The sequence below is a fragment of the Pagrus major genome, chromosome 2, assembly GCF_040436345.1.
Source record: "Pagrus major chromosome 2, Pma_NU_1.0".
NCBI lineage: Eukaryota > Metazoa > Chordata > Actinopteri > Spariformes > Sparidae > Pagrus > Pagrus major.
The window spans coordinates 1,072,679-1,141,520 of NC_133216.1; the positions used below are offsets into that span (position 1 = coordinate 1,072,679).

Here is a 68,842-nt window from a genome sequence, read left to right on the forward strand (position 1 = left end):
TGCAGCTGTGCGTCCGTCTGGATGGAGGCTCCGGGCGGCCCGAGGCGGAGGATCGGCCCGCTGCTGGTTCTGATGCTGTGCTGCTCCGCTGCTCCGGGACACGCCGAGAGGGTGAGTGAGCACACCCCGACACACACACACCCGACACACACACACACACACACACACACACACACACACACACACACACACACAGGTGATCAGGTGAGCTCAGAGACTCTTATTGTGAAAATCTGCAAGAACTTTAAATAACTTGTTTTCAATCTTTAATAAATGTTCAGTGTGACGTCAGAGTCCATCACAATATACAAGACTGCATTGATCAGATCATCAGTGTGTGTGTGTGTGTGTGTGTGTGTGTGTGTGTGTGTGTGTGTGTGTTGCCATGGTAACAGACGGACAGACAGGTGTGTGTGAAGTCAGTGTGTGTGTTCAGTTTTATTGTGGTGTGTTTTTAACAGCTGACTGTGACTCACACTGATGGAGTGACCACTGATATTATTATTATTATCTGTAGTACAAGTACTGCAGAAGTACTGTGGACATACTGTAGAAGTACTGTAGAAGTACTGTGGACATACTGTAGAAGTACTGTAGAAGTACTGTAGTAGTACTGTGGACGTACTGTAGAAGTACTGCAGAAGTACTGTAGAAGTACTGTAGTAGTACTGTGGACGTACTGCAGAAGTACTGCAGAAGTACTGTGGACATACTGTAGAAGTACTGTAGAAGTACTGTAGTATTATTGTAGAAGTACTGCAGAAGTACTGTAGAAGTACTGTAGTAGTACTGTGGACGTACTGTAGAAGTACTGCAGAAGTACTGTAGAAGTACTGTAGTAGTACTGTGGACGTACTGTAGAAGTACTGCAGAAGTACTGCAGAAGTACTGTAGAAGTACTGCAGAAGTACTGTAGAAGTACCGTAGAAAAATTGTAGTAGTACTGCAGAAGTACTGTAGAAGTACTGTAGTAGTACTGTGGATGTACTGTAGTAGTACTGCAGAAGTACTGTAGTAGTACTGTGGAAGTACTGTAGTAGTACTGTGGACGTACTATAGTAGTACTGCAGAAGTACTGTAGTAGTACTGTGGATGTACTGTAGTAGTACTGTAGAAGTATTGTAGTAGTACTGTAGTAGTACACTCGCAGTACTAGTGCTGTAGTATTAGTACTACATCATTAGCTGGTTTGATGTTGTTTGTTTGTTGGTTGTTTTGTTTGTTTGTTGGTTGTTTTGTTGGTTTGTTGGTTGTTTTGTTTGTTTGTTGGTTGTTTTGTTGGTTTGTTGGTTGTTTTGTTTGTTTGTTGGTTGTTTTGTTGGTTGTTTTGTTGGTTTGTTGGTTGTTTTGTTTGTTTGTTGGTTGTTTTGTTTGTTTGTTGGTTGGTTGTTTTGTTGGTTTGTTGGTTTGTCAGCAAGATTACACAAAAACTACTGAACAGACTTCCATGACACTCAGATGGAGGATGAGTCTCGGCCCAGAATAGACCTCCAGTAGTCATATTAACTCCCACACGTCTGGTTTCCTGTGGTTAACAGACCGTAGGATATCTTCACGTTAACAAAACAGTTAGCGGTTGCTAACAAGTGTCTGAATGAGACTACAGAGGTTGTCGGGGACATTAAACGTCCTCACAGCGAACACGGAGACTCATCTGCTCACTAGTCTGTCTTCACAGGCCACTTTAGTTACACACTGTTCTGACTCTGACTTTACAACTTTACATTGATCAGTTTATAGAAAACCTGGATAGTAATTGTGCAGTAAGACGCTCAGTGGCGGAGACGTTTAAGTCATGTGACCGTGATGTCGTCTGTTTGTAGCCTAGCATTAGCTTTTTACTGCTACACATTTAATTTGTGTTCATCTGAGGAGATTAGCTTGTGTTTTTATTTTCTGCAGTAACCCGGCTTTTTCTGTTTTGCTAGCTGGCAGTGAGAAGAGAGTAAGCTAGCTCAGCCGCTAACTGCACGATAACGTTGATGTGAGAGACATGTTGGTCTGATGTCCCGTCCTGTCTCCTGACTGTGAGTGTTGTGGGGCAGTGTGGCGCCACCAGCAGGCTGACGCTGGTATCGTTTAGTGAAGTGTGTCTCAGTCTTTGTGAACTTTTAATCCGTCGCCATCGTCAGGTGTCGATCACGTGACCTGCAGGTCGTCGTGTCTCTCAGCTGTTGTTTTATCAGCAGGTCCATCTGAACATCTACCTCGTCTCACTGCGGAAATTACAGAATGTATAAAGAATGTCAGACAGGAAATAAAGCCTGTCTGTCTGTCTGTGTGTCTGTCTGTCTGTCTGTGTGTGTGTCTGTCTGTCTGTGTGTCTGTCTGTCTGTCTGTGTGCAGTCAGTCAGACAGTCTGCTCTCTGTCTGTTGTTTTAGTTCGTCTGTTTTCTGTTTCAGCCTTTTGTCCTGATCTGCTGTTATTACTAACCCAAATACACACACACACACACACACACACACACACACACACACAGGTCTGATCCGCTGAGCTGCAGTGAAAACGTCTCTCTGAGCGACAGCAGCTGAAACAGAATTAAATCTTCAGTCGACTCATTTTTTACACTTTTTTTAAAAAATCCAATAAAAATGTGCTGAAACACAAAAACACTCAGTTTGATTTCTGCTGCGTCAGAATCAGAAGCGTTGACGCTGAGCAGCATCAGAAACACACACCTCTTTAAATAAACCCAGCGTTTCCAGATGTTTGCACATATATTCTGTAAACGGTCCGAGCAGCTTGTCCACTGACTAACCAGCTGATGGTCTGAACCAGCAGCTTGTCCACTAACTAACCAGCTGATGATCTGAACTAGCAGCTTGTCCACTAACTAACCAGCTGATGATCTGAACTACCAGCTTGTTGTAAATCACTCTGGATTAAAGTCTATAAATGCAGCAGAGGAGAAAGTACTCAGTTACTTTACTTAAGTAAAAGTATTAATACTGAAAATACTCCACTACAAGTTTTACTCTGAAACTGAACTTACTATCATCAAATATACTTAAAGTCTCAGTGTGTTTGACTTAGTGGCTTCACTTGTGGCCAGTATCTTCAGGCCGTACGTTGATCCAGGATGTCTCCATATTTCTTTAAGTCTCATTGAGATTAAAGGAGCATTATGTAGTTTTGTAGAAGAAACTCAAATTCAGAATTTTAACATTTACAATATTAATGAGTAATAATACAAACTGTCTCCATCAGTGAATAAACCAGCTGTTCTCAGAGGAAAATAAGGTCCCAGAACACTGTTTGAAGCTAGAAAGGTGGCAGGGTCCGCCACATGTAAACAAAGTAAAACAGTATAAAGTGTGTTGTCCTTTAAGGTCAGTTTGTTTATTCAGTTTGTTCAGTCATGAAAACAAAGAGAGTTTGATTATTTAGTTGTTTCAGCCAATGAGGATCCTTCTGTGCTCATTAGCATTTCTTCAATAAAACTACAGACTGCTCCTTTAAAAAACTGTTTTTCTGGCCAAGACAGGCAGCAGCACAGAGACACAGAGACACAGAGACACAGACACAGCGATACAGAGACACAGAGACACAGAGACACAGACACACAGACACAGACACAGAGACACAGAGACACAGAGACACAGACACAGAGACACAGAGACACAGACACAGAGATACAGAGACACAGAGACACGGACACAGAGACACAGAGACACAGACACAGAGACACAGAGACACAGACACAGAGACACAGACACAGAGACACAGAGACACAGACACAGAGACACGGACACAGAGACACAGAGACACAGACACAGAGACACAGAGACACAGAGACACAGAGACACAGACACAGAGACACAGACACAGAGACACAGAGACACAGACACAGAGACACAGACACAGAGACACAGAGACACAGACACAGAGACACAGAGACACAGAGACACACATGAAGATAGATTGTAAAAAATAAAAATCTCCTTCCAGACGTTTCACAAACAACCTCCGTCCGTCCAACACACCTGACAACACGTACAGCATCTCATGGCCAATCATGGACGTGTGCGTGTTATTGTAAACAGGAAGTAGATGTTATAGCAACAGAACATATCTTCTTGGATAACTTGTCAACAAAACATCATCAGCGTCTGTTTGTGTCTCTATAAATATCAACGATATAAAATCCAAACTCAAATACTTTACGTTCCACACACTCTGAGGTCACAGACAGACGTTTGTCTGCGACATCGTGGAAACAGTTTCTGAATATCTTCACCCTGGAAGGAGTGTTACTGAAGCTCTGTCTGCAGTGAGCTGAGAGGATTTCACCAGGCCTGTGAGCCAACGAGCTGTCAGACAAATGTAGAGAAGTAAAGTTAGTGAGATGTGGTGAAGGAGACGTCTCGGACCAAAGAGCAGCACTTCTTCACCCGACAGGGTTTGTTTGTTTTTGTTTGTTTTTTAGTTTGTTTTATTTCAGTCGGATGTTAAATCTTCTGGATGGATGAATTAATGATGGACGTCGTCTTCTAACATCACAGTTTTTGTTCTGCACCTCCACAGTGAGGTTTGTACGGCAGGTCATGAGGGTCAAACATGTTGTGTGATTTGTGAGACAAATGAAAGTAATCTGATCTGATGTTCAGACACAGAGAGGCTGCAGGTCTCTCTCTCTCTCTCTCTCTCTCTCTCTCTGTGAACACCTGAACCCTCACTGTATGGTGGATGTAGAGCGTTACCCATGATGCTCTGCTGCAGGACATGTCGAGGCACCAACAGGAATGAAGATAAGATGACATCAGACCTTCATCAGCCCGTCTGTGTGACTGTCTGCTGGTGGAGGTTATCACACAGGAAGAGCACTGTTACACCTGCAGGATACATGAAGGTGTTTGGGTTTAAACCCACAGAAAAATGTCCTCAGATAAAGACTTCATGAAGAAACATGCTGGACCACTTCACTGCAGACTGAGTCCACCATACATCAAGGTCTTTGAGTCTGAACCCACAGAGCCCGCGTGACGATGGACAGAGACGGTCTTCTCGGGAAAATCGACAGCATCAGTCAACTCGTTCCTCTGTCTGTCCTCGTGGATCAGTCTGTCCTCGTGGATCAGTCTGTCCTCGTGGATCAGTCTGTCCTCGTGGACCTGTCTGTCCTCGTGGATCAGTCCGTCCTCGTGGATCATTGTGTCCTCATGGACCTGTCTGTGTGGAGCGTACCCGATGATAACTCAAAGCTTCTATCAGAACACAAACTCACGAGAGGTTCAGTGTTTGTCACAGTGTCGCAGAAACAAATCAGTCATGAGCAGCTGGACTGATTCACTCACGTCTCACATGAAGTTATTATTGTATCCAGGATCAGATTAATGAAACACACCATGTCTTTGTGTCTTCTGTCTGCAGGTGTGTCACTGCACCGGGAAGTCTTTCTGTCACTGTGACGGGGTCAAAGGTCAGAAGGTGAGAAGATCGTTTAAATCACCTGTTTCACTGATGTCTTTTCTTGAGTCTTTCAAACAGAAACACCTCTCTAGCTTGTTTGCTCAGTTTTTGACAAAAATCTCCTTTTCTTACAAACAGCACCTTTAAAATATATAAGAACATCATAATGCAGACACCAGATATAAGTGTGATGCCCCTGCAGTCTGCTCAGTGGTGAGGTCATCCACCTCCAGCAGTGCAAACCTCAGACCAAACTAATGCTCATCTTCAGAAGTTTTAAGAATATCTTCACTGAAGCAACAGGATCATACTACTTAAACCTGCTCAGATTTTGATGCTAAGCTAACAGGTTCTCTGACCAACGACTGGTGATTTCTTATATTCTTATTTAACTGTTGCTCGGAGGGATCTTCACTCTTTCTGCCCTTGACGTCGTCAGTCTGGTTGAACCACTGTGCAGCGTTTCTGTTCTCCACCTACAAAATAAACCTGATCACAGCATTAAAGCATCAGAGAGCCTTCAGAACCGTAGAGTGGTCCAGTCAGCCGTCTCACTGGACTGAATCAGACATTATGACAGTGACATCTTACTTTATTAACTGCTGATGTTTGATGCTCGAGTCATTTAGGAGAATATTAGGTGTAAATGAAAATATGGACTCTTTGCAGTACGTTTTCTACTGTTAAGTCTGCAGGCGTCATCTCAGGCTGCAGAAACAAACTGCACCAATCAGAGGTTAGGACAAAAAACCTGTATGAAGCCGGAGAGACAAGAACCGGGCCGTAAGGTCCATAACTCACTCCCCTCTGTGAGCAGAAGGGGAGAACTTAAAGGGACCAGGATGAGGGACTGTGTTGGGTTTGAGGCACCGCGGTGACATCGTCCTGACGGGTCAGACCTCAATGATCCTGGATCAGTTTGTGTTGACCGTCTGCTGCCCTCCGGTGGTGACCTGCTGTCACTGCAGACATCCAGTAACCCACAGGAGATGAAATGGAGTCTGCGCCTCATGGTGACCAGGATCTATCACCCGTCTACTAATGTGGTGATGATTATCTTTACGTATTTATATTTCACAGACAAGATAATTAACCTGAAACTGTGATTTTACGTTCTTTAATTACATGTAATGTTTCAGTCAACTTCTGTCCCAATGAACGATGGAAACATTAAATGCAAAGATAACTTGCAGGTGTAATTTATTACAGGAGACAGAATAATCAGTTTGACATGCATCACTTTTATGTAATAAACACAATATGTTTAACTTTATATGTAATAAGTGATTAAAACACATGAAGTCATTCAAGTATTTAAGTTTGCATTCATTTAATTCATAGATACATTTACATACTAATGATGGTCTAATATATTATTACTTCTGATGTTGAGCCAGTTTGTGACAATTGCGAAAAACTGAATTCAGATTAAACAATGATAATAATAATGATAGTGATAATGTTAATGATAATGTTAATGATAATGATAATGATAATGATAATGATAATAATAATGTTAATGTTAATGTTAATGATAATGTTAATGTTAATGATAATGATAATGATAATGTTAATGTTAATGATAATGTGCGTCATAGAGCAGGACTAAAAATTAAGTTGAGCCAAAACCAGAAATCAAAATAAACTTTTCAAACAATATAATAAAACATAGAAATAGAAATTAAAGCGAAGATTTAAGAAGACATTCAGTAGAAGACATTCAGTAGAAGCAGGGGGTGTTGAGTTCATGCTGAGTTCAGATTTTGGGGTCTGATGTGTTTCGGGCACCTGAGACCACCCAGGTGTGAACTCTGTGATCTCAGGTGTGTTCTGCAGGAGAATAAAGGCTCGTTCCTCTCTGCTGAACATGAAACGTCCGTCTGTTCCCTCTGGAACTTGAATGCAGCTGGACCACAGCCAGGATTTCTGTACACCTGACTTTACCTGTTTACTGCTTTTGTGTGGACGGCAGGTGAACTGAGCCAGGATCAGTTTTTATACCTGACGTCACCAAGGTTTACCTGGTTAGCTGACCCTCACTGCACCCGAGTGACCTTTTTATAAAGAAGCTGATGAACTGACCCAGGATCTGTTCTGCACCTCATGAGCTCGACCTGTTTTCATTCTCTACAGGGTGAACCTGGTTATCCTGGATTTAACGGACTTCCTGGGTTGATTGGTTACCCTGGAAACGAAGGCCAACAGGGCCCACCTGGAGAAAAGGTAACAGTGTCTGAACTGAACACAGCCGACATGTTTTCTAATAATGGTAAAGAATGATGTTATTGTTGTTTTGTGTTGTATTTAACTTGTTCAGACAGACAGCTGTCTGACTGATATCTTTGATATCTTCTTTTTATTGATAAGTTTAATAGCTCGGTGAACAAACTGAATTATCTGATGTTACAGTACAGGGGCTCAGCCTGCCGTCCACTGTCGTAATTCACTTAATCAAATAACTGTCTTGTTTTTTAAAGTTTCTAACCTCAGATCAGCTGCATTGTTGTATTATTAGTTAATATCCTATAAATTGTATTTCTTTTTTAAATCTATATAAAACATTAACTTTTTAAACCCTCAGTTCATCATCCAACTCCACCCTCAATCCATCTGACTGACGACGAGGCTGTGATCTCCACAGATCAAAGTTGTTTTAATAAATGTCTGATCTCTGCAGAGTTTTTGGTTTTTATGATTCTTTTCCTGTTGTTTTTTTTTTATTATTTCCTCAGGGTGACCTGGGAGGAGCAGGAGGTCAAGGAGTGAAAGGATCTCGGGTATGACTGATAATGATGATGACTCATGAATGTGTTTGACTTCAGCATCATTTTCGACAATTCATCCTGACACATTTTAAGGATCCTTCATATGAAGGTAAACATCAGTCTGTCTCTCTGTTCTCCAGGGTCTTCCAGGAAAACCAGGTTCCCCAGGACTTCCAGGACTACCGGTATGAACCCGTGTATATCATTCATAACAAAAAAACTTAAAGCATATAAATAATTGAGACTGCGATCGTGCTTTTCTAAACTGATGTTTTGAGGGCAGCCGCCGTGTATTTAAAGTTTAATATTCCAAAATTCAAATATATTCCACGTAGCAGCCGCAATCATTACGTTTATATGAGCTGACGATGTGTTGGTGTCTCTGGTAGAGATGCAGCTGCCCTTGACATGACGGAGCTTCAGCTCATTTAGTTTACTGTTCTGCTTCACTGTCAGCTGTAAAAAGTCTCTGTACGCAGACAGATACAGTTAGAGACCAGCTGGTGAGCACAGTGAAGCATTTAACAGCTGACTATATGAATATTGTCACCTTATAAGACTTTAATGACTCAGTTATGGAGAAATGAGCCGATCAGCAGATTATTTTTATTATTTTCAGTGTGATTTGTTGAATATTTTTCGTCTGTTTTTTAGGGACTTCCTGGACATGAAGGACCGATTGGGCGACAAGGAATCCCAGGATGCAACGGGACAAAGGTAGAGATGTTTACATCGTATTTTACTGACAGTTTGACTTCTACATAATCCAAGATTCTTGCAGAGGGTATCAGACGGCATTATGTCTGCAGTTTAAGTTGTCTCAGAATCGAGCCCTGAGGTTCACCACAAGCAAGTGTTACAGACCATGAAATGAAAATACAAGTTCCTTTAATGGTTATTGAGCTGACTGAAGACAACAACAGACATCTTTTAGGGAATTTTCAACATTTCCAGGATTTTCATATCAAGGCTTTTTATCTTCGACTTACGATAGTTTCAGAAGCTGTGAACCAGCGAGTGAATAATCTTTTATAAGAGCCCCTTTCTGGGACGCAAATCATCAGACGAACACTTGACTGAATTCATCGGTGTGTTTCAGGGGGATGTTGGTTTCCCAGGGTACCCCGGGGTTTCAGGATCGCCCGGTCTTCAAGTAAGTCCAGCCTACTTCTAGTCATTTAGTGACAAACATTCTAACTGCTGCATGATGGCGCTAAGCTAGGCTAATTAACGCTGAGAAGCTAAAGCTAACTGTTCACGTGTTTCAGGGTGAACCAGGACGACGAGGTCCAAAGGTGAGAGAACACGTCCACATTCTGTCTTCATTCATGTTTTACAGCAGTTAATATCTGTTTATGATCATTGATGATCTCTGCTTCTGGTTTCAGGGGGACTCGTTCGTCTTCCCCGTCACTCAGGACATTAAAGGAGTAACAGGACCAAAAGGACCAGACGGAGAAATAGTCAGTTACTGTCACACATTCAGATAAGACGAATGATCTTCCTCAGTTGTTGTGTTCATCATTCACAGCTCAAAATGGACAGAACTGAGATTTCACTTGTACTGGAGACGATCCAGACACTTTTTATCTAACAGCTGTTATTTAGTTTGTTATTTTGAGGATTTCAGATGAGAACTGAACCATTTATATTTTTAATGTTTGATCAATTTATCAAAAATAACGGCTGCTTTAAAATTTGCTCTGAAATGTTCACAGTTGGGAGTCAAAGTAAAAGATTATCAGCTGTTACAAACCCTGTACAGAGTAGTGATTGTAGTGATTGTAGCCGCTCAAGAGTGTCTTCTGATTGGCTGCTTGTTCTGCAGGGGCTGGGTGGAGATCCAGGTGAACCCGGCCTGCCAGGAGCACCAGGATCCGCCGGACTTCCTGTATGCTCCAGATCTCAAACAGTCTAACTTTATTGAAATGTTGACAGCAATCAAAGATTCAATGGTTGGTTTTTGTTTTGTTTATTCAGGGAAGTTCAGGGTTGCCGGGGTTACCAGGAGAGAAGGTCAGTGTTTCCTTAGCAACATAACTGTCCCCACAGTGTTAATGTAAATCTGACCAATCATCATCATCATCATCATAATCATCATCACACTTTACTCATAAAATAATCACTAACCAGTCATCCAGGTCCTGGTACCTCTAAGTTCTGTATCGTAGGCAACTGGACTTGTTTTAGTTTGTTGAAGACGTTTCACGTCTCATCCAAGAGGCTTCTTCACTTCTGACTAACTGGAGGAGCTGCAGGCTTTAAACTCTGTGTGGGACTGTGCGTACAGCGTGTGGGAGTGTCCTTACAGAACGTGGGAGTGTCCTTACAGAGTGTTGGAGTGTCCTTACAGAGTGTGAGAGTGTCCTTACAGAGTGTAGGACTGTCCTTACAGAGTGTGAGAGTGTCCTTACATAGTGTGGGAGTGTCCTTACAGAGTGTGGGATTGTCCTTACAGAGTGTGGGAGTGTCCTTACAAAGTGTGGGAGTGTCCTTACAGAGTGTGGGAGTGTCCTTACACCGTGTGGGAGTGTCCTTACAGAGTCGTTAAGTACACCTGTGAGCTCTGAGTTTCAGAGTCGTTAGGGCCACTTGTGGGTCGTTGACCCAACCGGCCTTCATGTGGGTTGCTAAGGCCAGGTGAGCCCAGGTGTGAATGGTTGTTAATCTGTCTGGGGAGAGAACTCAGTACTGTATTGTAGATGGGTGATCAGTGATGTCTTAGGCCACCTCCTCTGTTCAGAGACGGTCGTTCCAGTTTGACATAGAGGGATTATTTTACTTCTCTTTCAAACCATCTGTTTTCTCTGGACAAGATGTCTGAAGAAGCCCAGAAGTCCAGTTGACTACGATACAGCACCTAGAATCACTAACCAAAATGTCACTGGAAAAGAAAAGATTAGAAATAAAAATTAGACATATAAAATAAAACAATTGATCCAAAAACAAGTTCCTCACAAATATTAAACTACAGAACCTCCAATTAATGGACAAAGCTAACAGGCTAACATCGGTGTTAGCTTCTCATTGTCAGAATATTTCTGTTCATGTTGTTCCCTGTCCTAAATTCATATTTTGAATTCAGGACAGGGTCTAGGTCATCTTAATTCATGAGTTAGGGCAGTTCTGTAAAAGCTAAATTCCTAAACTGAGATCAGACATGATTTCAGACTGAGGACGTTCCTGTGATGAGACCCCTGATGTTCTGTTTGGTCATGTGACTGCAGTCTGCGACCTTTTGGTCCTGATGATGCTGTGATTTTGTTTCAGGGTCAGGAGGGTCCCAGTCCAGTGATCCCCGGTCCCCGAGGACAGAGGGTGAGCTATGCTAATGCTAATTTCTCCTTGTGAGCAGACGCCCGTGATATAAGACAGACATGTAAACCTTTCTCACCTCTAAACACTGTCTCCATCCTCATCATCTCCATCTTCATCTTCATCAGCTGTGTTTGGTTTACAGGGTGACCGTGGTCCGCCAGGGATTCCTGGACAGAAAGGAATCAAACTTTATGCTGAAGGACCCAAAGAACTGAAGGTCCGTCCGTCCGTCCGTCCGTCCGTCCGTCCGTCCGTCCGTCCGTCCGTCTGTCTGTCTGTCTGTCTGTCTGTCCGTCCGTCCGTCCGTCCGTCTGTCTGTCTGTCTGTCTGTCCGTCCGTCTGTCTGTCTGTTCTCACTGATGTGTTTTGTTGTTATTTTTCAGGGAGAACCAGGTGAAATTGGAGAGAAAGGTTGTCTGGGAACTTCTGTGAGTCAACTGTCCGTCCGTCTGTCTGAATCATAAACTTATCTCGTCCACAGCAGAAATATAAAACCATGATAATGTTTGTTTTGACTGACTCTTTATTTGGATTGTGTGTGTTCGTTTTCTCCTCCAGGGCGTGCCGGGGAAACCGGGCGTTAAAGGAGCGCAGGGCGGGCGAGGGGATCCTGGCCCACTAGTAAGAGAGAGGGACAACCCTCATTTACAATAACATTGATCTATAATCTATAATCATTAATTAACTTAACTTCACGACTTCAACAGAAACTTGTAATCTAGAAGTTATTGACGAATAACAGAATGTTTCATTGTGAAGAAAACAAACGGATCAGTATCGTATCAGAATGTGAGAAGTTTATTGTTAAAACACATTATTCAGATTTACAAACACATTATAACAAGAATTCTTTATTTTTATGACAATATGCTAGAAATATAACATTTCACATTTGGATTCACGTCATGTTATAATAACAATGTTTTTTTATAATAATATAGTATTTATAGCTATAAAATGAAACTTTAAAGATGTTTTTAACTTATACAAAATATTTAAAAGTTATACACATTATTTTGACCTTATAACAAGTATACACGATATGTTTGAGTTGTAAAATATTTCATATAATATCTTAAACAAAATATTTTCATGGTTACATGATATGTTTACGACATAAAACAAGACTTGTTTTACAATATATTTTTAAGCTATTCAAGATAATTTGAGTTATAAAACAATATTTTTTATCTTATAACAATATTTTTAAGGTCATATTATTAAATTCTAATGTGAAACATTTAATATTAAAACAGTAATCACATTGTGATGGGATAACTTATATAATACCATGAAAGGTTTCACGTTATTACTTGATGATATTGTTATAACAAAGGTTTCTTGCCGTGATGTCATACGTTTGTATGTCATTATGTGAATATAAATGATTTTAACGTGATACTGATCTGTTTTTCTTCTTCTGGCGTGGCAGCAACACACTGGTGTAATGAACCTCATCAGAACCCTGAACAGCTGTAGTCCTGGTCCAACATGTCGCCTTGTGTTTGTGTTTCAGGGTAAACCCGGGAAGGACGGAGAACCTGGAGAGCTCGGAGAACAGGTAACACGCTTAACTGACAGGAATGCTCACCAACCTGCTAAAGTAAGAAATGTACTTTGGACCAGAACCAGCACCATCAGGACTGTGGTCTGCGTCTTCGTGTTAATCTCTCTCAAAGATCATTAATTAGAGACAGAGGCTCCACTCTGCAACAGCTCTGTAGCACCAGGAGTGGACTCTGAGGTGTCACTAACTAGTGATTCTGGACGACAGAATTAATTAACTCAGGTTGTGCCTGCAGGGAGACCCAGGGGATCGTGGGTTCCTCGGTCCTCCAGGTATTGAAGGAGCTCAGGTGAGTACTGTATGAAGTACAGGAAGTGTTACTGCAGTAGTACACTCAGTATTGTGTCTGAGTGTTCATGATGTGTGTGTTTGTAGGGAGAGAAAGGTGATCGTGGGTTTCCAGGTCTGCCAGGAGAGGTGAGTCTGAGTCTGAAGTCCTGATTGTTGTTAAAATGTAGCTAACAGGAAGAACGGCCGCGCTAACACCTGGTTATAAGAATAAGTTTAGTTAACAGGCACTTCCTGCCTGTTGTGAAGCAGCAGACTGTCAGTCTTCATGTTAAATAAGTGTTTGTGTGTTTTTATCAGATGGTCTGGAATCACAGGTTCCTGAAGGGCCAGCTCGGTGTCCCCGGGCCCCACGGACCCCCCGGAGTCCCTGGAGAACAAGGTCGAATAGAGATCAACATATTTATGGTTGGATGTTTTGTTCGGTGGTTTTAATTGCTACTGACAGAATCCGCCTTTAGATCACTGACTCAACCAGGACTGACATCTGAAGACTCATAGCTGTTAAAAAAAACAAAGTGTCTTTGTCATTTGTACGTTATAAAGATCAGAAAGATTTGACTAAATGTCCTTAGTTCAGAGATTAAAAACAGTCCTGGATTATCTTCTGCACTCAGACCAGTCTGTCTGTTGAAGGTAAACACTGATGGATGTTCAGTCATCTTCTTCTCTGCTTTCAGGACTCATTGGTTTTCCTGGACTGCAGGGTGAACAAGGTAAACTCCTCCTACTCTCTCTGACATTTACTGTTGTTGTTAGGTTAATGATTGTTGTGTTTTCAGTTGCTGCTCCACAGCGCTAGGGGTCGCTGTGAGCCTGTATTGACTGTGTTGACTGAGTGTTGCTTGGGCGCTGAAGGACAACGTATCTTTTACACACTCACAGATGGAGGTACGTCCTACGAGTCAGCAGTGACTGCGTTATGTGCACACTTCAAGCCTGCGATAAACGTTGTTGTGGAGAGACATAAGTTCAGACGAGTGCAGAGACCGCATGAGACTGTTGCCGAGTATGTTGGCGTCCTGCGAGAGCTGGCGGCGACATGTGAGTTTGCTGGAAATAGTGATGAAATGATACGGGATCAACTCATTGAGCATGCTAGTTGCCCTCGGATACGCGAGAAGCTGCTCGTGCAAAGAGACGGAAATCTCACATTGGACGTAGCAGTTAAAATGGCGTGTCAGGTAGAGGCGGCGATTGGACACGTACAGACTCTTACAGCGGAGCCCCAAGCTTCCGTGCACGTCGTGAAAGCGAAGCCAAGACGCCAGTTCAAGCCCAAAACAAGGAGTTATAACCCCGCTGAGGCTACAGCAGCATCAAAACAGGACCGGTGCTGTTTTCGGTGTGGTTCATCAACTCACCTGGCAGACGCTCCAGACTGTCCAGCACGTAAAGTGACATGCCGAAGCTGCAACAAGACCGGACACTTCGCCCGTGTATGTAAGTCCAAGTCCAAGTCCACTGTCAAAGTTGGAGAAGTGGTTGTCCTTGAAATGAACACAGTGCTGATGTTACAAGATGGACAGTTGGATAACAAGATTACATGTGCAGTGACTATAAATGCAAAATCAACTTCCTGCCCTGCTGAGCTAGTAGTGGATACAGGCTCTGCTGTATCCATCATTCCCGAGCACCTCTACAGAGAGCATTTCAGTGATGTACCACTGTCTGAGCCACTTTCAAGGTTAGTGACATACACTAAGTCCAAGGTCCCAGTGCTAGGCTGCCTATCAGCTACAGTGCAGCATGCAAATATAGCAGTCCCAGCTACATTATATGTTGTGAGGACAGGCACAGCTTTGCTGGGATTGGACTTATTCAGAGCACTGAGACTCTCTATTGAACATAATGCTGTGCTCTCACCTGCTACCTCCTCATCAGCAGTTAACTCACCTGCAGCTCCAGTAACAGAGGTCATAGCCCAGTCAGTGACCGAGGAGAAGCTGGGTCTTGCAAAAGGCTTCATCCACCGAGTCAAAATCAGGGAGGGTGTCCAGCCTGTCCAACAGAAGCTTCGAAGGCTCCCAGTCTCTGTCAGACAAGCTGTCTCCGCTGAAATTGAGAGGCTCCTGGAAATGGATGTGATTGAGAGGATTGATGCATCCCAGTGGGTATCACCCATCGTGGTCACACTAAGGAAAAATGGTAAAGTGAGAATGTGTGTGGACTACCGTGAGCCAAACAAGGCAGTAGTAATGGACAGTCACCCACTTCCTCATATGGATGACATTTTCACTGAAATGCGCGGAGCCACTGTTTTCTCTACCATTGACTTGGCGAATGCTTATCATCAAGTGTTGCTAGCAGAGGAGAGCCGTGACATAACTGCATTCATAACGCACGAAGGACTGTTCAGGTTTCGTAGAGTACCATATGGACTGTGTTCAGCCCCAAGTGCATTCTCCAAGCTCATGTCCCTTGTGCTGAAAGACCTCAAGGGGGTCCAGAATTACCTGGATGATGTCATAGTTTATGGCAGGGACCAGCAAGAACATGACTGCAACCTCCAGGCAGTGCTAGCTGCACTTAAAGAAGCTGGCCTCCAGCTTAATACTGAAAAGTGTCATTTCAACCAGAAAAGCCTGCAGTTCCTTGGGCATGTCGTGTCAGCTCAAGGTTTGCTGCCAAATGAGGATCACATTAAAGCTATCACAGAAGCTCCAGCGCCTAGCGACGCCACTACTCTACGCTCATTCCTGGGACTCACAGCATGGTATGCAAAGTTTGTGCAAAATTATGCATCTTTGGTTGAGCCCATGAGAGACTGTCTGCGCGATGACACCTTCAAGTGGACTGCAGCTGCACAGGCGAGCTTTGATACAGTCAAGACTCGCATCGTAAACAGTCCAGCACTGGTAGTTTTTGATCCCAGTCTCCCGACCATTGTCTCCACTGACGCTTCGGATTATGGTCTGGGGGCCATATTGACACAAGTGCATCCTGACAACACGGAGCGTACAGTTGCATTTGCTTCACGTTCACTCACACCGGCAGAACGGAAATACTCCATTGTGGAGAAGGAAGCACTAGCCTGTGTGTGGGCCGCTGAGAAGTGGAGGACTTTTCTGTGGGGAACAAGATTCACACTGCGCACAGACCACCAGGCCCTGACCACACTGCTAGCTACAAAAGGACTTGGACGCGCAGGAATGCGTATTGCAAGGTGGTCAGCCAGACTTCTGTGTTTCACATATGATGTGGTGTACCGTGCTGGTGCACAAAATTTTGCTGCTGACTGTCTTTCCAGGTTGCCTCTCCCATCAGCAGAGAATGCAGAGCCAGTGATGGAGCCGGAGCTCGTGGCTTTGCTGGATGCGGAACTGAATGCTCTTTCAGTGAAGGATTTCACTGTGGCATGTGAGGTGTGTCCAGAACTTACTGCCCTGAGAGTGCAGATGAAAAAAGGATGGCCTAAAACAACAAAGTCCCTACCTGCAGTGCTGAAGCCTTACTTTGCTGTCAGAGACGAACTCTCAGTCCAAGATGTGGTTGTTTACAGGGGCCCTCAGCGACGGCTTGTTCCTGTGGCCCTTAGAAAACAGCTTGTTAATCTGGCACATGAAACCCACCAGGGTGTCGTCCGCACTAAGCAGAGGCTGCGGGACTTATACTGGTGGCCAAGTATGGACATGTGTGTGCAGGAGAGCATCAGAACGTGTGTAACGTGCCAGATGAATGATAAAAGTGCTAAGACACATGCTACACCACTTCAGCCAGTCCCACTGCCTGATGGCCCGTGGCAGAAGGTGGGAATCGACATCGTGGGGCCGTTCGAGTCTGCAACCTGGGACTGCCGATATGCAGTGACACTGATCGACTACTACACCAAGTGGCCAGAGGTCGCCTTTACTCACTCCATCACAACCACGGCGATCACCACTTTCCTGTCTACAGTGTTTTCCAGGTTTGGCAACCCTACAGAGCTCATCAGTGACAATGGGACTCAATTTACCTCAAGTGAGTTTGCAGACTTCCTAGCAGTGAGAGACATCAAACACAGAAAAGTGTCTCTGTATTATCCTCAAGCAAATGGGGCCGTGGAGCGCTGGAACCGCGTTCTTAAAGAAACACTCCTCACTGCTGAGCAAGAGAGGAAACCATGGAAACCCTTCATACAGGAGTTCCTGCTCACATACCGTGCAACTCCACACAGCACCACAGGTGTGTCGCCTCATGAGCTCATGTTCAACAGAAAGATGCGAACGAAAGTGAACATTGGTCCAGCAAGCAAATCCACACCGCTGCAAGAAAAACAGCTGCGTGATCGTGTCACCTCCAAACAGAATGCATCAAAAGCCTACACAGATGTTAAAAGAGGTGCACAGGTGCCAAGGATCAAAGAGGGAAGTCTGGTCAGGGTGAGAAAACCCTTCCACGTTAAAAAAGGACTGTCAAAGTTCCATGCACCTTCCAGGGTGATGGAGAAAGCTGGTGCAGGTTCCTTTGTGCTGGAGGATGGACGTACATGGAACGCTTCTCACCTCTCTCTCGTCCCCGACAGTGCAAAGGACATCATCACAGGCAAACCTGTGGATCCAGCCCCTGAGCCAGAGCTCACACCACCACCAGATGATACCATGCACAGACCCAGTAGGGTCAGAAAAAAGCCTGCTTGGCTGAACGATTACCAATAATCGTTTCTCATGGCCTTTGGGGGGGGATATAAAAGGAAAAAAAAGATGTGAAAAAAAGAGGAAAACAAATGACCTGACAATGTGAATGACTGTTTGACATAAAGGTGAATTATAAGTTGACGCTACCTTGGTTTATTATTGTTTAGAGACCTATACAAATGTCAGTGGAAAATGAGTTTTACTCATATTTAAGTTACAGAGAAGGAACAGGATAAGAGTTTATTTGCTACTGTAGAAGAGTTTAGCAATACAGAGTACTGTTGTTATGGTTATTGATATGAATGTGATTACTGAAAAAAACTGTTATTACTATTAAGTAATGTGGAGAAGTTTGCACTATTTTACAGTCAGTCTAAATTGATTCAAGTTATTAAGTATTTCCATTCATAAGTAAGCTTCTTAAACAAGAGGGAAATATGTTGTGTTTTCAGTTGCTGCTCCACAGCGCTAGGGGTCGCTGTGAGCCTGTATTGACTGTGTTGACTGAGTGTTGTTGTAAACAGAAGAAGAAGTTGAGCAGTAAAGCTTGTAGCTGTTAACGTTAATACTGAGTCCTGCCGTTTCATTCCTAACTACATATTACAATTACACAAGCCTACAACAATGATCAGATAACAATCAATAAGAAATAACAATAATCAGATCACACGGCATCTAGTCCAATGTATCCAGATGGATGTGTTTATTGTTGATTTTTTCGATTTTTTCGAACACTCCAGAAATACCATACATCAGCATAAGATATATATATATAGCCTAATAATCCATCATTTACAGTATTTAAAAAATCAGTTATTCTCACAGACGTGTCATGTAATCATGCAGAAACTGAGAGAATGAGGCAGTTTGACGTGAGGCACATCATTGTGACAATCATACATTAAAACTAGGTGAGATTCTGATACAGAGGGAACACGTCGCTGATTTAAACCTGCTTTTCATTTATTTTGCTAAAAAGGTTTACAACTGTTCGCCTGAAACAAATTCTAGCTAAGAACATAAACACCTGTTCTCGAATCTTAATTAAAAGAATAGATGAACTGTCACTAAAATACAGTGTTACTGCCATCTATAGGACTTTTTGTGCATGTTCAGGCTCAGTGCTTTCGTAATGGCTTTTGTCCTGTCTGGCTTTTCACTGAGTTGCTGTTTAAATGCTGCTGGGAGCACGAGTTGCTCGTTTCTACCCAACTCTCTCCTCCTCATGCTGTCAGTGGACACACTGGGGTGATGTCTCTGTAGGTGAGCCAACATATCGGAGGTTGTTAATTATTGTTATGTATGCTGGCGTACACAGGTCTGGTCTTAGTTCTCGGTAAGAAGAACTGCAGCTACTCCAGTGTATTGTTATCCTTCTTTATTCCACACGTGAACATACAGGAAGTGTCGAGTTGTGGTTTCCTTAGAATACACAAACAAATGAGCAATAAACATGTTAATATTAATAATAATGATGATGATAAGTAATGCTGAATAAAGCAATATTTCTAAACAGCTAAATAATAATCTATTATTCAGCAAATGCAGAGAATAACGGTAAGATCAAACAGTACCCTCTAAAGGCCGCACGAGGGCGCTCCAGACCACATCATTATCGAGTAAACATATTGATTGTAGTAAGCACGAATATCAGCAGATGTAAAATCCATCCACAATATTACAAACACAAATCAAAAAGGGTTATATGTTAAGAACATGTATATGCTAAATACAAACACATTAACATTCCCTTGGTTATATTTTCACATAAGGAAGCTCAAAACGTGATCACGCGTTGCAACATGGCGGCCGTTCCGACCTCACTTAACTCTACAAAACAGCAGATAACTAGCAACAAATGTCCAGTTCCAACTCACTCTGCATCCACGCACAAAGCGACGACACTGATAGTCCCGATCTGGCTCTGATTGACACCGTCACAACTTCCGAAGATGTGTGCAGCACTCGACAGGTAACGTAACTGCTGCTGCGCTGTTCAGCTGGACTCTCGGAACTGTTCGGCTTCCTTCGGTGGCGCTCGGGGATGTGACGGTGACGTCATGTACACGGCAGAGCAGGGAAGTTTGTACAGCCGCCCCGAATTCACATGGTGAATTCACAGTACCACAAAGGTCCCTGCTGGGCCATAAGATCAGTCTCAGTCCTCTGGCATTGCTGGCAGGGGGATGAGTTTAGCCACTGGCCGTGTGTATGTAGACCCTTTAATGTTTACCTCAGCTGTGCGTATCCGGCCGTCATCACTGGGGATCACTTTGGTGACTCGTCCAACCGGCCACAGTGCTCTGGGCAGCTGTGAGTCAATGATCATGACCACCTGATCTGGAGTGAGGTCCACAGTAGAACTATGCCACTTCCGACGATGTTGAAGGCTGGGGAGATAGTTCTTGGTGAATTGGAGCCAGAAGTGATCTGCCAGCACCTGGCTGTGTTTCCAGCGGCGACGACCAAGCAGATCGCTGTTGTGGTACACAGCTTGTGGTAGTGATGAATCCCGCCGCCCCATGAGTAAAAGATTTGGCGTTATGGGGTCGGGATCTGCAATGTCTGATGTAGCATAGCCCAGGGGCTTAGAGTTGAGGATCCCCTCAACTTCTATCAGGACCGTCATGAGGACTTCCTCTGGGAGCACTTGGTCTTTCAGCACGACTTGCAGGGAAGCTTTAACAGATTTGATCTCTCTCTCCCATACACCGCCGAAATGCGGTGCAAGTGGTGGATTAAATCTGAAGCTGATGCTCTGCTCAGCAAGCTGGTCCTTTAATGCTGGCTCAAGTGCGGCGAAGGCTTCTTGCAGCTCTCTGTCACCTCCTCGGAAATTAGTGCCTCGGTCACAGAGAATCTCAAATGGCTTCCCTCTTCTTGCCACGAAGCGTCGTAAGGCGAGCAGAAAGGAGTCAGTGTCCATGCTGCACAAAAGGTCCAGATGCACGCACCGAGTAGTGAGGCATTTGAAGATAATGCCCCACCTTTTCTCGTGTCTGCGGCCTATTTTGATGGTGTACGGACCAAAACAATCTACTCCAGTAGACCAGTATGGTGGTTGGTTGATACGCAACCGTGCAGCTGGCAGGTCGGCCATCTGAGGAATGACAGGCTTGCTGCGCCATTTGCGGCACTCCGTGCAGCTATGCTGGTGTTTCTTGACAGCTTGACGGCCACGGATGATCCAGAATGTCCTCCTTATTTCTGCAAACACACGATCAGGGCCTGCATGAAGCAATCGGTTGTCGTAGTCCCGGATGAGCAACTCTGTGACACGGTGGTTTGGTGCCAGTATGATAGGATGGATGGTTTCCTCTTCTAGATTCACTGCCTTTCGAAGTCGACCTCCGACCCTTATCAGCTCCACTTCCTTGTCGTAGACAGGGGATAGAGACAACAGGCTGCTATTGGAACTGAGAGGTTTACCTGCTTGCAGTGCAGTAAACTCCACCGGGAAACTCTCCTGTTGTGCTCTCTTCAGGATGGCAGCTTCTGTATTGACTCTGTCGGCTGCAGTCATGGGAGGAGCAGCCGCCCCGTGCAGGGACTGGAATGTGGCGTCGACCAGTTCTGACCATGATTTGACCTGAGTCACATCTGGGACTGGAGGGCTGTTAACTGTGATGTTGCCACAGAAGATGGTATCACGTGTTTCTTCTGCTGGTGTAGGTGTAGAACTTACAGCAGGATTAGTTGGCCACTCGACTGGAGGCTGAAGGAGGAAAGGTGGACCACGTGTCCAGCGGTTGGGCTTCACTAAATCCGCCAGTGATTTCCCACGCGTAATATCGTCAGCAGGATTCTCTTCTGAGGGAACATATCTCCAGTTTTCTGCTCCAACCAGCTCTTGAATCTCGGCTATCCGTGTCCCCACAAACACTTTGTACTGCTGAGATTCGGACTGGATCCAGTGCAGGACAGTTGTGGAATCTGTCCACAGTGTTGTTGTCTTTACTGGCAGAGTCAGCTCTGTGTGCAGGACCTTGGCTAACTGTGCACCTGACAGGGCCCCACACAGCTCCAGGCGGGGTATTGAAAGTTGTTTCTTCGGTGCTACGCGAGACCTTGCCATCACAAATGCCACCTGTACTTGTCCTTCACTGTCTTCAACCCGCATGTATGCTACAGCACCATAGGCCCTTTCTGAGGCGTCGCAGAAAACATGTAGTTCAACGGGAGTGTCAGCAGGAACATTAACAGTGTAACAACGTGGCAGTGTGATATGTTGAAGCTGTGGGAGTTCGTTCTCCCATGTTTTCCATACAGGGAGGAGACTGTCCACAATGGGCTCATCCCATCCTCTCTCCTTTCTCCACAGAGCTTGAACCAGGACCTTGGCACGCGTGGTATACGGTGTGATGTAGCCTAGCGGGTCGTATTGACTGGCTAGAACCCGATACACGTATCTCATGGTCGGTTCTGTCACTGGGATGGCTCGGTGTTTGTATCCAAGAGTGTCAGGCCTGCAGCGCCACAGGAGACCGAGTGTTGACTCCTGAGGGTCGGTCTTATTTGCAGTCAGCCATAACTCACATCCTGCTGATTTGGCTTCGGGAGGTAGGTGAGTGATAACCTCGGGGATGTTGCTGGACCACTGTCTCATGTCAAAGCCTCCGCTGGCAAGAAGAGCTCTCATTTTGTCAATGAGCTGTCTGGCTTGATCTTGAGACTGCAGAGACTGGAGACAGTTATCAACATAAAATGCTTGCAGCACAGATTGGACCACATCTTCATTACCCTCACGGTGTTCTTGCACGTGACGCTGTAAAGCATAAGATGCACAGCATGGGCTGCAGGTAGTCCCAAATGGCAAAACACGCCACTCGTAGACCTCTGGGCTGCGATCTTTCTCTCCATCACGCCATAGGAAGCGGAGGAGTGGCTGGTCTTCAGGTAGGAGACGTACCTGATGAAACATGCCGCGTACATCTCCGCTGATGGCCACAGCGTGTTCTCTGAACCTCAGTAGCACACCAAGCAGTGATGCACTCAATGTAGGACCAGGAAGCAGGTTGTTATTGAGGCAGGCTTGTTGATAGTTGAATGAGCAGTTGAAAACAACTCTGGCTTTACCATTATGATAAACAAGATGGTGAGGGAGAAACCATGACTCCTCTGTCCTGCTCACCTCATCAGCGTTGATATTGACGGCATATCCAGCTTTCATCAATTTGTGTACCTCCTCATTGTACACTGCAGCTTGTTCAGGGTTGGTAGCAAGGCGGCGCTCTGTTGCCCTGAGGAGAGCCATCACGGCCGTGGGTGGAGCATGGAGTGTGGGTGCATTTGGTTTACGCAACAATGGAGTAGCATAGCGGGACACACCGTCAACTGTGACTCTGATGGTCTTCTGCTCCAGTTGTTCCATAGCTGCTTTATCCCCACCAGAGCGGATCACCTCCTTACTGTTTCTGAACGGTAAGGTGTCTAGCTTCCAGAGTCTTTCAACATTTTGATGTAGCTCTTCCGACGGTGAGAGGAAGGAAGAATGCAGACAGCTGTTCTCACCTGATGACTGCTGCAGGAAGGTGGCAGGTCCCTGCACAGTCCATCCCAGAGCCGTGCACACAGCTACAGGTCCACCGATAGGGCCAGACCGGACTGGGGATACTGGTGTTATCAGGTGAGGGTTGTCAGAACCGATGAGTAGCATGGGCTTGACTCTGCGGTAGGAGTGCAATGGAATGTCTCTCATGTGTTGGTAGCTCCTCTTCAGATGTTCAGCTGCACATGATTGTTCAGCCAGATTCAGATCTGCTGCTGTGAAAGCATGTTGAATGTCATGTTTCATCCCTTTCTTCATTATGGGTGACACTTTGAGTGAGACTGTCGCTCCCTTTAATTGCACCTTGTCCTGTCTAATCGTCCTCAGGGACAGGATTTCTTCCTTACCCTTGAGACCCAGGTGACGCACAGCAGCTGGTAGTATGATTGTTCTTTCAGATCCGTCATCCAGAACAGCGTAAGTACTGAGTGTTTTCTTCCCGTTGTGTAGGCGTACTGGGACAACCTTCAGCATCACTCGACCTGAATGACTAATTTGGTCCATGTAAATCATGCTGGGGGACGTACTCACGGTCAGGACAGTCTCTGTTTGAGCCACATCATGAAGCACGGTGAGGTGTTGTTCTCCACAAGTTGAACATGGCTTCTTTAAAGTGCAGTTGTCAGGTGTGTGTCCTCTCCCACACCTCCAGCATCTTTTCTTTTCCTTTATCCAGTCAACCTTTGCATTGTTTGTGAGCTTAGCAAAATCATCACAGGCGTTGAGGTAGTGTTCTTGGTTATTACAGTAAGGGCAGTAGGGCTTAAACCTGTCACGCTTCTTAGACTGTAGTGGGATGCTGGATACAGGAGCTGGTTTAGGTTGCTGAGCCCCCTGGTGGTTACCCAGCAGAATAGTTGCAGACTTCACTCTTGGCTGCTTCACTGATCTGCGCTCCCGGCTGTCGGCATGTATGGGTTCTGATGGACAGGCGCTTATCCTACGGGATACCTGCAGAGTCTGGACCTTCCTCTCAAGCCAATCTGCCAGATCTGGAAGAGTATATGTCCTGTCACTGCCACTCTGGATAATTCCCCTGGAAAAGCAGTATTCGACGAAGGCGTCTCTGAAGTTAACAGGCAGCTTAGTGAGCAGTGTGTCAACATGAGAACCACACATCAGTTCTGAATATGAGGGACCTTGCATCGTGCTTAACATGCCCACTAGTGTTCCAACTGAGGCTGCGAAATCTTCAATACCTTGATAGTCTCCGGCCTTCACTGGTGGAGCATTCAGGATGGCATTGAGTTCTCCTTGAACAAGCTGTCTGGGCTGACCATATCTCTGCATGAGGGCTTGCATGGCAGTAGTGTATGGCGTGGCGCTGTTGATGAACCGCTTGGCTATTTGAAGTGCAGCAGGGAATCTGAGGTGGTCAAGAAGGACTTGGTACTTGTAGTCTTCACTTAAATGTCTGTGGGGCCCAAGAACACTGTCTAGACCCTTTTTGAGCAGCAGGAAGTCGGTCTCCCTCCCTGAGGTAAAAACAGTCAGTTTGGGCTTGGGGATGCCAAAGGATGATGCAATAACCATCTCTAAAACACCTGGTGCATTAGAGTTGTCTGGTGGCTGCACAGGTGCAAGTGGCTGCTGAGGATAATAGTGTTGGACAGGAGGAGGAGCAGGATAATGTGCAGCAGGATAGGGGTATTGCTGCGGAGGAGGCTGCCTATGCTTGGGTGCACTGTATGCTGGTCGTGATAGGGGAGGTGCAGTCTGGATCGGCAGGGAAGGAACTGCAGAGACTGCAGGTGGCACCAGCGAAGTAGTATGAATTGCTGATGAAACAGAGGCTACAGAGTCCACACGTTTCATCTGTGACATGGGAGCAGATCCTGTAGGTTCAGCTTCCGGAGCTTGATCCACATCATCAGCCTGCAGTACAAAGGAAGCTTGGTCCACAGCTCCTGCCTGTATAGCAGGGGGTGCAGCGTCCGTTGATGAAGCAGCGGCTTTGTCCTGATCCTGAGAGAGAGGCTCCATCGTAGTAGCTGGATTGTGGGAGGCAGGTGGATACTGCGTCATCCTAGTGGGACTGGTGTGGATCCTCTCTAGATAGGGAAGGCTGCAGTACTGCGGCATATCTGCAGCATATCGTTGTGGGCGATATGTGGGGTGAGTGTAGCCAACCTGAGGGTGAGGAATCAGTCTTACATTGTCCATTTCGGCTTCCAGCTCTTTCATTTGGTGTCTCACGGTCTGCCAGCGTGCCTCTAGGCGCTGAAGTCTATCATCAGGGCTCTCATTTGACGGATATGTGGGCACTGGATATGAAGGGAATCCTCTTATGTTGGGTGGTGCTGCGTATGTTGATGTCGTCAGCGACGCTGCCCCTGTCATGGTGGGATGAGGATGTTGGAATGGATAGCTGAGCTCGTAGTCCTCCAGATGTCCGGGAATGCGTCGCATCCTGCTGGGACGGGGACTCTGTGGCGGCTCATCGTAATATCCTTTGCCTGTAGCCATGGCGCAGCTTGTGTACATCCGGCTCGAAGGACCACTTGTTAATTATTGTTATGTATGCTGGCGTACACAGGTCTGGTCTTAGTTCTCGGTAAGAAGAACTGCAGCTACTCCAGTGTATTGTTATCCTTCTTTATTCCACACGTGAACATACAGGAAGTGTCGAGTTGTGGTTTCCTTAGAATACACAAACAAATGAGCAATAAACATGTTAATATTAATAATAATGATGATGATAAGTAATGCTGAATAAAGCAATATTTCTAAACAGCTAAATAATAATCTATTATTCAGCAAATGCAGAGAATAACGGTAAGATCAAACAGTACCCTCTAAAGGCCGCACGAGGGCGCTCCAGACCACATCATTATCGAGTAAACATATTGATTGTAGTAAGCACGAATATCAGCAGATGTAAAATCCATCCACAATATTACAAACACAAATCAAAAAGGGTTATATGTTAAGAACATGTATATGCTAAATACAAACACATTAACATTCCCTTGGTTATATTTTCACATAAGGAAGCTCAAAACGTGATCACGCGTTGCAACATGGCGGCCGTTCCGACCTCACTTAACTCTACAAAACAGCAGATAACTAGCAACAAATGTCCAGTTCCAACTCACTCTGCATCCACGCACAAAGCGACGACACTGATAGTCCCGATCTGGCTCTGATTGACACCGTCACAACTTCCGAAGATGTGTGCAGCACTCGACAGGTAACGTAACTGCTGCTGCGCTGTTCAGCTGGACTCTCGGAACTGTTCGGCTTCCTTCGGTGGCGCTCGGGGATGTGACGGTGACGTCATGTACACGGCAGAGCAGGGAAGTTTGTACAGAGGTGTTGCCGCTAGCATGAGCAACACATGTTACACGGTGCTTGAAGACAGTCGCAGTTTTATCCACCACTTTCTTATCGCCGTCATCACAAGCAGCACTGAATCCAAAATGCTCCCACACAGCAGACCATGCATCCTATGACTCTGGCGCCCCATTTGTCTTTGCCGCTTGGCATTTCCACAACTGACCTGCTGCACTCTCCAGTCCACTCCTCCCCCTCCATCCCAAATTAAAAAAAAAACTTCACTGGGTTACTGGCTCATGTTGCACATGACTGAACAGGACAGATTATTTTCATGAACTGTTCCATCTCTACTTTTTAGCACCCAATGCTATTCAAGTTTTCTTGAAATTAGCCTATATGGCCTGGAATTTACCTATTTTCAGCTAAATATGCTATGACTTCATAGTACATTGTGTCACGAAGATAAATGTATGAAAATTAGACTGGCTAGCTAAAGACTCATCAGCCATGTCTGCATATGTGCAGAACAAAGGACACAAAACAAGATAAATGAAAAAACTGTTAGAGAAGTCGTCTTTACAGATTTGACAGTGGTAGAATCATTATTAGAATGACTTTAATAAGTAATTAATGTACAAACATATGATAATGATAACTAGATATTTAGTGTAATAAGTGAACATCAGGACTCACACAGATCTTGTGGTTTGGGTCCTCTCTAAGGACAATACATCTTGAATAAAGCCTGTTTTTCTTCCCTCAAGGTGTGGCTCCCCCTGGACCACCGGGCCCTCAGGGGCCGCCTGGTTCAACTGGACCCAGAGGAGATCCAGGAGACCCGGGGCCCGTTGTCATTGGACCCCCAGGACAGACTGGAGTCCCTGGAGGTCTTGGAATTGAAGGAGAACCAGGAGAACCAGGAATACCAGGTGATGTTCTGCCTCCAAACAGTTGTGTCTGTATTTGAATCAAATGTCCAAAGACAAAGGAGTTGAACATTGAACAGATACAAACATACATACACATATTTTATATTAACATAGTGAAGAAATAGTATCAGTGAACATACATGATAATACATGACAGTGTCCATAGTATTTTTAAATGTGTTCTTCCATAGTAGACTCTCACAGCTCTTTTACTCTCTCTTAAGTTTCAATAAAGAGTCAATCGAGGAGATGTCACTTTGGTTCACCATGTGGTTAGCCTAGCCTAGCACAAAGGCTGGAAGCAGGGCGAAACTGCTAGCTTAGCTACAACTCAAGAAATGAAAATACACCTTTCAAAAACTTAAAGTCTTCTTTTTTCCATCTGTCAGAGTTCCTGGCGGGCGACATTGGTCCTCCAGGAACTCAAGGTACAAAAGGGCTCATGGGACTTCCTGGAACAAGAGGGGAGGAAGGAGAGACAGGTGAGTGGGTGAGAGTTATTTAGTCACATGACATGATAATAAATCATAAATGCTCATTTAGAGCAGAGAGCCATGTTTCTGTAGTGTGACATAGACCTGAGGTTCACTCCATGTTAACACAACAGATTTCCAATGGATGTTTGGAATGAGATTTTAATAAAAGAAACAAAATAATTTCCTCTGATTTTTACACATTCTGTTCAACCGAATGTGCAGACAATCTTGCAGTTTAATTTAATAATTGATTAATTGATGTTTGTCAGGTGATAAGGGGGAGGTGTGCTCGGTCTGTCAAGTTGTTTTCGGCCCTGCCGGATCTGCAGGTAAACCAGGAGAACCAGGTGAAGGCGGACCACTAGGTAAGAATCACACAAGACTCAGATTTTTTACTCTGATTATATGAGCTATTGATTGAATGATTGACAGAGTGACAGCTAGATGTGAGCTTTCTGAAATAAAGGTCGATTATTTAACAAGTACCTAGGTTTTGTATTTTTAGTCATTATTTAATTTCCTAAAGGTTGTCTCAAAGAGAGGACACAATATAAAGATAACCAAGAAATGACTTTACTGTGTTGAAATAACACTTCATGTTGATATAGTTGAAATAATTAAACCCATTCACAGTGACAGCAGGGTCAGATCCAGATTCAGTGTGAAGATGACAAGCCGGTAAAACTTATCTGTCATGATGTCATTCTGTTTCCAGGTTCAGCTGGTACTCCAGGACCCAAAGGTTACAAAGGAGTCAAGGGTGTTGTAGGACCACCTGGTCCCCAGGTGAGGTCAGAGCAACAACAGAGCACTTAAAAATGGGATAATGGGAAAAATTGGGATTGAGCCAAAGTCTCATTAAGCACTCTCGGTTTCTCATAAAAACGGTTATGCTGATGATACCAAGTTCTATCTGTTATTATTGGGATACTGCATTACTGTGTCTTTGTCCTTATGTCTCTCTTGTTATTGTCCTGTCGTCAGGGGCCCTTTGGTATCCCTGGCCTCACGGGGGCCCCAGGACCTATTGGTGACCCTGGGATCATGCGGCGGGTGGGGCAGAAGGGTGAGGATGGGGACAAGGGAGGAGCGGGACCACCAGGTTTTGAGGGTCCAGACGGACGTCCAGGAGTTACAGGACCGAAAGGTGTTCTGGGACAGAAAGGAAACCCTGTGAGTATCATATACAACATCCGTCTGACCGTCTGAGGGGGGTCGACCAAATGTGGACAGAACTTCTTCTGTTGGCTTTATGAAATATAGGAATACATTTTTTTTAGTACATTGCTTGAATGAAACAACCCTAAGGTAAGGTGTGTTTCCAAGGCAACAAATCAGCCACCCCATGTCTGTACAGAGACAAGAGAGGATAATTTCCCACTGTACGCCTCAAGGACCCTGAGGCGTGCAGGTAAGATTGTTGTCGACCCCTCCTATTCTGGACACAAACTTTTTGAGTCTCTGCCCACTGGCAGCAGGCTGCTGTCCATCAGGACCAACATCTCTCACCGTGAGAACAGTTTCTTCCCATCTGCAACTGGCCTCATTAACAAGGCCCAGGACCCCACTGAAACTGACCCCCTTCCTCCGCCTTCAATGACATTAATGTAAATTTTAATCACCTGACACTTTTATTTTGCACATTACAATATCCATCTGTACTGTGACCTTGCACAATCCACGTCAAACATTTTGCACTCCTGCATAAATCTGTACAGTCTTACATCTATTTAAACTTACTGTAACACTTACATACATGTTTTTTCTGTGTTTATATTTTTGTCCATTCATGTGTTATTGTGTATTCTATATTTTTATTGTGTTATGTAGTGTGTTATTGTCTAGTCAATATCTATCAATTATTTGTAGGATTGTTTTGTTTTTTGCACCGACAAATGATTCTGATTCTGATTCTGATTCTGGTCTGTAAGGTTTTTGATATGCAGATGATGATCTGTTGTTTATCTCTGATGCTGCTCAGGGGCCTCTTGGGCGGAAAGGTGACAGGGGCCCAATCGGGGAGACTGGTCCCAGAGGACTATTAGGACAGATGGGACCTCCAGGACCTCCTGGAATCGGGGCTCCAGGACCTCCAGGACCTCAAGGCAATGTAGGAGTCCTGGGACAGCAAGGAGATCCTGGAAAACCAGGTAAGAGTGCCTGTTTTGTGAAATATTAGATAATTTGAACTAGAGAAGTGTCTCTTTGGTGGAACTGATAAAATCTGTCTGTTTGTTCATTCAGGGGAGAAAGGTGCTCCAGGTGAAATCAAAATCTCTCCAGGAGAACCAGGACAGAAAGGAGAGAAAGGTTTATCAGGAAACCCCGGTCCTGAAGGTGAGATGGATCCATTTACTGTAGATTTATGTGTTGTCCTTTTGTTTGACTTTTACACATAATTACCAAGACAAAGAATCACACAAACAATCACACATAAAGCATCTCTCAGTGTGTGTTTACCCGTGGACTCACACTCCATCTCTGTTGGTCTCAGGTGTTACAGGCCCTCCAGGTGAACCAGGATCTGTTGGTCTAAAGGGAGAAATAGGAGATCAAGGATTTTCAGTTCAAGGCCCTCCAGGCTTCCCAGGGGTCAAAGGTCAAGATCATGATTGGTGTGGACTGAAACAGCGGGTTCAATGAACTGAGGGTGATAAATAACAGTACACTGTTGTCTGGTTCAGGACTCAAAGGTGTTCCAGGAGCTCCAGGTTTACCAAGTTTTGGTATCAAAGGACGGGCGGGGCCATCAGGGCCCCCAGGGATGCCGGGCTCCAAGGTAATGCTGACTCAGACAGAAAGTCGTGAACAACATTACACCACTTCCTGTTTTGCTGTTGCTGTGTTCTTCATCCTGTACTGGTTTCCTGCTTTCATGCTGGTCTCTGTGGTCACAGGGGGACAGGGGGATAGGTTTTCCAGGTCAGCAGGGTCAGTCAGGCCCCCAGGGAGAAGATGGTTCCGTGGGGCCCCAAGGAGACCCCGGACCCCTAGGACTTGATGGAGCTCCAGGACCACAAGGACAAGACGGACCATCAGGACCCAAAGGTAGCTTATTTATGATCTGATAAAAAAGTACTGGTAGGCCAGGACCCATAATTAAAACAAGTTTAAAATGAATCCACTGATGCTCATGGCTGCAATGGACTCCCAAATATGAGACTGCTGTCTTATGTTCAGTCACATGTCTTCAGTCCATGTTATAGAAGATGGAGAGTCTTGTGGCAAAAGACTCTTGCAAGGAAACAGACGTTATAATCATGAAACTGAACTGAAGGCTGTCTTCGAATCTTTTGTTGGTTTACTCTGGTCTGAATCAGTGGATGAGTCGGTTAACTCGTTTTTTTATCTTGGTCCAGTTATTTTTCACATACATTAATCAAAGCCAGTTTAGATCATTCTCATCAGTTAGTAAGAAGGTTCTGAAGACACTCCTATTTGCAGAAATATCAAAAAGCTAGTCCAGGTCAGACCTCCATTCAATATCCAGCTAGCTGCTAGCATCAACATCCCCTGCAGGAACCTGTTTAGCTCCAATCTGCAGAGTATGCCTACAAATGCAATTCATTGATTTACATTTTGGACATAAAATGGCCAATAATATCACAATTAGACAGGTACTGTGGGAATTAAACATTTTTTAGATTCAGAAATCAATATATGGATTAGAATATTTCAGGTAGTCAGGTGAGGGGGGATTCTCTTTGCCTAAGGTGTTGTCAGGAAGTGAGATTAGCTAACAGTCACTGTCTTGCAAAACATCAAAGGGTCACTGCTCTGCGGAAGGCATAATTAATACCTGTCTTGGGATCTGCATCTGTTGTCCTGTTGTTGCCTGACAACCTGACAAATCAAGACAATCTGAAAGTCTTGAGAGAACATTCTGCTCGGGTCTTCTCCCCATGCTGTATGTATTCAAGAGATCTAAATCATTGCAAGAATGAGAATTTCCCTTACAGGACTTATACCTTGTATCTTCTCTTTCAAAAGAGCAGATACTGCTGGTAAGAATGTGGTATTTTGAGACATGCCTATGCTAAGGACTCGACTGACTTGACTTGTCTAAAAATAGCATGGGTCTTTCTTGAGACTTAACTTGAAAATGACTAAATGAAACTTGGACCAAATGAATTGGGAATGACTTGAGTCCTGCATGCTCTCAGGTCGCAATGGTCTGGATGGTGAACCCGGTCCTGTTGGTGCTGTTGGACCATGTATACCTGGAACTCCTGGACCTGAAGGACAGCAGGGACAGATGGGAGTCATCGGATTCACAGGTAACTTCTCTACAAGCTGGTGAGAGTCAGCAGACAGATCCAACAGAAGAGGATTTCCAAAAAGTCAGAGCTATCCTTTAACATGATCTTTCTCCTCCTTAATTTCCTAAGCAAAGAGTTTGTAAGATTTAAACCCCAGAAAAGAGAACTGACTGTCAGTCTAAAAGGGATCTTGTCTCACAGGGGCCCGGGGACAAAAGGGTGCGCGTGGTGACCCTGGGCTGCCGGGTGTGGGAGCCCTGGGGACTCAGGGGGCATATGGAGCCCCAGGGTTTGATGGATCTCAAGGGCTAGTCGGAGAAGTTGGACTCAAGGGTGTGAGAGGGTCCAATGGGGAGCCAGGACGCCCAGGTAAGGAGGTTTACACTCTACGTATTTTTATGATTAATATTTCTGTTTAGATACTAACGTTCTGAGAGACTTTTTATCCCCACTTTGGTCCAAAGTGAAGCATCAAACGTAGAGTAACTTGGACATATATTGGTGTTTCAGGCATCAGAGGGGACGAAGGTCCTCCAGGAGCCCTTGGGAGTCCAGGAGATGATGGGAGACCAGGAGAGACTGGAATACCTGGACTGAAAGGTTTCATACATCAATAAATCAATCTCTCAATCAGTCAAACAATCAACAAGTTCTGTTTGACTGTAACTGTATATGACCTGTCTGACTTTCAGGCCACATGGGTATAGACGGGGTCAGGGGTTCTCAGGGGTCTCGGGGACAACAGGGGGACAGAGGACAAACCGGACCAAAAGGAGGACAGACAGCTGTGGAGATGTATGGAGATCCTGGAGACTCTGGACTCTCTGGTAATCAAGACAGTTTTTGGGGCATCACTGATGATACTTTCCTCGGTGTTCCTCAGGGTTCTATTGTCGGACCCATTTTTTTGTCAATTTATACTATTCTGCTCCGTCTCTGTCTATTACATATAAAGCTAAAGCAAGCAGTTGGTTGTCTTAGCTCAGCATATAGACTAAATACAGCTAGCCTATCTCTGTCCAAAGGAAAATACAGTTACCAGTATCTCTAAAGCTCACCTTCCCAATTGGTTAATCTGCATAAAAAATGCCATGTTGTGGTTTTTGAGGGAGTTTTTTGTCAAGCGGTTCTTCAGCTGGAGTCGGTTTTGGTTGCCTGGCAACTTCTTAGAGCCAAGAAATAGCCCAACACATAACCACAGTAAAGGGCCATCCACACCAAGAACAATAACCATAATAACAACTACAAATATCTTGTTTTGAAAATCATTCTAGTTGATGGTAAAGTTACACCAAAACTGTAACTACAATGACAGTGGGGAACAATATCAGGATAGACCGTAAATTAAAACACCATCAATCAGCTTGATTTTGGAGACATTTCTTTTGATTAAATAATGTTTCAGCAGCGCTTATAATATTGGTTTATAACTTAAGCTGACCTCTTTTATGTAAGCTAATTGATGGCATTTAGGAGACACTTTTTGGATGGTCTTCTTTAATAACTCTGTCTTGGTTGTTTGTATAACCTATTAAATGCGAATGACACATAAAAAACGCCATTTTACCTGAGACATACTCATTTACGCTGTACTTTACTTACATCTAACGTAAAGGTCATTAGTATAAATTTTTGTTCATCAGTGTGGATGCTAACAGTGTTGATGTTGTAGTGATTGGTCTTGGTGTTGGCGGCCCTTAGAACCACAAATCTGAACCCACTGCAAAAAAATCCCCCCAAAAAAATCAATTTCTAAGTCCCATATAAATATGAATATTGTAACAATATCCAATTTCATAAAATACATGACATGTGAAGGGGTACATTGGACACTAAGTCTGCTTTAAAGGTCCAATTTGTTAGAAAGTTGATTGTCGAGTCTCATTCCCACCTCGTCAAAGCCCCGCTCTTTGGGGTGGTAGCTGAGGTGATCTACAGTCCCAAAGCTTCAGTATTTGATAAATGTGGAATTAGACTCAAAGATGAACTTTTGATCTTTAAATCATTTTTGCTCCACCTGCTATTAAATAGACTCCAGGGGCTCTATCTTACGCTCGGCGCAAAGCGCAATCCAAGTGTCATTGCTAGTCTCAGGCTGATGCAGTTGTCATTTTTTCGCCCAGCGCCCACGTTGTATAAATAGCAAATGTTCCTGCACCCACCTGTGCACCCCTGGGTGTGTTGGTCTTAATATGAAGTGTGGTCAGCTGTGGACTAATTCAGAGTCTAAATACCACCTCTTTCCGCCGTGCCCCGCACTTTTTGCCCAAATTATCCACCGTTTAAATTGCAAAATGGACTTGGACACTCCCCAAAATGCTATAGTGCACTGCACTTGCACTGCACTGCACCATCTAAATAGGGCTCCAGGTGTGTTGTTCTACCTGTCTCTGACATATCTGTCTGCTTCCTGTTGCCCCCTCAGGGCCCAGAGGTCTCACTGGTACTAAAGGAGAGAAGGGCCTTCCGGGGCCACAAGGGCCCGACGGCAGCAACGGTAGACCTGGAAATCCCGGGCCAGCAGGTGAACACAACCAACTGATAATAGTGTTTGTTTACTTGTGAGGATAATTTTTAACTTCCAGCACTGTTGTACCTACTCATCCTTAGGTCCACAGAGAGACAAAGTAAAAGTCAGGAAATATGTTGTTTGTTGCAGTCCATTAAATAATACTGAGTGACGAGTTCTTATCTGCATGATGTTCTTTATGATTTCACATGAATATTAAATTTTTATTTGACAGGACTTCCTGGACACCCTGGCAGAGATGGAGAGAGAGGTCCTCCTGGTCCCAGTGGACTCAACGGTGCCCAAGGAGAGATGGGAAGACCAGGTAACACAACATAAACTCCATCACTACAAACATTTAAACAGAGGATTTTAGTGTCATATAGATATGATCTGTATCTGCTGGGATTGATTGGGTTAATACTGATCAACCTGCATGAGAATCTCACATTTAAAAGCTGTTAATTGAATACAGTTAACATTATTAAAACACAAAACTTAAATGTCTGGAACAACACACAGGATTAAAGAACTCTGTGGATCAGAACGTGAACTTTAAAAGGGCAAACTCAACTCTAGAATGATCTCTGTTTCGTGGCTTTTTTCCTCTAGGTTGTAAGGGACATAAAGGTTACCCAGGACCTTGTGGGCCACCTGGTTCCAAGGGAAATCCAGGACCGGGAGGGCCTAAAGGTCCTAAAGGGGAACCAAGTCCACCTGGACCAGGATCCAAAGGATCTCCAGGAGAGAAGGTGTCACAAACATACTACAAATTCATTTGACTCCTTATCGGTTATCCTTGTATGCAGATGATGTTCTACTATATATTGCCTTTGCACTCTAGTCTTCTTTTTTATACAGCCATGATTCTCTTGAATCCATTTTTACCTCTGACATGAAGGAGCATAAAATGAACAGCAAAAGATACCTTTTCCGTACTTTGTAAAGGTTTCCTACTTTTGTTTTTGTCTCCTCTATCTTTGTTTTTGTTGGTTGCTGTTTAATCTGTTATGTTTAGTTTGACACATTTGACTTGTTTTTGTAATTATGACCTGGATATCTTCTTTTATAGCTCCTAAAAGACAAGTTTCATTTGTATCAACAATAAGGTGTCTTATCTTCCTCTGTCCTCCTCTCAGGGGAATTCAGGATGTCCTGGATCCACAGGTACAAAGGGGATACCAGGGGATGTTGGAGACTTTGGTCCCCCGGGAGAGTGCGGTCCCTGTGGCCTTAAAGGACATCCTGGACCCCCAGGATGCAGAGGTCAGATTCTTAGAGTTAATTCTTCATGTATTTGCAGTTTATCTAGTTTATACTTCATAAAACTGTCAAGCAGAAGGAACACTCTCCACAAAATATGTAAAAGCCTCTGTTACCTGTCTGTCTGTCTGTTTGTCTGTATCAGGTCCTCCTGGGAGTTCTGGTGAAAAGGGTTGTGATGGTCCTCCAGGGACAAATGGCCCACCCGGACCTACAGGCCTGACAGGTGCATTAAACAGTATATTATTAATGTCATCAGGTAGCCTAACATGACTTAAAAACTGTCCCCTCAGTGGGTTAAGTATCTTGTCATTTTCAGGTAACAAGGGGGCTCCTGGAGATCCTGGTCCAGCTGGTCCGAGAGGGAACCAGGGACAGGACGGGATACCTGGACCTCCTGGAGAGAAGGGAGCCATGGGAGGTAGGACAACCTGATTTGGCAGTGATCAGCCACCATCTGTTGATGATTGTCTCTCTCTGTCTTCTGATTGCTCAGTTCTCTTTGCACAGCTCCTGGAATTGGACCCCGGGGCCCAGAGGGGAAGAAAGGGTCACCTGGTGAGTCCCCAGGTGTGATTATGGGTTTAGTTTTCAGTCGGAATGAAAGGAGAAGAAATAATCACCCACTCTCCACCTCCTCTTGTCTCCTCAGGGTGTGTTGGGGAGAAGGGTCCTCCTGGTCCCTGTGGGCCTCCTGGTCCCCATGGTCCAGGAGGAGAACAAGGGTGTCCTGGTCCTCCTGGACTTCCTGGTCCTCCTGGTTGTCCCGGTAAAGAGGGAGTCTGCACTGAAGGGGGCAAAGGAGAAAGTGGACCCCCTGGAGGACGAGGACCTAAAGGTGATGAGACACATGGAGTTTATAGGTGACCATGAGGTCCATTTAGTAGCTGTTCTGTAGCTTTTGATCTTGATGTTCAAATTTCCATTCCTCTGGGCACTTGAGGAGTTCTCATTCATGAAGGCTTATGGGAAAAAAACTTACATCGTTGCCTTTTAGTTCTGGCCTGTGTCAAACCAACATAAATCAGATAATCATAAATCAGTATCATCTGCATACAAAGACATATGTAGCTCTAAACAAGGGTCACAGAACATGGCTGCTGGATCAACTCTGATGAAATACAACTGTGATGAGGGAGCAGATATAATAATAGTCAAGTCTTTCTCTCTGTAGGTCCTCCAGGTTGTAAGGGTCCTCCTGGTCCTCCAGGTCCTGGTTTTAAAGGAGACAAGGGATACAAAGGGGCAACAGGTGAAACAGGACCACCTGGTTGCATTGGTGAGCCTGGCCCAAGAGGCGCACCGGTCAGTACATCCCATAGTTATTAAATGTACCAAAGAAACTCAACTGACTCTATATACACTAAGTGTGTCAGAGCCCATATCTTAGACTGGTAGACTGGAAGCATCAAATAAAATTTTAGGATGAAGTGCTTAAATGTGAGAAATAATTATATTCACTCACCTGTGAGTATGTTTAATACATCTGTTGTTGTTGTTGTTGTTGACGACAGGGTGAAGGCAGACTCCCAGGCCTACGTGGACACAAAGGCTCCATGGGAGAAACTGGTGTCACAGGACCAGTTGGTAAGAACTCAGTGAATAAATGTCCGAGTATAAGTAAATCATACTAACTTCAGTGATCAAATAAATGTAGTAGAGCAAAAAGTAGAATATTTGCCTCCAAGTGTCTGTGTTATATTCCATCACTGATTCCAGGTATGAAGGGGGAGGATGGACTACCAGGTACGGTAGGCTTACAAGGACCTCCGGGACCACCTGGGAAGAGAGGTAACACAGTGACATTACACAGTGAAGAGCAAGCTGCCAAATCACAGCAGCCACACATCAGAATACAGCCTGTAGTGGGCAATAATGCAGTACTACTGAGTGCTAATACTACAGTTGCTGTACTGCTGGTAGAAGTACTGAATGTATTCCTGACTCCTGCTCCCTACAGGTCAGAATGGGAAGGACGTACCCTGGGAGGTGATTCTGTCGCCAGGTGAGAAAGGCCCTGCTGGAGAATGTGGACCCCCAGGACAAAAAGGACCCCCAGGGGCCAGAGGGAAAACTGGAATACAAGGTGAGACTAGAATAAAATTGTAGTTTTTAATCATGAGACTTTAGGTGTGAGCAGCATAAATTCTCTGTTTTAAACTCTGTTTCGTAACTGCAGGTTTGAAGGGCAGCAAAGGAAAGGACGGTAACAAAGGACAATTTGGTAAACCTGGACTGAAAGGAGAGAAGGGAGATGTTGGATTGCAAGGAGCAAAAGGTCAGAAATCTGATCTGCTGTCAGCTTTTAAACAAAAACACACAACTAACATCATCCAAACATCTCAGTTTCTGTCCGTCCAGATGTAAACACTGAAACGCTGGAGTTGTCCAAAAGCTCAATTTTCAGCAACCTAAAACACTGTTTACATGTGTCCGAAAGGCTAAACATGCAGAGAAAAAGTTTTGTTTTTACAAAATACTGTGTATGTGTTGACAGGACCTAAAATGTGCAGTTTTATCATACAGCGCAAGTTTTGAGCAAGTGGCATGCGGAATAATTGCAGGAATATCCACCAGAGCTGTTCCCGTGAACTGAGTGTTCATTTCACTTCCATTACCTGTCTCTAATGTGTTTTTTGCTGAGTGTAGTTTATTCAAAGTTTAGTCGAAAATGAAATCTTTAATTGAAGGAGTAATACTGAAAGTATCTAACCTAATAGTTTTGTCTAGATGTCGATTTGCTTGCTCTTTGAAAGGTTGCAAAACAGTCACCAGCCGTCCTTCCCCTGTTTTTGGTGCCTGAGAAGCACCTGATTGAGCTGTTAACTGCTGGAAAACCCCTTTGTCATCGACATATGGGATTAGTTTGCCTCATGGATCTTCCTAACCTGGTTAATGTTACGAACAGTCAATTTAACCCAAACCATGTTCTTTTCCAAAACTGAACCAAGTATTTTTGTTGCTTGGAAACTGAAATAATAATAATAATTTTGAAAAACAAAAACAAATGAAGTCCTCCAAGTCTGAAAATAAGAAGTCAACGCAGAGTTTTGGTTGGGACATGAACACAGTGAGACTGTAGAAAGCCATCTTCTTCCACTTTTCCATTTAGAACTGACACTGTGTTGACAGGTGTCATTGGTAAACGAGGTCCAGTCGGTGCTAAAGGTGCTCTGGGTAAAAATGGCGACTGCGCAATTGCACCGGAGCAGGATGGCTTCCTGTTCACCCGACACAGCCAGGAAGCCTCTACCCCAAATTGCCCTCCAGGATCCAATAAGCTGTACCACGGATACTCTCTGCTGTTCATCAACGGGAACAACCGAGCGCACGGACAAGACCTGGGTAACATGACACTGCTGACTGAGGACATTTCATTTAAATCAGAAATTAAAGTACAGACAATTAAATTAAAAAAAACAAACACAAAAAGACATCGAATAATCAAATACATCAAATCAGTCTTTCCTTCTCTCTCTCTCTCTCTCTCTCTTCAGGTACCTTAGGTAGTTGTCTGCCTCGTTTTACCACCATGCCCTTCCTGTTCTGCAGCACCGACAACACCTGCCGGTACGCCTCCCGCAACGATTACTCCTATTGGCTGTCCACCGACGAGGCACTGCCCAGCAGCATACCACTAATCTCCGAGGACACACTGCAGAAATACATCAGCCGGTAACACACACACAAACACGCGTGCGCGCACACACACACACACACACACACAAATGAACTTATAAGTGTAATGTGGACTGTATGTATACCCTCGATTCCACCGAGCAGTCTTCAGTTCAGTTCAGTTCGCCTGCAGCCTTTTCTCAAGTAAAGCTCGTCTCCCTGTTGTAAAAAACAACCACCCGTGTTTGTTGTGTTTAGAGGTTGTGTGGTCGAGGACGAGAGAGCAAGCAGCAGAAAAGACAAATGTTTTCCAACTGCTGGAAAAGTGAAAGTGGTTAGTGACGGCCGGTAACAAGCCTGCCTACATTTGAGAGTACCGTCCGCAGTGGAAACAAAAAGCATATCTGACGTTTAGGTACAGTAACCAGGGATACGCATGGTTCAACAGGTACTATACCGAAAGTACTGCAAGAAATGCAGCTTATGTTTCCCGTATTAAATGTGTGTTTCCCGTATTAAATGTGTGTTTCCCGTATTAAATGTGTGTTTCCCGTATTAAATGTGTGTTTCCTGTGTGCCAGGTGCACTGTGTGTGAGGCGAGAGCCAACGTGATCGCCGTCCACAGTCAGACCGATCGCATCCCAGAATGTCCTCCACGCTGGGACCCGCTCTGGGCCGGATACTCCTTCGTGATGGTGAGATAATTTTGGGTTTAAGTCAAAAAACAGGATGCAACGAGTGCTGCTCGGGTCTGCAAAATTGTGTCCCTCTGGTGCTCTTCAGTTTAGGGATCTTGTTCATTCAGATTCGTTGAAAAGTCTGAGGCACTCAAGACTTAATGAGTTAAAAAGGCATGCATTTACTAATCCTCAGACCTTTTCAACAATATTGGATTTAATCTTAATATTTGACACATTAGTGTGTTTTTGGTCAGTTCTGCAACAAACTGCTCTGTCACGTTCTGCTCTGCCCCTCAGGTTCTGGTTTCCTTTGTTTTTATTCTTTGTTTCCTGTTTTATCTTGATATTTTCACCTCCCCTCACTCCCTGATTGGTTACACCTGTCCCTCGTTATCCTCCCCTCTCTGGTGTATTTAATGTGTGCGTTCCCCTCACTTTTAGCCAGTTTGTCTTCCTACTTTCTGTCCAATGCTCTAGCCAGGACCTCGTGTTGTCCCAGTGTTTTCCAACTTTTTTAGGCCCTGTACCCACGTACACAGGTATTTCTTAAAACAAAGCTTTTTCTATGCGTTTTGGCTTCTGCACACATGTAAACAGCGTTTCACGTCACTTTTGGAAAACTCCTGCCAGGCTGAAGATATTCAGAAACGCTTTTTTCAGTGTTTATGTGTAAACAGGAAAAGTGGGTTTTTTTGGCTTTTGTCTTTTTTGGTCTTGACCTCGCTTCACCTTCTTGTAAGGCTTTTGTTGATTGCTTTTTTGCAAATAAATTAATTGAACTTCTTCAGCTTTGCCTCCAAATTCTGCATCTGGATCGTTCCTTCTGTTTTCCTGCTGCTCTGTAAGCACAACCTGACTCTCTCATGTCAAAATATGAAAAATAAAAACCAATACAGGTGTTCAAATGCAAACACTGCCAGATCTATTTTTTTAGTGTGTTTGACCAAAATATGGCGATTTAAGTCTGGATCACTTCTAATCAGAACTAGACTTTTCAGCGATAAATGACCGAGGTGGTAGTGTGTGAGTCTTTGCTTTGAACTTTGACTCTTCCTGTTGATGCTGTTGGTCTTCGCAGGAAACAGGAGTGGGGGCGGAGGGCTCCGGTCAGCCTCTGGCCTCTCCTGGTTCCTGTCTGGAAAACTTCAGGAAGATTCCCTTCATCGAGTGTCACGGCAGAGGAACCTGCAACTACTACACCGACTCCTACAGCTATTGGCTGGCTGCGCTCAACCCCCAAGACATGTTCAGGTACTACACACCTTTATCACTGGGTTTAGTTACACTGAAGCTCTGTCACTCTTAAATTTGTTCGGCTTCGTATCAGTTTATTTATTCACATTGGATCAATATTTTGCTGTCAGACTCAATATGTGGTTTTGGTTATACTGTATTTGTGACAAAGTTTAAGGTTGTTTTATCTCTAAAATCTGAATCTGAATTAACGTTTAAATATTCAAAGTGAAATGAAATCCACAGAGCTCCTTTAACTTTTTGTCTGAAAAAGTTCTGAAAGCACCAACAAATAATCACATATATCAATATTAAAGGAACAGTTCACCCAGAAATGAAAAACATCTAGTCATCATGTCCTCCCTCCATGCTGATGGAAGTCAGGTGAAGTCTGTAGTCCACAAAACATTTCTGGAGCTTCACAGTAAAACAGAGTTGCAGCATTCTGCTGAACACTTGATTTAAAACGGATAAACAACCAAAGAAACTCATTTGATGTAATCTAAGTCTCTCCAGAAGCCCCAAGATCCCAAACTGATCCGAGGAGACGTTATTTACACCCTCGACGTGCGGTCAAGCTCACAAACGCTTTTAGATTAGCAGCTACAGTTTTCATCTTAACAAGTGGTGTCCACAACACACGTTCCTGTTCCTTTAAGAATATTTCTGACGTCTCTCTCTCTCTCCTGTAACACTGTCTCTGTGGTTGTCTCTCGCCCTGCAGTATACCGAAGCCTCAGACTGAACCAGGACTTTTTCCAGGAAGTCTCATCAGTCGCTGTCGAGTGTGTATGAAGCAGCCGTGAACACTCCTCCTCCTGTGTGTCGCAGCCGCTTCATGCTAATGAGCTGTGATGTGTGGCAGTATTGACCAATCAGAGGGCAGATGAGTTCCTGTAAATCGACTGGATTTACAGAAACTTTATCTCTGAGCTGATTACAAACTGATTTCAACTTTATAATTAATATATAAGCAAATACGAAATCCTCATTTCTGATTGGCTGACACCTCAAACAAAGTCGTCACTGATCAATATGATGAGTTAACCTGCTGTTTCTTATATCAGGACTCCTCAGAGTGTGATGCTGTTGGGACGAGCACCCTGTTGTTACTCCTTGTACTAATAGTTACTTCAGTTACAATTACAAGTACTTCAGCTGCTACTACTGCTGATACAACCTCATCCTAAAAGTATCAACGCCTCAGCTGCTACATGAACATTCCTGCATGAGATCATTAAAGTAGCAAAAGTACTCAAGTATCCAAAGTAACAGTACACGTTTCTGAAGATTTGTTCCTTTCAGAGTAAAACCACTGATGTGTGACTATAATGGTACGTGTCCACAGGGGGCGAGGTCACGCAACGATCCTGATTGGACGATCGCCACTCGTGGGCGTGTGCTCTGTGATTTAAAACAACCAACATGGCGGCTCGTTTGAAAACTTTCTTATGTCACAAAAACAGTTCAGCAAAATGTGTTTCTGAAGACATAAAAATAAGCAGTGATGGAATGTAACTAAGTACATTTACTCGAGTACCTAACTGAGGTAAAATTTTGAGGTACTTGTACTTTACTTGAGTATTTCCATTTTCTGCTACTTTATACTTCCACTCAGCCACATGTTGGAGACAAATCTTGTACTTTTTACTACTACCACTACATTTATTTGATTACTTCAGTAACAAGTTACTTTACAGGTAACATGCTGCATCAGAGCAATGTTTTTTTGTGTTTTATCATCAATAAGATAAAAACAGTGATTGTGATAATCAGCGGACCCAAAGTGTACAGTATATACATACATGTAATTATACGGATCAGTTACTTTTACTTGTACTTTTGATACTTAAGTACATTTAATATCAGATACTTTAAGACTTTTACTCAATTACAAGTATGACTGTTGTGTACTGTAAATGTGGTACTTAAGTATCTTCATGAGGTACTTTGCTTGAGTATTTCCATTTTATGCAACTTTCTGCTTCACTTCATCTCAGAGGGAAATATTGTACTTTTTACTCCATTACATTTCTCTGACAGCTTTAGTTACTCGTTACTTTTCAGATTACCTTCCTTTCCAGTGAAAACCTCGTATCTCTGGATGTGCTGATGTTGAATCTTTGTGAAGACTGTTGTAAAAAGTACACAACAGTCATACTTGTACTGAGTAAAAGTCTAAAAGTATCTGATATTAAATGTACTTAAGTATCAAAAGTACCAGTAAAAGTTACTGATACATATATTTAAATACTGTACACTATGGGACGACTGATTAATGAACTGATATTGTTTTTTTTCAATGTTTTTTAATCAGATGGCTGATAAAATAAATTAGTTTAAAAATGTTCTACTTTGGCTCTGATGCAGCATGTAATCTGTAAAGTAACTAGTAACTAAAGTTATTAAAGAAATGTAGTTGGAGTAAAAAGTACAACATTTGCCTCCAAACTGTAGTGGAGTGGAAGTATAAAGTAGCAGAAAATGAAACACTCAAGTACAAGTACCTCAACAGTGTCCTGTACTTAAGTAAAAGTACTTAGTTACATTCCATCAGTTGTACGACTCACTGTTGATGTTTTGATATTTGAAGTACTGTTACTGTAGTACTACTGCTAACTCTGCTGTCACCAGTACTAACATGACTAACGCTACTGCGACTGGAGCTGCAGCAGCTGCAGCACCACAGAAGAAGAAGCAGCTGCAGCTCCTCTCACAGCCACCAGGTGGAGCTCCAAGAAAACTTGAAGTGAACAAGAAAACCCCAGAAGATGAGCACATTTAAATGTTCTGCACGGCAACAGAGTGTGGAGCTCTCTGATTGGACGATTCTCTGACTGTCTGATATCTGCAGCAGCACTGAACATCTTCTTTATTAAATAATCAGTAAATAACGAGACGTGCTGACGCTCTGAACACATCCTCTGAATCCTTGTAGAAGCTTCCTGTTCTCAGTTGTACATACTTTATCCTGTCACACCAGCTGATATATTGTAATAACATTATTTTTGTTTTGTTAATATGAATCCTGTTGAATTTAATAAAACATTTTGTTTTACAGAAGTCAGTTTCTGCAGTTTCCTGTTCAAATAAAAATAAAGTTTAAATCTGCAAGTCTGTCTTTAAACAACTTCATTTGGACACTGAAACACAATTTAGTGGTCCTGTTCCTCCTGTTGAATGGTGGAAAGTAACTAAGTACTTTTACTCGATTACAATTCTGAGGTACTTGTACTTTGAGTATTTCCATTTTCTGCTACTTTATACTTCCATCTCACTACATTTAGGAGGCATTTTTTGTACTTTTTACTCCACTACATTTATTTGAAAACTTTAGTTACATTAGAAATTGTTGTAGCAGAAAATAGAAATACTCAAGTAAAGCATAAGTACCTCATAGTTGTATTTGGGTACAGTCGCCTACTTGAGTAAAAGTACTTAGTTACAGATGACCTTAAAGCACTTCATGTTAATGTCGCTCAGTTTCAGCCATTTAAAATAAAACGTTCTTGTCTGACAGAGACACTCAGAGAATAAAGACCTTCATGAGGTCTCTGTGTCTTTGACTTCAGGACGTTTGTACTCTAATACTCTGCAGTAATATTAAAGAGTAATCCAGCTGGTAAGTAATCCCGCCTGAGACTTATGTCCTCTGCATCAAATCCACCACGTAACGTTTCATTTAGTTTCCAGTCAGTTTAATTCGATCAAACTCTGTGACTCAGAGTGGAAACAAAACCTGTACGCATCACAGGGAGGAAGTGTGATGTCATCACTTTCCCATCATGCACCCCCCGCGCGTGTGTGTGTGTGTGTGTGTGTGTGTGTGTGTTCATGCCTGAGGCTCTTTAGCAGCGCTGCTCACTGTTAATGTGTTACCGCGACAACCGGACGCTGCTAATGTGTTGTTTGCAGAGAGGTGAGGCCCCGCCCCTTCCTGCGGACCGCCGGGGGTCATTATTTCAGAGTAAATATGTGTGAAAGTGGACGAGAAGAGACGGACGATGTTTTCATCCTGTTGCTAATGTTCAAATTGTTCATTTAAAATATAATCTTACAAGTTAATGCAGCAGGTAGTCGACATGCGCCCGCTGTAAAAAATGAACAACAACTCAGTTTGATCTGACGTCTTTTTTCCCTCTTAAATGTTCCACGATGTTTATTTAAATAAATAACAGCAAGTTTCAAACCGGACAGTTTATTATTACTTACACGCAAATATAAAAATATAAATGAAATCTTCCCCTCGTGAGGGTTCACATGTTGACGTCCACCTGCCTTCACCTGTGTGTTCATGTCTGTGTCTCTGCTCTGCATGGTTTAATTAGTGCCTAATAATTTGGGACAATATTGTCTTAATGAGTCCATATTTAACATTAATATTCATTTCATTACTCTGTAATTGTATTATGAGCCTCAGCGCTGCATGTTTAAACAGTAGCTGAAGGTTCTGCTGCTGATAACTGGTGTATGAGTGAATATGTAACATTTGTTCAAGGAAAACTCATTTACAGCAGAGTTTTGTGAACTGTCCCTTTAAATAATCAGAGACAGAGAGGACAGTTTTATTCTCTCTTGAAACTCAGTCTTGCAAAGTGGCCTGAATGTGATGTTTGATCAGCATCTTCAATTACAAATCTGTTATATTTGCACTGAGGTTTACGGACAGACGGAGAGTTTACGTACAGACGGAGGGTTTACGGACAGACGGAGAGTTTACGTACAGACGGAGGGTTTACGTACAGACGGAGAGTTTACGGACAGACGGAGGGTTTACAGACAGACGGAGGGTTTACGGACAGACGGAGGGTTTACGGACAGACGCAGAGTTTACGTACAGACGGAGAGTTTACGGACAGACGCAGGGTTTACGTACAGACGGAGGGTTTACGGACAGACGGAGAGTTTACGTACAGACGGAGGGTTTACGGACAGACGGAGGGTTTACGGACAGACGCAGGGTTTACGTACAGACGGAGGGTTTACGTACAGACGGAGAGTTTACGTACAGACGCAGGGTTTACGTACAGACGCAGAGTTTACGTACAGACGGAGAGTTTACGGACAGACGCAGGGTTTACGGACAGACGGAGAGTTTACGTACAGACGGAGGGTTTACGTACAGACGGAGGGTTTACGGACAGACGCAGGGTTTACGTACAGACGCAGGGTTTACGTACAGACGCAGGGTTTACGTACAGACAGAGGGTTTACAGACAGACGGAGAGTTTACGTACAGACGGAGGGTTTACGTACAGACGCAGGGTTTACGGACAGACGGAGGGTTTACGGACAGACGGAGGGTTTACGGACAGACGGAGGGTTTACGGACAGACGCAGGGTTTACGTACAGACGCAGGGTTTACGGACAGACGGAGGGTTTACGGACAGACGGAGGGTTTACGGACAGACGGAGGGTTTACGGACAGACGCAGGGTTTACGGACAGACGGAGGGTTTACGGACAGACGGAGGGTTTACGGACAGACGGAGGGTTTACGGACAGACGGAGGGTTTACGTACAGACGCAGGGTTTACGGACAGACGGAGGGTTTACGGACAGACGGAGGGTTTACGTACAGACGCAGGGTTTACGGACAGACGGAGGGTTTACGTACAGACGGAGGGTTTACGGACAGACGCAGGGTTTACGTACAGACGGAGGGTTTACGTACAGACGGAGGGTTTACGTACAGACGCAGGGTTTACGGACAGACGGAGGGTTTACGGACAGACGGAGGGTTTACGGACAGACGGAGGGTTTACGTACAGACGGAGGGTTTACGGACAGACGCAGGGTTTACGTACAGACGGAGGGTTTACGTACAGACGGAGGGTTTACGTACAGACGCAGGGTTTACGGACAGACGGAGGGTTTACGGACAGACGGAGGGTTTACGTACAGACAGAGGGTTTACGTACAGACGCAGGGTTTACGGACAGACGGAGGGTTTACGGACAGACGGAGGGTTTACGGACAGACGGAGGGTTTACGTACAGACGCAGGGTTTACGGACAGACGGAGGGTTTACGGACAGACGGAGGGTTTACGGACAGACGGAGGGTTTACGTACAGACGCAGGGTTTACGGACAGACGGAGGGTTTACGGACAGACGGAGGGTTTACGGACAGACGGAGGGTTTACGGACAGACGGAGGGTTTACGTACAGACGCAGGGTTTACGGACAGACGGAGGGTTTACGTACAGACGGAGGGTTTACGGACAGACGGAGGGTTTACGTACAGACGCAGGGTTTACGGACAGACAGAGGGTTTACGTACAGACGCAGGGTTTACGGACAGACGGAGGGTTTACGTACAGACGGAGGGTTTACGTACAGACGCAGGGTTTACGGACAGACGGAGGGTTTACGTACAGACAGAGGGTTTACAGACAGACGGAGGGTTTACGTACAGACAGAGGGTTTACGTACAGACGCAGGGTTTACGGACAGACGGAGGGTTTACGGACAGATGGCTAGTTTACGTCTTTCAGACTGCTTGCTGGCCTTTCACTTCACGTCGTGTTTGTGTTGTAAATGTGCCGTAACAACTCTCTCGTCGCCATTTTCATTCATTCAGTTGATTTATGTTTGACCCCAGCGACACGCAGTACGAGCCTGCGCCTCCTGTTGCTTCTTGCCCTAATCTATCTAATCTAATAATAGACTTTTTAAAATTAATTATGAATGTATTTGTTATTATTAAACTATTATTAAACTATTCCTTTATAGAGCCTGTTAATAAATTAATTATTATCATTAATAATGTAATTAGCTGCTGTGGTTTCAGTTCACAGACTTTCCATTCAAACCAAACAAACCGTTTGCTGCGGGACTCTGCAGATCACTGCAGCACCGCAGCGAGCAGTCAAACGTCAAAGCCTGCCTCCACTTACACCAGACCGTCTGCAGCTCTGGGTTTCAATAAGAAACTAGGAAATGATAACAGACTCAACACTGGAGAGAATAAAGTCTTTATAACAAAGAGAAAAAACAGGGGAGGCAGGATTCAAACCACCAACCTCCCACCTGGAGTCCAAAGCTTCAGCTCGTGCACTTTCTTGTTCTTTACAGCTTTAAACACAATGTGTGTGTGTGTGTGTGTGTGTGTCTCAGTGTGCGTGTGTGTCTCAGTGTGTGTGTGTGTGAATGCGTGTGTGAGTGAGAGTGTGTGTGTGTGTCTCAGTGTGTGTGTGTGAATGCGTGTGTGTGTGTGTGTGAATGTGTGTGTGTGTGTGTGTGTGTGTCTCAGTGTGTGTGTGTGTGTGTGTGTGCGTGTATGTGTGTGTGTGTGTGCGTGTGTGTCTCAGTGTGTGTGTGTGTGTGTGTGTGTGTGTGTGTGAAGGTGTGTGTGTGTGTGCGTGTGTGTCTCAGTGTGTGTGTGTGTGTGTGTGTGTGTGTGTGTGTCTTTTCTCTTGAGTATTTTGGTGTTTTTGTTGATAATAAGTCTGAGAATCTGAAGCGCCTCCATCAGAACCAGTGAACCGGACCACAGTGAGTTTGGATCTCCTGCCACTGACCCTGGTAACAGCGCTCCAGCGGTGCAGCGGTACTGAAGGCCGAGTCTTTGGGCCGCTGAGTTGATCCTTCGTTCTCCGATGACGTCGGTTCACTGAACTCTTCCTCGATGTTTTCCTCCACGGTTCTGTTCGCTCGGAGCGTCGGGATTCCCTGATGTCACACCCACCCGTCTCTCCTCAGCAGAACATTTTGAACTCGTGTAAAGTGGAAAGAAAGCGAAGCAGCCGTCGTGTTTGTTCTCTCTAAATGTTGAGTGGGCGACTCTCTGCTGCTGCCTCTTTGTTTAATGGAGATATCAGCGAGTGCTAATGAAGTCTGCTAATCCTCTGAACGCTCCGTTAATTCCTCTCCTCTTCAGCCGGACATTCTGCCGTTGTATTTGTAGTAGATGAGCGCCGGCGGCTGCTGAGCGCTGCGGCTGCTGATAGTTTTATTGTTTTATTGTTCAGACTCCATTTAAAGTCAATAAGGACTAATGGACGTGTGTTTGACTCGACTGTCAGCGTTCCTTCATCACCTCGCAGCAGCCCGCCAGCTGTCAATCAAACACGCCGCATCATGTGACCCACGGGGGGCGGAGCATCGGCTTCAAAAGAGCAGCACCCAGGAGGACCAGGACCAGAGACAAACCAGAACCAGATCCCGGCCCAGCAGAAGACACCAGACCAGCAGACAGTAGGAGCTTTTCTTCTTCGTTCCTGATGTTTGGTTTCCCCCCTCAGCACCTCACCGTGTGTTTTCTTCTTCTCCTCCTGATATCTCCGCAGGTATGCAGTGCGTTCGTTGTCCCGCCATCTTGGCTCTCGTGGCGTTGGTTCTGTGCGGTCCAGGCGTTTCCTCTCAGCTCGACAGAGACCAGGACCAAAACCAGGACCTGAACCTAGAGCTGCATCAGCACCGGCTGCTGCAACGAGCTCGCAGCGCCGGACTCCTGTCACAGGTGAGAGCGGTGACAGCCAATCAGAACGCTCCATTTCTACTGAGCTGTGAAAGTCACAAAATGTCCTCCCAGAACTTAATGTTGGAGTTTCTGACCTTCAATCACTGTGTTGATCTGTCGGTGTTTTAATTTAAACACGTTTGAATAAAAGTGAAACTGAGACTTTCGCTGAATAGAAAACTAAAAAACAGCTTCAGGTAAAAAAGAAAAACCTTATTGATAAAGTTGATACACCAAAATATTAAACTGGCTTCTGCAACTCAGCCCAGTTTCTTTATTAGAGGAGGAAAGTTAACGTCTCGATCCTTTTCTCTTCAGATCAGACAGAATTGATCTGACTGAGGAAACGATCAAACCCAGCAGCTCTGATCGAACCACAGACCTGCACGATTCACGAGCGTCAGGCGTGTGATTCATGGCACGAGTCAAACAGGATCCAGAACGTATTCGTCCCTCGCTGTTAACAACTGTACACGTGTTTTCTGACATTAAGTCACACAGGAAGAGACAGGACACTGCTACCAAAATAAAAGCTTAAATTAAAAGTATCAGTGGAGATGCCAGTCAGGATGAAGCTAACGAAGCTGCTCAGAGGAGGAAGAAGATTCAGATCCTCGTAGGCCTGAATGACATCACCACGTTGTCCCACCCAAATGTGGCGATACACAATATAATCGTCATACGGTCGGGTTATTCTCAACATGTATAATTATAGTATTTTATGAAGTGTATGAAAGTATGCATCAAATATGTTCATATATGTTCAATATGTTCATGTTCAACCTCATTCCGGCCCATTAAGTACAAGTTCTGACCCAGACGGTTTAAGCCCGGGAGTCTACCAGAATCAAACAGACACCTGACGTCTAATATTAAAAGGGTGCATTGCTTTTTTATCCTGTACTTCTGGACGTGTAATCAGACGTAAGGAAGTAAAAGTCCGGCACGTCACTTTGTTAAATGTGGCCCTTCTACAGAAGAAGTTGGATAAAGTCTAATATCTGTCTAATATATGGTCTCAGAGGGCAGCCAGATATAAAATAACACTGTAATAAATTAAAATACAGTCAGAGCAGGTCCGGACGATAACACACAGCTGTTAAAAAATCATTTATGACGACGATGTTTTGATAATATTTAATATCTGCGAGAGCATTAACATGAGTACGAGCAGCAACAAAAACAGCTGGTTATTCACAAAAAATACATATTAATATTGTAAATATGAATATTCTGACTAGGTGGTCCTCCTGTTAGTACAAGAGCAGAAGTAAATCAGATGAAGTAACAAAAGTAGAAGTATTTATAATGCTGAGAGATGATCTGAGTGTTTTTCATCATCATTAAGCACCGATTTACAGTATTTTACATAGAAAACATGATGAAAACTAAAGCTGTCAAACAAATGTGATGAAGTGAGGAGTCCAGTATTTCCCTCTGGACGTGGTGCTGCAGCTGTGTGGAAGTGAAATAGTACCTCACACGTATTAAAAACATGAAATGTTGATGACGGTGAGGCGGCAGGAGGCTGAGGAGGGTGAAGGAGCAGATTAGCGGCGAGGACGCAGAGCTGTTGTTGTTTCAGCCTGATTGAGCGCTAAATGTTTGTATGGACCGCCGGCTGAGAGAGACGCTGCAGGTCACAGTCATGCGTGATTACAGGAGGAGGCTGCATCCAACATGAACAAGAAGAAATGTCCTCCCTGAACTGCAGCTCCGCCCACACTGCTGCTGTCTGATGGACCAAAGACTGACTCTGGTTTTTAGATCAGTTTATTGAGGAATGGTGTTAAAATCAGGTTTTGTTTCTTTAAAAGACTAAAGTTCGTTTTTCACCTCAGAGTCAGCATCGACGCTGTGTTGCAGAGGATCATGTGATACGATCAGAAGCTCCAGAACAGCTGCAAAGTATTTACAGTTATAATTTAAAAGCTATTTTATCCCGACGTTCTCGTCTGCTCTCCAGGAGTGGAGTAAACGTGCCGTCGAGGACCTGCTGGCTCAGATGTCTCTACCAGAGGCCGACGCCCAGCGGGAGGCCGAGGTCGTGTCCATGGCAACAGGAGGAAGGATGAACCTGGAGCGGTCCGTCGACGCCCCCAACAACCTGCCCCCCCGCGAACGCAAAGCCGGCTGCAAGAACTTCTACTGGAAGGGCTTCACTTCCTGTTAAAGCCCCGCCCAGGTACCCAGCTGTCTCCTCTAAGCCCCGCCCAGGTTACCTGAGCTCCGTGTCTCACCTGTCCCCTGTTGTTGTTGTTTTTGTTCCCAGCTGAGGCCACGCTCTCACCGAGACCAATCCCAGATCCCCTGACCTTCACCTGAGCGACTGGACGGACCAATCAGCAGCTGCGTGGCTGCAGTGAACCTGAGTAATTAATGTAATTATCAAATAAAGAGAGAAATCAAGTTTGTGGCTCCGCCTCCGTCTGTCCAGAGTGTGAATGAAGGTGTGGATCAGATCAGAGATCATCCAGATTATAGAGATTATAAACTGCAGAATAATCCCTGAGAATCAATCAAGATGATCAGCTGTGATGACATCCAGAAACAGAATATTTGCTGTTTGGATTAAATGTTCTGGGAGAAGAACTGTGTGAGATAGTGTGGGCTGAGCAACATATTTGAAGGATGATTGGCCTCCGTACAATCGATCAATAATGACATAATGTTTAGTGACGCTTCACTTTAGTAGCTGGTTCTGATAAATGTCCTGATATGATCGAGATCCTTCGTCTCACAGGGAACATTTTCAGAGACATTAAACAGATTCAACAGCTGACGGTGAGGAACAGAACCTGAACAGAACCTGAACAGAACCTGAACAGAACGTCACACTTTAATCTGCTTTAAAAAAACAAAAAAAAAACGAGTTTCATCTCATTTTAAATCATCTGAGAAATATCAAGAGAGGACATGATGTTCAGACGTGAGAGTGCACGTGTCCTGGGAGTGATCAGTGTGTGTGTGTGTGTGTGTGTGTGTGTGTGTGTGTGTGTAAACAGCAGCAGGTTTCAGTGTTTGAACAGTGAGAGGGTCGAGTCAAATTAACCTTTAATGGAGATCAGAGCGAGAGAGCAAATATTGACTCAACACATTAACCACTGCTGAGAGTGTGTGTGTGTGTGTGTGTGTGTGTGTGTGTGTGTGTGTGTGTCGACGTGTCTTTAAAGACGTAGCCCCTCACTTATGTAAACTAAACTGTAGCCCCGCCCACTGTCAGCAACTGAGCCACGGGATTGGTCGCTGCTGTCCGTCAGACAGGAAACAATGAAATCAAGATGATTTGGGCGTTTTCGCTCTCCTGCGTTGTCGCAGTTATCAGACCTGGTGCACGGGCTTATAGCCACAAGGTAGCAGATTGCAACCAACTGAGCACCCCTCATTTCACCCTCCATGGTTGCCACTAAAAAGGCAAAAGTCCGTCTGTGGAGACACAGTGCCTCTGCTCCCCAAAAGACTCGTTTAAAGATCAGGAAAACACAACGACTCTTAGTTTCAGGTGTTTATACATGAAGATTAATCCTCCTCATAGAACCTGGAGTTACGATACATAACTTGTGGTGTGTTCATGCACTATGTGTTCATGGTGGGTAATTTCAGCTTCATCAGCGCCGTTTGTTGTGCAGCGTACCGAGGGAGCGAGGACCAATCACCTGCTCCTGAACGGCCGCTGGAGGATCAGATGAATTTCTGGCGTGTCAGATTTTTTTGCCAACGCTCGAGTCGATTCCCCAACGTCACTGAACGTGATGGAGTCATAAGGTAGGAGTGAAGTTTATGGCTGGCAGCAACTGCACAACAAGAAACAGCTATCAAGTAGATAGCTTACCTCCGCTTCTCTCTGCACAATGGACATGACGTACTGTCTCTACATGCACCAGCTCCTCTTCTTCTTGGAGGTTTGGGCACACAGGATTGTACAGATTACCAAGGCAGCACGCTTCTGCCTTGATGGCATTGTCAGACGATTTACTCGTACAGAGTGTGCGTCCATCTTCAGGGTGAAGCAGAATGTGCTCAGTGCCCCGCTGGGTCCGTCCAGAACCATCAAACTCAAACACACAATATTTCATAACATATAATAAAGTATGAAGTGTGCAGGACACTTTAAATCCTGCTGGGGAAACCTGGCACCTCACTGAGGGCATAAAGTTTTATTGTTGTATTAAAAGATTAATATGTGAATTTCTCTCCTGCAGGAAACTTTAAACGTGACCTTTAAAAACAGTGTGAAGTCAGTGTGGGAAAGGAAGGAGGGAGGAAGTCCAGCTGGTACCAGCGGATCATTAAAGCAGATGTTAGTGTGTGTTCGTGGTGCGTTCAGGGACGCTCAGAGGAAGGAGGAGGAGGACGGTGTGTTTGTTGTCTGGAAAATGAGACGTTTGTCTTTTCATTGTCTTTTGTTGAACGTTTGATTTTAAATGTGCAGCGTTATTAAGCAGATTGATCGATTCATTAATTGATTCATTAATTAGGAGGAAAATTAATCATGAAATGAATCAGTGTGATCACACTGACCTCAGGATACAGGATGTTTACTGAACTGAAGGGCCGGAGGACGACGAATAAGGACAGTGAACATTTAAACACGTATGAATGATGAGACATGAATGAATTGTTAACGTAGTTTTATTAAGTGAATTTGTTGTCACAGTTTTAGTTCAGTTATTTCCTGTTTTATTTTGAAAGTGTCTCCTCGTGTGTCCTGATTGTCTGATGAGTTTCAGCTGAACTCTGATCAGCTTCCTGAGTGTTTCACTCCCAGCTTCAGTTTGTCTGCAGCGTCTCACAGGTGACTTCTCTGTTTAATCACTGCTGCTGCTCCACCTGCAGCTTTACCTGCTGCTCCACCTGCAGCTTTACCTGCTGCTCCACCTGCAGCTTCATCTGCTGTTGTTACCTGAACGTTTGGATTCAGTTTTGTTATTAAAGTTCACTCTTAGTCTGCAAACCCTGATTCATCTGACAGAACATTTACAGTTTACTTCTCTTACATTCCTACAGTATACACATATATATGTGTATATATATATTTATATATAACACTAATTAATAATAATAATAATTTTATTTATATTATATTTTATTTTATTTATTTATATGTCACCTTTAAAAACAGAGTTTAAGTGTTTTGACAATATTACAGAATAACTCTCAATAAAACAAGAAGGAAGAACAGAAAAATGTCAAAACACAAAAAGTCAACATGATTAACTACAAGTAAAAAGAAAAGGAAGGAGAGAAGAAATATATAAATAAATAAATAAATAAATAGAAGTAAAGGAATAAAAAACAATAAAAGAAGATTAGGTGACGACATCACATCAGAGGAATTAAGATTATGAGCAGTAAAAAGAATAACAGATTAAAAATAACAAATAAAAGCAGTAAAGGATGTTAAATACAAATAAATAAAGACGTCACAAGGGAGGAATTAAAATAAATAAATAGTCTGAGAGCAGTAAAAAGAATGAAAGATGAAAATTCAACATGATTGTGTTCATGAAGCTTCTGAAAAGATGTTTATCAGAGAGATTTATGATTTTTAATGTTAAATTCTTCGGTTTAAACTCAAATAAACTGAGTGAGACTCAAACTGAAACTTTCACATGTAAAAACTATAAAAACTCAAATATATAAATAAAAAATTTAAACAATTAAAGTTTAAATAAACAGCTGCAGTCGCTCTGCAGCGCCGACTGAAATAAATTGAAAATAATTGAAAACAGATTAAAACTGTTATCAGGTGGAACAGGTGTGTGTGTGTGTGTGTGTGTGTGTGTGTGTGTGTGTGTGTGTGTGTGTGTGTGTGTGTGCGCGTGTGTGTGTGTGTGTCTGTGTGTGTGTGTGGGTGTGTGTGCGCGTGTGTGTGTGCGTGCGTGTGTGTGTCTGTGTGTGTGTGCGTGTGTGTGTCTGTGTGTGTGTCTGTATGTGTGCGTGCGTGCGTGTGTGTGTCTGTGTGTGTGTCTGTGTGTGTGTGTGTGTGTCTGTGTGTGTGTCTGTATGTGTGTCTGTATGTGTGTGTGTGTGTCTGTGTGTGTGTCTGTGTGTGCGTGTGTGTGTCTGTGTGTGTGTGTGTGTGTGTGTGTGTGTGTGTGTGTGTCTGTGTGTGCGTGTGTGTGTCTGTGTGTGTGTCTGTGTGTGTGTGTGTGTGTGTGTGTGTGTGTGTGTGTGTCTGTGTGTGTGTCTGTGTGTGTGTGTGTGTGTGTGTGTGTGTGTGTGTGTGTGTGTGTGTGTGTGTGTCTGTGTGTGCGTGTGTGTGTCTGTGTGTGTGTCTGTGTGTGTGTGTGTGTGTGTGTGTGTGTGTGTGTTATCTCAGTCTGTCAGCTGTGGTGCTTACAGTCTGTTTCCACGGTGATGAATGACTCTCCTGTCAGCAGGTGCAGGTCTGAATCCTGCTGACGTGCCCTTCAGCCAGACGCTGAACTTGCTGTCATCGACCAATCAGAGCGCTCCAAAGGTGATGACATCACTCCTCCGTCCCTTCTTCGTGATCACAGGTAAGGAGCTTTCTTGTCCCCTCGTGCGTTTGTCCCGCGCTGGTTTGAGTCCCTGAACGTGTCGTGTCAGTCAGGATGTAATCAGCTGATCGCATCAGTTTGTTTCTCTGCAGCTGATTGGACACGGTCCAGTCGAATAAATTAAAAAGTTCTGAGCAGGAAGTTCTGGTGTCAGTTACTTCAGTTAAAGTACTGACACACACTGTGAGTACACAAGTTAAAGTACTGATACGCACTGTGAGTACACAAGTTAAAGTACTGATACGCACTGTGAGTACACAAGTTAAAGTACTGATACGCACTGTGAGTACACAAGTTAAAGTACTGACACACACTGTGAGTACACAAGTTAAAGTACTGACACACACTGTGAGTACACAAGTTAAAGTACTGATACACACTGTGAGTACACAAGTTAAAGTACTGATACGCACTGTGAGTACACAAGTTAAAGTACTGATACACACTGTGAGTACACAAGTTAAAGTACTGACACACACTGTGAGTACACAAGATAAAGTACTGATACGCACTGTGAGTACACAAGTTAAAGTTGATCGTTACAGTCTATAACCTCGTTGTGTTGATGTTGTGACATGTCTCCGACCTGTGAGGAGTGAAACTCTTCAGCTCCCGGAGACTTCTGGTAGAAGGTAGCTGTCTGTCTCCTTGTCTCCTCAGCTGTCTGTCTCCTTGTCTCCTCAGCTGTCTGTCTCCTCAGCTGTCTGTGTCCTTGTCTCCTCAGCTGTTTGTCTCCTCAGCTGTCAATCGTTGCGTCTCTTTGTTCTCGTCACTTGTCCTCGCCGTCCTCGCCGTCCTCCTGAGATAATGAACATGTATGTATGCGTGAGACGTTTCTTTAATGGGTTCAAAGGTCGAGTCGGGGGGGCGGCGGGAGGCTCTGCATCACGGCGACCCCCCCGCAGAGCAGCCGACCAATAAAACGCATCGCTGTGGGCCGACCAATCAAACGCACGGCTGGAGGTGAATGTGTCCGTCAGTCCAGACTAATCAATGAGCAGAGACACAGCAGGCACACACACACACAGACACACACACACACACGCACACACACACACACACACACACACACACACACACATGCACACACACACACACACACACACACAGACACACACACACACGCACACACACACACACACACACACACACCCGCTGACACCCAGCGGGATTCTGGGAGAATGTTTAGACAGACGGACGAGGGGAAACGTCCTCCTGACAGGAAGGTAAAGACTCAATGAGCTGAAGGAGAGGAGACGAGGAGAGAGGAGACGAGGAGATGAGGACAGAGGAGACGAGGAGAGAGGAGACGAGGACAGAGGAGACGAGGAGACGAGGACAGAGGAGATGAGGACAGAGGAGATGAGGACAGAGGAGACGAGGAGAGAGGAGACGAGGACAGAGGAGACGAGGAGACGAGGACAGAGGAGATGAGGACAGAGGAGATGAGGACAGAGGAGACGAGGACAGAGGAGACGAGGAGACGAGGACAGAGGAGACGAGGACAGAGGAGATGAGGACAGAGGAGATGAGGACAGAGGAGATGAGGAGATGAGGACAGAGGAGACGAGGACAGAGGAGATGAGGACAGAGGAGACGAGGACAGAGGGGAGAAGAAGACTAGGAAACGAGGAAAGAGTATCTAAGGAAACATGGAGGGAATCAAGGAAAGAAAGGACAGGACGAGGAGACAAAGAGACAAAGAGACAAAGAGAGGACACATTAGAGGAGAATGGAGACCTCTGATTGGTTCTTCAGTGTTTGATGTAAATCAGCTCAGTGTGTTTCGTTTAATGGAGGAGAAGTAACGACACACACACACACACACACACACACACACACACTGCTGCCCAGCATGACACACACACACACACACTCACACACACACACACACACTCACACTCACACACACACACACACACACACACACACACTGCTGCACAGCACGACGCACACACACACACACACACACACACACACACACACACTCACACACACACACTCACACACACACACTCACACACACACACTCACACACACACACTCACACACACACTGTTCTTGCAGCAGGTTCTGTTGGATCTTTAGGCTCCAGCTGCTCTGAGACGAACCGTTACTCGAGTATTACTTTGGGGTGTTGCACTTTGCTCGAGCGCCGTTCAGTAACGATCAATGATTCTGATTCTGAATCTAAAATCGATTGAATCAGTTTTCAGTTTCGATCATCGAACCCAAACCAGGATCGTGATTATCCCAGAACTCTTCCTCTCCATCCCGCCTCGTCCAATGACAGGTCCGACATTTGTAGGCGCTCAGCTAGCTTAGCATTAGCCTGCAGCTAGCTTAGCGTTTTTTATTTGTAAAATAAAAGAAAGAGGGTTCACTCGTGGAGGAAAACCTGAACTGAACTAAAGTGAGAACACTGTCAAAGATCCTTTATTGATTGTTTTGAGAAGAGGGTTCACTCTGAGCAGATTTGAGGAACTGTGGTTTTGTAACAAACTGAATTTCCATCTTTGGTTGTTTCTTGTTGAATCAATGAAGGCGGCGGTTTGTCGTTTTATTTTTGGTGAATGTTATTTGAACACCTGGAGAAAGTCAAGCTGTTGAAGCTGTTAAAACACTCCTATCTTTGTAAAGTAGTTTGTCAGGACATAAAACCAACGATCTGTTGATCTTTACTGATCCACATGGGAGACCAACAGTGACACAGTGGATTCATGACACCTGGAGTCAGAGCTAACAGGTTTGAGGTGAGATGCAGGGAACGTAACGGGCAGGACATGAGGTCAGGTGAGCAGGTGGAGTCTGACCTCAGACTGCTCCACTGTGTCTGAGAGCTTATCGGTTCGGTTCATTAAAAACATTTTATTTAATCTATTTATAAAATCCAACACGTCAGACTTTGTGTTTGTCAGAGACAGAATGATAAAGTCCTGCTGTGAGTCCCAAACCAACACGTCGGGCTCTCACTGTAACACGTTCACACTGGAAATGTGAGGACAGAAATTTAAAGCTGACAACAATACAAACGAGTTCACACATGTTGAACTGCTCCAGGCGCTTCATCCAGAAACAATACCAGGTAACAGAGATAAAAGAAGAGCTTCTCGATCATTTATGAGCCAAGCTTTAGTCTGAACACAGGTGTGTCATAGAGGATCTGTAGACTCTCAGCGGTCCTGACATCAACAAAACACTTATTTCATAACCGGACAGAAACAGTGTGAGGAGCATCGAGCCAGCAGAGGTGAGGCAGCTACTCTGTAGTCTGAGTCACTGGGAGAATATCTGAGGCCGAACCACCGAACAGTTTCATCATAAACACGTCGTCTGAAAACAAGACGGGTCTCAAATGTTCTTCAGCTTCGTCTTGAATTATCTGAGATTCTTCTTCTGATTAAAGAATCAAGAGAAAACTTTTACCACATATTTATTTTTACTTTTGTTGACCTGACTAAACTCAGTATGACTCAGTTTTGAGGGAGCTGCTGAAGGACACTGTTCTCCCATAATGCAATGCACAGGAAGTGGAGGCGCTCAAATAAATAAATCTCAGAAAACAAACATTTTCACACTGATGGATTGTAACTAAGTAACTTTACTCAAGTACTGTAGTTCAGTACAAATTTGAGGTACTTGTACTTTAGTATTTCCATTTTCTGCTACATTATACTTTATACTGTACATATATACATTATACATTTTTGAGGCAAATATTGTACTTTTTACTCCACTACATTTATTTTTTACAACTTTAGTTACTAGTTACTTAGCAGATTACAAGCTGTATTGGAGTATGACTTTGCTCTAGTTTACTCGAGTATGACCTTTGGGTACTTTTTACAACACTATTTAAGTATGTTGATATTTCTTTGATAAAACAGTAAATACTACAGTAATCAGCGTGTACTCGAGTACTTCATGCTGTGTAGTATTTGTAGTTTGTAATATGTCGTGTTGGTTTGCGACGCGGCTCTTACGTCCATCATAAAAAAAATCACTTCCTGCCTCTGACAGACAAATAAACCACGCCCACCAGCACACCTGGTAACCACGGCCACATCACCGCCTGTCTCCTGTAACCTAGCAACCACAGAGTTCCCTCCGTCTCCAGCTGCGAGGAGGCGGGACTTCAGCTGTCAGGTGGCTAACAGCAGACGACAGGACACATTTCACACCTGTCCAACGCTGTTACCACAGAAACGGCTCTGTGACTGGTCAGATTACAGCAGCAGTCCGATCCTGTCGTCTGATTGGTTCAGCCTGTTGGTCGGAGTTAGAGGAGGACAGACGGACGGACAGAAGGACACTTCAGCTGTTACAGGCTCTGAGTCTGAGGCATGTGTTGTTACTTTGTTTCTCACTCGTTATTGTTTTTGTCTTCTTGTGTTTTTATTTTGTTTAATCAAATAAAGAAAATGTGATTATTTTATATTTAACTTTAATGCATTTCTTCACCTTCTGTGTTTGAGAAGTGCACAAATAAAGTTCCCTAACATGAAAAAATACGTAGGGACGTGAAACGAAGAAATGAAAAATATTTTTCTCTTTTCATTTTGTGTCTTTCTTCTCTTCAGAGTCACTTTCTATTACAAATGATAAACGACAGAACGATCTCATCTTAAAATCGACTCAGCAGCTGTTCTCGAGTCATGATGTTTGCAGTTTAATCACAAAATCTGCAGGTTTGAATCCATCAGAAGACGTCTCTTGAACTTTATTTCTTCTTTCTTTACATTCAATAAGAGGCAAACAGGAAACACTTCAATAAACATACAAACTAATAACTTTCACTTTTACCCTGGAGGCTTTTTTCAGGTCAGGGTGAGACAAGTTCAAATAACTTTCACCAAAAATAAAACAGCAGCAGCCTTCAGTGATTCAACAACGAACAACAAAAGATAGAAATTCAGTTTTTTATAAAGTTATAAAGTTTCTCAAATCTGCCCAGAGTGAACCCTCTTCACAACAGTGAGAATATTACGTGTTGCATTAATTGCATTCAAGGTGAGGAAACTTTATTTACAGTCACATAAACCCACTGACAGACACAGTCTGACAGGATGAGTAATCACTGCTCCTCTTCAAACGTCTCTGAGGAGGCTGAAGCTGCAGAAACACTTGTGGTTTGAACAGCGTGTCATCACCAGCCTGTTGACATGAGCTGATTAAACAACACATTAAAATGAAGAATTAAATCGGCCATGAGGCCACGAGCAGAACAAACTCATTAGTTGTCTGATGTTAGACTCTCGAGGTGGAGTCACCTGAGGCTGAAACTGGATCAACATGAGACAAAGACCAACAGATCCCAACAACACAGCTGTGGATCGAACAGGCTGATTGGTCGATCTACCTGCAGGTTCAGGATGTGTACGAACGACACACAGGTACGTTCACCTACGTGAGAGTCGTGCTGCAGGTAAGCTGCTGATGACATCAGCAAGGTGATTCACCGGATCAGTCACCTGAGAGACGGCAGTTACATCCACAGGCCGTGACTCGTCGTCTCGTCTGCGGCGTGTTGCGGCGCCGCTCCTGTCTGATTGGTTAATTACAGGACGGAGACGACACGACATCGTGCAGCAGGAATCTGTGCAGCTGAGCGTGAAACAGTTTGTTTGTTTGTTTGTGCAGAAATATTTAAAAAAGAAAAATAATAATAAGGAGAGAAAATCAACAGTGAGCAGATGTTTGTGTGTTCCCGTGGTGTGATTAGTGTCGGCAGTATAACAGCAGGAAACGCTTCATTACTGAGACTCCCGCTGATCCAACATATTACTGAACATTACGACCTCGACGGGGCGTTTATATGATTTAACGTGAAAACACTTTCAAATGTTCACACAGGAACAGAAACACAGAGGAGTCGGGTCGTCACGCAGTCTGTCGCCTCAACGTAAAGATCAAATATACAACAATTCATCATCAGCGTGTCTAAAGATGTTGAGCTGCGTTCAAACCAGAGAAATCCTCAAAGTAAGAAGAGACACAACAAAGAGACACAACGACTCAACCAAAGAGTCGGCAGAATAAACGTCAGTATCGTACGTTTGAAGTAAACAAATCTTCAGGTTTTATTTAAAGACACACAAGGTCATTTCTGCCACTAGAGGTCTCACAATCAAAACAACAGACATAAACAGAGTGGGATCATGGGAGTTGTTGTCTTTATTGCTGATGGTTTGTGACTCAGACGAGGTAATGTTCGATATGTTTCGTCTCGCTCCAGCTACAGAAATGAAACTCAACATTTTTATGATGCAGAAATAGTGAAACGTTTTACATTTTGTGTCTCTGTTGTGGTTTTGTGTCATTTTGTAGTCAGTTGTTTGTCTTTGTAGTTTTTCAGCTCAGCTGGAGCCACAATAAATGTGTATGTTTCTGCAAACTACAGACACGTTAAAGTTTTATGTTTCACATGAATCATAACAACATTTCTACAACATGTGTCACATCACAGGAGGAGGGGAGGATGGTGGCGGCTGCCAAGCTACAGACCACCGTTCAAGACTGAGTTTCCACATCTGTAAGAGGGAAACTACTGGGTGTTATTAATGAGACCCTGGTACATGATATTTTCCTGACTGTAAACACAGTGTTGTCACGACATGAAACTGAAAATCTGAGGTTGTTAAAGTCTAAATTCTGACTGTTTGATGAAGCGTGTTTGACGATGAGTTAACGAGGCGATGAAGCTCGTCTTAGTTCAGTCGAAGAGAGAAACTTGAATTCAGGCGGTGGACGGTTGTATTTTTCTGTTTAGAAGGAAAATCTGTGTCAAAATATTTCCTTTCTTGACATTTCGTGAGTTTGAGACCGACAGGAAGTGAGAGAAAAGAGGAAACGACACAGGTCTCCAGCGGCACCTGAACCGGGGGGATGTTGTGTTTACCTGTAAGCTGTTCAGTACAGTCGCTGCGAGCTAACCGCTGCTAACTGTTGGGCTGCCTGCTGTCAGCAGCTGAGTCACATGATGAGACGGATTTTAATGCACCAACAACAAATGTGAGCAGACGAGGAATTCATTAAAGGGAAAACAATAAGCTGCTTGGAAGCATCTGTGATTAAAGATAAAAGCTTTGATAAGCTTTCAGCTGCATGTGTGTGCGTCTGTGTGTGTGTCTGTGTGTGCGTCTGTGTGCGTGTCTGTGTGCGTGTCTGTGTGTGCGTCTGTGTGCGTCAGCAGGTAAATGGCTTCACAACATACAGACCTGCAGGCAGCAGGACGACACATCAGTGACAACAGCAAAGTGCTGATGTGAGCGACAGCTGGCGTCAACACTGACGGGAAATCACCAAGAAATCATCCGGAGGAAGAAAAAGTGTGAAAGACAGAAGACGTTTCTGAACGTTTTGACACGTGAGACACTCAGAGAGACGTCGCGTCAGGGACGGATGTGAGCAGGACGACCCGCCGGGCCCCACGACCCGCCGGGCCCTCGGGTCAGAGCCACTGTTAGTGACTGCTAACATGGAAGAGATGTCAAGTTACTGCAGAAAATACAAACCAGCTGCAGAGTACAAAGACACAAATACTACAAAAACACAAATACTACAAAAACACAAATACTACAAAGACACGAAATGACTTCAAAGACATTGAAGTATTGATGGAGTATTGGTGAAGTATTGGTGAAGTATTGATGAAGTATTGATGAAGTATTGGTGAAGTATTGATAGAATAGAATAGAATAGAATAGATATACTTTATTGATCCCAAGCTGGGAAATGAAGGTGTAGCAGCAGCATTACACACAGAGACGAATGACAACACAGTGAAATAAAGAGAACAACCAAGACATATTAACATAACAATATAAAATGTAATATAAAAAATGTATATATATAAAAAATATGTATAAAAATGTATAAATGAGCAGTGTTGGTGTATAAATAAGCAGTATTAATGGTAGTGCAACATAAAGTATAAGGTGCAGTGAACAGATGAGGTGCAGAACAGTGTAAAACATATAAAGAGACTGTATGTTGTGACCAGAGTTTCAGCTGTTATTATACAGTGTGATGGCAGGAAAGACTTCCTGTATCTGTCCCTTCGACAGCGGAGCTGAAGCAGCCTGTGAGAGAAGCTGCTCCGCTGTCTGTCTACTGTGTGGTGGAGAGGGTGCTGATCATTGTCCATGATGGATAAGAGTTTCTTCAGCGTTCTCCTCTCCACCAAAGTCTCAAAAGAGTCCAGCCTGAGACCGAGTACGGAGCCTTCCTGATGATTTCATCAAGTCTGTTAGTGTCGCTGGCTCTGATGCTGCTGCCCCAACACATGGCAGCAAGAAAAATGGCTCCGGCAACAACAGACTGGTAGAAGATCTCCAACATCTTGCTGCACACGGTGAAGGATCTCAGCTTCCTCAGGAAATAGAGTCTGCGCATTGATGAAGTATTGGTGAAGTATTGGTGAAGTACTGATGAAGTATTGATGAAGTATTGGTGAAGTATTGGTGAAGTATTGGTGAAGTACTGATGAAGTATTGGTGAAGTATTGATGAAGTATTGGTGAAGTATTGGTGAAGTATTGATGAAGTATTGGTGAAGTACTGATGAAGTATTGGTGAAGTATTGGTGAAGTATTGATGAAGTATTGGTGAAGTATTGGTGAAGTATTGATGAAGTATTGGTGAAGTACTGATGAAGTATTGGTGAAGTATTGGTGAAGTATTGATGAAGTATTGGTAAAACATTCTGATAACTCATCTCTGCTGCTGTGATTGAACTGAAGCTGCTTCATGATCAATCCTCTCAGCAGGATCAATATGAGCAGATATCGATCAAATGAATTAAATCTGTCATGACCGCGTGCGCGTGCTCGGCGTCCCGCTGAGGGCCGCGAGCCTCCAGCTGAGAGACTCTGTCAACTGAGCAGCAGGAAGCAGAGGAGCGTCTGACAACGGGTCATTTCACTAAAGCGGGAGGCGGAGAGGACATCACCATCATCATCATCATCATCATCATCATCATCACCATCATCATCATCATCATCACCACCATCAGTCACCCCCCCCCCCCCCCCCCCCCCCTACACACGGTGCTCAGTGACGTCAGCGGGCTGTATAAGAGCCGCTGTGGCGGGACAGAGGCAGAAGATCCGCCGACCTGTCAGCCTCCTCATGAAGATGGTCTCCTCCTGCCGCCTCCGCTGCCTCCTCCTGCTGCTCCTCTCCTTCACCGCCTCCATCAGCTGCTCCTCCGCCGCCCAGAGGGACTCCAAACTCCGCCTGCTGCTGCACCGGACCCCGCTGCTGGGCTCCAAACAGGTCCGAGACACACAGACACACACACACACACACACAGAGACACACAGACACACACACAGACACACACACACAGAGACACACACACAGAGACACACACACAGAGACACACACAGACACACACACAGAGACACACACAGACTTTTTAATTCAAACTTTACAAAATCAACTTTCTCTGTTCTGGTTCTGGTTTCGATCATCAGAACTGACGCGTTTCTTCATTTCCTGCTGACTTCAGTCTTTACTGAACCATTAAAACTCTTCACGAGACAAACGAGATTTTAAAAAAAAGCCGAATTAAGCCGAAATGTAGTTTTCAAATCAGGAATCAAACTTCTAATGTTTCGATGTAATTTACACTCTGTTGTATTAAGACTCAGCAAAAAAACAATAAATAAAGCTGCGGTTTCTTAAAAATGTGAGAGAAGAGGAAACATGTCTGTAAATACAGAAACACGTTTTTAAAACAAGAAGTGAAAACGTCTTGATGCCGCACAGTTTAATGTTTCCTGATATTTTAATGTCTCAGGTTTTCATTTTAAATGTTGAACAGGTTTATTCATCAGATATCAACGACATAAAGTGATGTCAGTCAGACAGTGAACTGGAAATACACATAAAGTACATCTTTCTGCTGATCAGGCTGAACTGATTTACATCATTTAAGATGATTCTTACCCACCAGACAGAGAGACAGACAGAGAGACATGAAGACAGACAGACAGGCAGACAGACAGAGAGACAGACAGACAGAGAGACATGAAGACAGACAGAGAGACAGACAGAGAGACAGACAGAGAGACAGACATGAAGACAGACAGGCAGACAGACAGGTGATGTTGGACTGTTGTAACACTGCAGAAATCCTCTTTTTGCTGATTTTGGGTTAATTTCATGTAACATAAGGACACAGTGTGAGACTGAATTTAAATTTGGTCTGCGTTCGCTCTCAGATGAAGTCAGACTGCAGATGATGAACGTTTGGTTTAATTTTAACACTAAATGGTTAATTAATGAAATGATCAATAGTTGAACTGATCAACTCATTTATTTCCTTTAAGTCTCTAAATTTGTAGTTTCTGTCAAACGTCTGCGTCTCGACGGAATAAATGATTTAGAAAGATTTTATTTTCTTAAAAAATATTTCTGTCCGAAGGAAACAAGAACAGAAAATGACGCAGCAAATAATACGATCAATGCAGTTTATTGATATGTCATCAGAAACATGTACAAGGATTACCTTTTGATTTTTTTGCCCCGGGTTACGTCTCTCAGGCGGCATGCCGGCGGACCCCGCCGCCTGAGAGCACGCCTGCAGACAAAACTCAGGGCTGAAAAATGTCCTTCGTCATCTGCATGTTTTTCATTGATTATGTTCCAGTCAATAAAAAATACAGATCTGCTTTTTATCGACACATTGTTGCTATTTGAATCTTTCTTCTGATTAAAACTACTGTAAAAAACAACAACAGGACTTTAACTATTTATCAACGCTGCTGAATATTTTCTTCATTGATTATTTCATAATTTGGTCGATAAAACGTCCTCGCAGGAGCTTCACATGTCACAAACCCAAATCTGTTCAGCTGCCTGTGAGATCAGACGTCTGACACGTCGCAGCAGAAGATTCGCTGCACTTTTGCTTAAAACGATTCATTTGTCATCGGAAATCAAATCAATCATCTTTCTGTCAAACAACAAATCAACCGATCGAATCAGCTCCGTTTGATTATTTCTGTTTCTCAGTGAAGTGGCAGATTTTTGTCACTTGTTTTAAGATGATATGAATTACTCGATGACATATAATAATATAAAATATAATATAATATAACATAATCTAAAACATGTTTCTGAGCAGAGATCTTTGTGGGACTCAGTCGGACGTCTGAACTGATCGATCACATCGAGACGTTTGATCGTTAACACTTTATAATAACCATCATTAACACATTTATATAGATTCAGTTAACAAACAGTAAAATGTTTTAAATTAAATATTTGTTAAGACAAAAAGGTTTTTAAACATCAGTTGCGGCTTTATGATAATCAGTTGTTTAATAAATGTTTTATAAAGAATCTCGTTGTTTGTTAACTGAAGTTTAATTAACTATAAATGTTCCATTTATTAATGATCGTTATTATAAAGTATCAGAGTGTTTGATCATCTGCAGCGTCTTCAGATTCATGAAGAGCAGCTGCAGATTCAGACGTCTCACTGAGTCCTCTTTAATATCAAACTGTTTCTTTTGTTTTTGATCTGATGCCAGCTTCCCGATCAGACGAGAGTTCACACAGTTTACATCAAGACGATAATCATTTTATTGTGTTTGTAAAATCAAACGGAGCAGAAAAACATTCGCACATGATTTAATCACTTAAACACAAAAACATGAAGTGAAAAATAAGGAAATGAAATCCGGTCCTCTCCAGTGTCTGTCTTTAACCATCAGCCTTCTGTGTTTGTGTCTGCAGGACATGTCTCGGTCGTCCCTGGCGGAGCTGCTCCTGTCGGACCTCCTGCAGGTGGAGAACGAGGCTCTGGAGGAGGAGAACTTCCCACGGGCTGAAGGCGAACCTGAAGACATCCATGTTGATCTGGAGCGAGCCGCCGCCGGCGGGCCGCTGCTTGCCCCCCGAGAGAGAAAAGCCGGCTGCAAGAACTTCTTCTGGAAGACCTTCACCTCCTGCTGAGAGCCTCCTCCACCTCCTCCTCCACCTCCTCCTCCGTCCGTCCTCATCAGACGCTGTACAGACACTGTGTGGCTCCGACCGTCCATGATTGTTTAGATTTTTCTGAGCTGATTCTTTCTGAATGTAAACTTGATGA

At 44.0% G+C, this 68,842-nt stretch overlaps 3 protein-coding genes across 3 annotated transcripts; all 3 read left to right on the top strand.

Annotated features, from left to right (window-relative positions):
- Window positions 1-32,362: 32,362 nt before the first annotated feature.
- Window positions 32,363-42,572, top strand: LOC141011656 (uncharacterized). The gene is made up of 22 exons (XM_073484888.1): window positions 32,363-32,489; window positions 32,654-32,821; window positions 32,963-33,052; window positions 33,145-33,279; window positions 34,878-34,976; window positions 35,197-35,286; window positions 35,574-35,713; window positions 36,101-36,227; window positions 36,370-36,450; window positions 36,544-36,645; window positions 36,735-36,794; window positions 36,877-36,987; window positions 37,435-37,529; window positions 37,739-37,811; window positions 37,944-38,015; window positions 38,185-38,310; window positions 38,404-38,502; window positions 39,357-39,569; window positions 39,722-39,899; window positions 40,424-40,538; window positions 41,602-41,774; window positions 42,481-42,572. Exons 1-22 carry the CDS (start codon window positions 32,363-32,365, stop codon window positions 42,560-42,562), a joined length of 2,556 nt encoding a protein of 851 aa, XP_073340989.1. The 3' UTR covers window positions 42,563-42,572.
- A 7,333-nt stretch (window positions 42,573-49,905) lies between these two features.
- Window positions 49,906-52,628, top strand: sst1.2 (somatostatin 1, tandem duplicate 2). Its single transcript, XM_073491186.1, has 4 exons — window positions 49,906-49,954; window positions 50,047-50,219; window positions 52,186-52,404; window positions 52,492-52,628. Exons 2-3 carry the CDS (start codon window positions 50,049-50,051, stop codon window positions 52,390-52,392), a joined length of 378 nt encoding a protein of 125 aa, XP_073347287.1. The 5' UTR covers window positions 49,906-49,954; window positions 50,047-50,048; the 3' UTR covers window positions 52,393-52,404; window positions 52,492-52,628.
- A 13,243-nt stretch (window positions 52,629-65,871) lies between these two features.
- Window positions 65,872-68,833, top strand: sst1.1 (somatostatin 1, tandem duplicate 1). Its single transcript, XM_073490563.1, has 2 exons — window positions 65,872-66,018; window positions 68,488-68,833. Exons 1-2 carry the CDS (start codon window positions 65,872-65,874, stop codon window positions 68,704-68,706), a joined length of 366 nt encoding a protein of 121 aa, XP_073346664.1. The 3' UTR covers window positions 68,707-68,833.
- Window positions 68,834-68,842: the final 9 nt, after the last annotated feature.

Excerpts from the sequence above, each read along its gene's own strand:
- LOC141011656 (XM_073484888.1), top strand. The coding sequence starts at position 32,363 with ATGGTCTGGATGGTGAACCCGGTCCTGTTGGTGCTGTTGGACCATGTA. Across the intron at positions 36,228-36,369 it reads TGGACCCCCAGGATGCAGAG|GTCCTCCTGGGAGTTCTGGT; the intron begins GTCAGATTCTTA and ends TGTCTGTATCAG. Across the intron at positions 41,775-42,480 it reads AACCCCCAAGACATGTTCAG|TATACCGAAGCCTCAGACTG; the intron begins GTACTACACACC and ends CTCGCCCTGCAG.
- sst1.2 (XM_073491186.1), top strand. The coding sequence starts at position 50,049 with ATGCAGTGCGTTCGTTGTCCCGCCATCTTGGCTCTCGTGGCGTTGGTT. Across the intron at positions 50,220-52,185 it reads GCGCCGGACTCCTGTCACAG|GAGTGGAGTAAACGTGCCGT; the intron begins GTGAGAGCGGTG and ends TCTGCTCTCCAG.
- sst1.1 (XM_073490563.1), top strand. The coding sequence starts at position 65,872 with ATGAAGATGGTCTCCTCCTGCCGCCTCCGCTGCCTCCTCCTGCTGCTC. Across the intron at positions 66,019-68,487 it reads CGCTGCTGGGCTCCAAACAG|GACATGTCTCGGTCGTCCCT; the intron begins GTCCGAGACACA and ends TTGTGTCTGCAG.